The sequence below is a fragment of the Ambystoma mexicanum genome, chromosome 3p, assembly GCF_040938575.1.
Source record: "Ambystoma mexicanum isolate Mex_15411 chromosome 3p, UKY_AmexF1_1, whole genome shotgun sequence".
Taxonomy (NCBI): domain Eukaryota; kingdom Metazoa; phylum Chordata; class Amphibia; order Caudata; family Ambystomatidae; genus Ambystoma; species Ambystoma mexicanum.
In genome coordinates this window covers 978,497,516-978,569,604 of record NC_090925.1, presented here as the reverse complement: position 1 = coordinate 978,569,604, position 72,089 = coordinate 978,497,516, and positions in this window count along the sequence as shown.

The following is a 72,089-nucleotide window of genomic DNA, read 5'->3' as shown; positions in this document are numbered from 1 at the left end:
ATGGGACCACCTCCATGCGCCGCCACACCAAATCCAATGACCGCAATGCTCTCAGAAAGGTTGTTCCTTTCTCAGCAAGTAGTAAGCTGTCTTCCTCCACCTCATCTTGCTCAATAAATAATGTAACCACACATCCTGATGTCTGCGGGCATTGGTGTCTCATAAATAAATAAATAAATGAATGAATAAGGAGGGCTATGGACCATTATTGTCCATTGCAGCCCCTGAAATTGGGGATAAAGGCCATTACCACCCCTGGTTCCCAAAGCGGGAACCCAGGGTGCTAAAACATAGATTTTACGTCCTATAGCGGGACGCCTGTAGGAAGGAAAATCCTTTTACAAGACAGCCAACATGGAAAGAGAAGGCAGGTCTCCATACACAGCCCCTCTTCCCTTGCCTTGGCAGCCTGCAAAACCCTATGAATATATTACCACAAGCACTTTTTTTCCCTTTCAAACCTATCCTACCTTCGAATAACTTTACCACATAGTCGGTCCCAGGTAGACATAGCCACTTTAACACCATTTTTCGTCCTTAGCGGTCATGACCAGTAGCCAGATTGTCCGCATCATGACCTTATGCCATAACCCAGACAATCTGGCTACTGCCCACGGACAAAGGCTATACCTCAGTCACCAAAGTTATATGACTATTTTTTGTACCTACATTATTACACTTGTACAAAAATAAAACATAGCCCATTTGCAAAACCATGCTTTAATGTCCTTGCCAATGCTCCTCATGAGTTTTCTCTAAATCCGACCATGTTTTATTTTTTTTTATTTAAAGTGTCAAAATGTATGTACATACAATGGTCATATAACTTAGCCCCCACTTGACAAAATCTATTCAGTCTTTACACAAAAATTGAAGTTTGGGTCTATAATCTTTTTCAAAACAATTGTCAAATAGCAACAAAGTTATAAGCCATCTAAAAATGTTAAGACCGACCTCTAATTTTACCCCCTCTTGAGAAAATCCCACCAAACTTTAGAAAACCATTTATATCTAGATCCAAAATCATTTTGCCAAATGTTGTGCAGATTCATCAAATGACACCACATTTATATGCCTTTACAATATTTTGGGACTCCTCTTGACAGAATCCCACAACATTTTTCAAAACCATTCAGGATTTGGAATACAAATTCCAAATTACATGCAGTTTCATTAGATGGCACAAAAGTCATCCAAACACTGCTTTTCCCCAAACCCTGTAATGCAGAAATAGTTACAGATGTCCTAGGACATCTGAAGTGTCCGCGAACACCACAGCACTGCCCCAGGACATCTGGAGTGCTCGCAGACTTTAGGGGGGGTGAAAACACCTCTTTTTTGGCTTCTTATGGCCATATTCAATCCAATCCTCACCCCCCACATCTCCAGAGATTTTTTGTTGAGTTTGAAAAGTGAAATGCTGCTTTTTTTAAAAATTACCCCAAAAAAGTCTTTGAATCCAAGATGGCGGGCGCTTCAGGAAAACCGATGCATTTCATGTTTTCCCACCAGCCAATCTGCAGGCGTGTCCCGATGTTCGCGGGCCATGCAAAAGTCTGTGAATTTTCTGGCCAATTGGAGGCCAGTCTGCGGACAGTACAGCCAATCAGAGGCCAGTCCGTGCACCGAACAGGGAAGTGAGTCCGTGGAGCGGACATAGATATCACAACTTGTTTTGCCTCAAGTTTTGGTCATTTAAAAAAAAATAAAAAATACTTGACAGATTTACACCAAGCCGCCGTTCCTGACACAAATTTGGTGAAAATCCGTCCAGCGATTTGGGCTGTAGGCGTGAGCAACGTTTTTTCCCATTATGTCTATGGAAAAAAAAATGTGGGACCCCCCCTATAACTTTTCCCCCCTGGACCAAATCTCACCAAACTTTGCAGATAAATTCAGAATGGGCCATATACTTTTTCAGCAAAATTCGGTGAGGATTCATCTAGAGGGAGCAAAGTTATAAGCCACCCAAAAAGTGTTCTTTCTATGGGATTAGCAACTTAACCATAACTACACAGCCACTATTGTGGCTGTGTAATATATATCCCTATAAACAGTGTTACAGGGATATTATGGTTAAGTTGCACTACAAAACCTATGAAATGTATTGAAAAAAAAAGTTCTTAAAGGGCATTATGGTTGCAAAATATAATAAAAAAACAAAGACAGTTATGGTGTTCTAGACAACCATAACACGCGCCACTGCCATGCACTGATAAGACTATGAGCCTCATTATGAGTTTGCTGGTATCACAGCAGTAAATTCACTGAGATAATACCAAACAGATTTACCGTTACTACCACTTGGTACGGTGAAATAATCATTGGATGAGAAGTGGCAGAATGGTGGTATTCGACCCAATTTATGGAGTCCATAGGACTCCATGGGGACTTCGGTGGATTTACCGCTTTTGGTAATTCCACCGAAATTGACATTTTTTGACGGTAAGGTGGCAGAATTACTTACAGTATTTTGCAGGAGGTTTTTCCTCCACTTTACGTAAAAACCCATAGTTTGTCAGTGCATTACAATTACATTTGGACACACCACAAAACTCATAATGAGGCCCTAACACTCAGGAATTCAAAAGATGACATCACAAATGGCATCATCAATGACATTACTGATAGGTTTTTATTAGTTCAACATACCCATTACGTCCCTTTAACAATGTTCTTTCACTGAATGTGTATGATTTTTATAAGTGAATATATGTCCTGATGTTACAGCACTGTATATAAATTACTAATAATTCCTCTTCTAATATATATGAAACAACTATACTTTTTTTTGCAGCGCATAATGATGTGTGTCATTTCCAGCAGTGCATGCTGGGGGCTGCAAGTCATGGTTGAATTTCCAAGGGCATGATGCATCGACCATGATCCCTGCCCCACCAAACCACCCTCGTTATCTAATGAACCTAGCCTGCATCCTGGTCCAAAGTCCACTTTACCCCTGTAATGTGACCAATGGCCAGGGTTTATGGCTTGCAGCCATGGCCAGTGTACACAATCGATGGGGCATGGCTTTGGTGAGACCCCAATAAGAAAATCAGAGCAGACATTTGTCCTTGCCGGGGGCCAGGCCCACTGTCCAGACACCAAAGTTATATCACATTTTTTTAGCTATATTTTGACACTTTGTTTCCCCAGACAATCTGGCCACTGGTCATGGCCAATAGCTAAGCCTCAGGCACCAATGTTAGATCACTTTTTTTTGTTCCTGTCCTTGCCAGGCCCACTGCCTACTTTAACCACATAGCCAGTCCTTGGAGGACATGCCCACCTTAGCCCCATTGTCGGTCCCTGGTGGCCATGGCCAGTGGCCAGATTTGCCATGCCATAGACAATCTGGACATGGATGGTGCCTGATCACTTGCCTGCTTTAATCTCATTTCTGGTCCTTGGTGGCCATGGACAGTGGACAGATTGTCCATGGCATTTTGCCCTGAACAATCTGGCCACTGTCTATTGCCAAAGGTTATGCCTCGGGCTCCCATGTTAGATCACTAATTTGTGCAACTCTCCTTGCCGAGGGCCAAGCCCACTGCCCACTTTAACCACATAGCCAGTCCCTGGTGACCATGCCCACTTCAGCCCCATAGCCAGGCCCTGGGGGCCATGGCCTGTGGGCAGATTTCATGTCACAGAATATCTTGGCACTGGCCATGGGCACAGGCACCAAAGTTATATGACTATTTTGTGTACCTACATTTTGACACTTTTCCAAAAATAAAACAGCAGGACAGATTTGCAAAGGTATGTTTGGGGTCCTTGCCAATGCTCCTTGCACAAGTTTGCTTCAAATCCATCCAGCACTTCAGGCTGTAGCCCGCAAGCAGAATTTGTTTCCCATTCAAGCCTATTGCGATTTTGAACATTTTGGGACCACCCCTAAAATGTTCTTCCTTCTTGGCAAAATCCCTTCAGACTTTGCACAAACACTCCAAGTAATGTCTATAATCATTTTATTTTGATAACATTTGTGGTGATTCATCAAATGGCGCCAAAGTTATAAGCCATCCAAAATTGTTGGCATCCCCCTCTTTTTTAGCACCCTCTTGATGAAAAGCTGCACCAAGCTTTGCAACAACGTTCAAAGTTGGATCTACGTTTCTATTGCAAAATCTTTTTTTCACTTTCTTTGAAACATGCCAATGTTGTAAGCCATCTAATACCTGCTCTTTGCCAACCCAATGCACACATATGCATGAATGTCCTTGAACATTTGTCAAGTTTGCGAACAACAGTAATGTCCTTGAACATGTGAGCAGAAAAACACCTGATGTTTGGCCTTTGCTAGACATAACCCTCATCACCCATCACCTCATCTGAAATTGTTTAATTTGTTTGACAAGTGCAATGTGTTTTTTAATATGTTTTACAGCAATGTTCATGGACTATGGGAGCAGTTCACAAATCCAACATGGCGTCCTTTTCAAGAGTTTTGACGTACTCACGTCTCTCAATTCACCAATCGGCGGCCACCTACGATGTCTGCGAACATCACACAGCTCCTCCCTGATTGGTTTAGAGGCATCCATGGACACTGAGCCAGGAAGTGAGTCAGCAGAACAGATGGAGATAATCACTCGTTATTTTAGACCTACTTTTGGACCATTTTAAACAAATCTACTGGATGGATTCACACCAAATTTGCAAAAGCACACTTTCGGGACCAGGCTGCGTTTCCGGTTGCAAATTTGGTGCAAATCCATTGGGTTGTTGCCCAAGCAAAATTTGTTTTAATTCTTGTCTAACCAGATTTCAAAGGTTTTGGGATCCCCCTATAACCCTCTCTTGATGAAATCGCACAAAACATTGCAAAATAATTAAAAAGTGGTTGTATACTTTGTTTTTCAGAATTTCATGAGGATTCGTGAAATGGTACCAAAGTTAAAAGTCGCCCACAAAATGCTCTTCCTATGGGTTGATCAACTTAACCATAACTACAAGGTCACTACAGCATACCCTCCAAACAAGTCACATTGTGCACCTCATGTATAGATATGATTGCAATCAACGCTATATCATAAGAGACCATTTTTCTCAGTAACCTGTGAGTCAGGCAAGGTTTGTCTTAGATTCGGCAGCTGACAATGGGAAGCTGGGTAAGAGAGGAACCTACAGTTCCCTCTTTATTTCAGTCTCAACTGGAGCTCATGCAGCCTCCATGCACAAAGGTTCCTTTCTATTGTGCAACCAATTTCGGCCTATATTTAGTTGATCGTCATGTGTTGAACCCTCCAAAAAGAGCTTTGCAGAGACAACATATTATTTCTGCAGGTTTTTAGCAACACAAACTGCTTGACCTCCTGTTACTCCTGAAATTGTTAAATTGTGTTATATTAAATTATTACATGCATTGTAATGATTGCCTCCTTGGTGGCACACATGAACATCGCTTATAGAATCAAAAGACTATCAGCACTTGGGACTTTCACTCCATTTTAACCTATCTTTAGATTTCCTAACAAGATTCACTACAATTGGTGTAGTAAACCCAAAATGTAATCCAGCACCATCGATTTTTTCCCACCAAATTGTGTTTTTAGTCTTGTGATTTCAGGTCTGCTACGTGAGGACCTCATAATTAATTTGGCGGCAATGGTAAAAATAGACAGCATTCCAAATACAGCCTGTCCCTCGCAGCCCAAGCTGCATTGTTACTCTGTGATTCCTACTGGGGACATGATTATGCATTTGGCAGCAATGGAAAAACAGATAGCATTACAAATATAACCCATTCTTTACCAATCACCTGACTAGGAGTACAACATTGCATGCGCACATTACCAAATGTGGAAACTTAGAAATCTGTATGCAGTAATTGATATCATTGCATGTGTAAATTATCCCATGGTACTTACCAAAAGACTACATGCAATATTTTCTGCATGATTATCAGTTGATATTCCACGTGAATAAACAGCAAAAATAACTCCAGATGTGACCTCCATCCTACAGTGAAGGTAATGACTGCCAGATGAAAACAAAACACCCACAGATGAGGTTCGTCAACAGCAAAAGTGTATTTCAGTAGACCCCTGATCACCAAACATTTCGGTAGACGGCTGAACCAGCATGTTCAGTAGCTAATAAAACACTTTGAGGGGCAGCTGCAGGAGAATGGACAAGTGCTACCCATGAGAAGCAGGAGGATGCAGTGGCCAGTTATCTCCAGGGTTTTACAATTACCATGGACACTGAATGATGGGAAACTGATCACCCTGTCTCACCAGAACAGTAACAACAAAAGACATATGCTGCAGTTGAAAAGCATGGACAGACAAAGCACCATCAACATCAGCACAGCCATACTCCTTCTCAAGCTGATGTTGATCCTCCATTTCTGTGCCACTGTCAAATTCCAGTACTATAATAATAATAATAATAATAATAATAATAATAATGTTAGCATGTTGCATGAAATGTTGCATCACACATTTTTAGTGTGAAGGGCCAGGTCTTAAATGAGCATCTGCAACATGGCCATCACCGCATTTGATTCCCCACTACTCAAGATTCCATCAGTGCCACCAAAAGTTGATTGTCTGATCGTGCCCACTTACCACATCTTATTGTTGCTCTGGACTGCACACAAGTCCCATTACATCCAGGCAAAGGAGCTAGTGTTCAGAAACTGGAAGCAAAAATACCATATGCACTTACCATGACTGGAATCCACATATGATTCCATGGTCCCGTGTAATAGCATCCTGACAGCTTTCATGGAGACTCATACAGACCAACAAGCATGGCTGCTACCTATAATAATACCTGCTTCATGGCAGCAGGATAAAACACAACTCAACCATATGCCCATAAACATCTTACCTGGATGCCCTCCTTTCTAAAAACACACCCATTCTCACTGTCACACCACCATCCCCAACTACCTGCACACCCCCTACAAATATTCTATGCCAAGCTGTACATGTAACAATTATTTTCTTGTCTACTGAGTTACAGATGTCGAGAGCTGTGTATGTGGAAGGGTCATGTGTTTAATGTGCCGTTGGATGTTTATTTATTTTAGAATCTCAAATTTGTCTAACTGGACACCATCCCTAGGCAATGTAAATCATCAGCATTCCACTTTCAAGCTGTGCTCTAGCACCTTGAAGCATCTTTTTGTGCCAGAAGCAATTCCAATAATGATCTCAAACCAAATAATCGGACAGACTCAAAGAATATGGCAAAGTACTACTTTATTGTCAATTAATAAAGTAGGGAGATCTCACAGACATCAGACTGAAGCATGTACACACACATAGCAGCTTGATTACATGGAGGTCTTATACCCCAATATGCATCATCTAAGATGTTATTCTACTTGCCAACATACTAAACCTATCAAGGGAAGGGATTGGTTAAGGAACATATCTGCTTCTAGGACATATAAGGACAGTACATCATTGGCTACCCCTAATATCTTGTGCACACTTTGAACTACCTCTAAATAAGTATAGTACTGATTAAAGCGGACAAAAGAACAGTGGATTGGTCTGTGCTACATTGCATGTTTGGTTGTCCCTCAACTCCACTGATTGGTTGTCATACTATCCCAACCTTGGACTTGTGGCTCTTTAGCACCAGGTATGTGAAAAGAAACTTGAGTATTTCAATCCCGTCAGACTACTCCCCGTTTTCCCAATTAGTCCATCATCTCTCATCGGTAGGACATTAGCCAAAGTCTTCTGCTTGTAGTTGACCTTGTTGCCTGCTCACTGTCTTAGAACTTTCAAGGAAGTGTGATCACACTACTATCTTAGCCTGAAGCACTAATGAATAGCCTTTGTTTTCGACTTCTGAGTCACATGTGAAGAGACCACAAATGTGTCCATTTCAGCCTTCCATTTACTGCTATTTGATTTAATTTTGCAGGGTCCTGTTGCTCCTTTTGACCCTCTATCTCATATGTACTTTATATACTTTTAATTGACGAGCAGTTTGGCTCTCACAGATGTTTTCTTCTTCCTTCATCTTTGAAGAATGTCCCACATTAAGAGCGTATCCACGTACTCCCTTTGTGCTCTGTACTGATCCTTTAAAATAGCGTCCTTAACTCTGGGCCAAACTTAACTCATCGTCGGCTCTGCACATGCAGCTGTTTTTTGGTGTCTCCTGATTATACAGCCTCAGCTTATCTCTGAGGTAACTTAGTTAAGTTTAAAATGAGCAGCATCCATGTTATCATGGCGTCCTTGGCATGCTATATATTTCCTATAGCCAGCTCCTATATGTTTTCTTTCTACCTTGCGTTACTGAATATTTACAGTTAGTGGTCACTGAGTTACTTCCTCTTCCTTAGATTCATGATTGCTTTAGCTTTAGGTACATGTTAGACTTAGTGCTTCAGTTACATCATTACTCCTAAGTATTTTCATATCGTTTCAGCATAGGTTCATATATAATATTTTTGACATTACTTTGCCCTCATCAGTATTCACTTTAACATCCATCCATAATATTCATAGATGCATTCTGACATCTTGGCAGGTGACATCCTTCCATGTAGCAATCTTACATGCAGCATCCTTCCCACTCTAAGTGCAAAGGTACATTCTGTATGGCTTTATGAGTGTGTAACGTCTCTCATACACTCAATGCGATATGTGAAGAATGCAGGGGGACCCATTTATTGCACTTCTCTGACTGTTCCATTATGACGGTGGTGAGGGGACGTGGACTGGCGAGATAGAGTCTACTTGCTCCTCTACAAAGCTGTTTCCATCAAGCCTCAATGGAGCAATCATAGTGTGACTATGGGGCAGCCCCTTTATTAGAAATAGCTTATGTCAAAGTCAGAGGAGGCAGTTCACCTAAAGAAAAAAACAGAGGGTGCATGTTATACAAACACTATTCTCAAAAATGCACAGGGTAGCTTTCTCATTATGTCTACCTGGTCCTTTCTCCTGTGCTGTGTGTTTGTGCAAATGATGTGCAGACCAGCCCACTGGAATACATCAGTGCCATACACACACACACACACACAAACACACACACGCTAAAGTATTCATACTCTCTCAGAAACACAAGTTCCCATGCTAGACCCTTAAATGTACACAAATGAAAAATAGATTTGTATCCATTTCAAAGGAATAGAAATACATACAAGATGGCCACTGCACGTTCATCCAAAGCCACCCTAAGGCCCATGATTGCATAATTGTGTATTCATTGTTTAAGGCTAATGCACTTGCGTGCTTATTTTTGTGTTATGTTTTGGAGATGTGTACCACACACCACTGCCATTTGCATGGTCTTCAGGTGCTCTTGTGTATCTGAATGAGAACAAGGGGAGGGAGTGGTTAGTGGGTTAGAGTAAAAGGCAAGCTTTGTTCTCAACTGCTGGTGTTGGTAAAGCAAGGAGCAACTTGTGCCTGTGTGGGTGAGGATTCTTGCAGGGTTTTTGGTTTTTCCAAGGAGGTCTATCTTTTCAGATGGGTGACCCGATAGGGCAGGGGATTTGTGATTGTGCGTGGACTTTAGCTGTTGGTTGGAGAGGTGTAGAGTTTTGACTATGTTGTTATGGTCCAGGTATTTGTTTTAGGCCGCATTTTGTGTCAGTGCGTTGGTGAGCGTTTGTTGAATGGGGTGTTTGAGAAGTGAGGTTGTTAGTTATTTAGATTCTTTAGACAGACAATGTAGTTAGTAGTGTGTTTTATGTTTTATGTTAAATATGGTTCTGATCATATCTTGGCTCAACGTTTGAATCCCACATTCTCTAGCATTGATGATGGTGGCTATAGAGGAAGACCAAAGACATGTGCTACCCTTGGCAAGCTAGAGCTGTTTGGTGATGTTCTTTTTTTTAGTTGTTTCATAATGGGTGTTTTGGTCCTCATGTTCATTTTGCTATGTCAAGCATGGAAAAGGTGTCAGGCCATACTAAATTGAACCTTAAAGGGTGTTTTGGTCATTGTGTGCATTTTGATGTGTCATTTGTTGAAAAATAGTCAGTTGTCACAAATCTGGACAATTCATCCAATTTTCCCAGAGGGGAGCCATCCTCTTTGAGGCTAGGGAGGTGATTCCACTATGAAAGACCCTCCCTAGGGGTCTGGGCAAGTTTGACCTTACTTAGAGTTACTCCCCTCTTGGGGACAAGGACTCAAATTCCAATGACAACTCCAAGTCCAAACCAATCAGTCTGCACATATGGATGTTGGGAAGATGTTGGCATTCCCTGTTACAACCATAATTAACACAGATCCTTGTTCAACTCTATTGGCTTCAGGTAATGGTGAACGTCACCTGAAAGCCATGATCAAAGAAGACAGACATCATTATTTTTGTTCAAATAACGTGTATAAAGACTGTGAATGTAAGAGAGATAGTTGCATACAGAGGCAGGAGAGCAACTGCTAAGCAGAGGTGAGCATCTGCATCAACAACGTCCTTGAGGGGTAGAGACCCACTAGCTGGAGGCTGGATGGTGGGTGCTTTGTCCCAGGAAGAGGCTCCAGTCAGGAATCGAGACTCGACGGGAGGCCAACCGTCTTCTCTGTTGGCACAGCCACTCATGGGCAGTGATGGCCCTGGTGCTGAGGAACCAATCACGATGCGAGACAGGGAAGAAGAGCCGGGTCCCCGATCAAAATCAAGCAAGTCCTGTTCCACCGAAAGCAGTACCAACAGGAACACTGACTCTAGATATTTGCAGATGCCAGTGAGTCATATAATGGTTGGTTTCACACAGTACCACAACCGACACAGGTACGCAAGACGGAGGGAAAGAGATACAAACATTGTATGTCACAGCTGGAATAGCCGCAAGAAGTACGAGAATTTAAGATACTCTAACAGGCTCACGGCACCGCTAAAACACAGTGGAAGTGATACAAGCATTTTATGTCATGGCTGAATAGCCTCCTAATACACTAGAATGAAAGAGAAGCTAACAAGCACATGGCCCAACTAAAGCAGAGGGAATGATATATGAAAATTGTATAGCCTGACTGGAATAGCCACCAAAAGCATGACAATGAAAGATATGCTAATGGGCACATGGTCCCACTAAAGCAGAGGGAAAGAGATACAAACATTGTATATCCTGGCTGAAATAGCCACCTAAAGCATGAGAAAGTAAGAAGAGCTAATGTGTTCACTACCATGCTAAAACAGACTGAATGAGATACATACAGTGTATGCCACAGATGGAATAGCTGCAAGAAATACAAGAATTTAAGAGACTCTAACATGCTCATGGCCCTGCTAAAACAGAGTGAAAGCCATACAAACATTTTGTGTCACCACTGGAATGGACACCTAATACGGGAGAATGAGAGTGAAGCTTATAGGCACATGTCGCCACTAAAGAACAGGGAACGAGATATGAAAATTGTATAGCCAGACTGTAATAGTCACCAAAATCAAGAGAACAAAAGATATGCTAATGGCCACATGGTCCCACTAAAGCAAAGGGAAAGAGATAGGAACATTGTATATCTCGGCTGGAATAGCCACCAAAGGCACGAGAACGTAAGAAGAGCTAATGTGTTCACAGCCCTGCTAAAGCAGTGTGAATGAGATACGAACAGTGTATGTCATGGCTGGAATAGCCACCAAAAGTATGAGAAAGTAACAGAAGCTAATGAGCACACAGCTCCACTAAAACAGAGTGACAGAGATACAAACACTACATGTCAAACTGGATAGTCAACCGGGCTATTCAATATGATAATTGCGAAAGAAAGACACCTACTAGTGAACCTTAGGACTTTGGGGGGAACTTTCCCCATAGAAATAGGGCTAGGTAGGTATTTTCTTGCTTTATTTTTAATAAACATCTTTTACTTTGACCCGACGTTATGTTAGGTTATGTCATGTTACAGGTTATTATACTGCATACTGTTGCCACCTGCATGGTTTCTTGCTGCTCTGGCCGATCTTTAATTCGGGGAGGGGGGGGTTAGTAGGACCTAGCGGGAGAAATGAGCAAGAGAGCTGTGATGTGCTGTTGGCAGCTTCAGTTGGGTTACACTGTTCGCTGAGCATAGGTGTGCTTTTCGGTTCGTAGTTGCCATGCGCTGTTGGGCAAGGATATGTGTGGTTTGTTTCATTGTTGTGGTGTAGTGAAGTATTTGCAGTTTGTTGTGCTGTAGAGTTATGGTTGTGTAAAACGTAGTTTGAGTCCTTCTTCTGGTTCGCTAGACATGGTGTCAGAGTGGGATGTAAGTGATCCAACACAGAGTCCGACCCTCATCCTTAGCTTATGGCCAATCCCATCAGCCACCTCCATCATATAGAATGGTTAGGAATAAAGCCATCACTAGGACCAAGTAGTAAACCGTCTCTGGAGAGACCTGTGCTTATGGCACTCTCCAGCCAACTACTCATTGATTCCAAGGACAAAGTAGACCTTGAGATTCTTCCCCCAGAATTATTTTCCCAAGAGTTCTTCGATCGGAGAGCCACTATGTTATCCCTTGAAGCTCTCTTAGAATGGCTTATTGACAACCAAGTCCGAGCTGAACAACCAAGTCCGAGCTGAACAATGCCACCAGGAAAGTCTTGATGACTAGGGTGGGACAAATCCACTGAATTCACCCTCACTGGGTTCTACAACCTTACCATGGATGGGATGACCTTGGTACTTTCTTTACTAACTTTGAAAAAGACTAGTGGCCCAATTGTGGAATGAAGGCCTGAAAGTCTGTTTGCTGGCCACTTTACTAAGGGGAGACCTACAGGCCCCATTAGAACTATCAACCTTCATGGAGCAAAAACCTTTTCCTGAAATAAAACTGGCTCTATTAGAGAAAGTTGGGAAAATCAATGCCTTTTTCTGGCTAAAGTACTGAAACACTTAGCTGTTTCCAATTGAGAGCCCATAGAATTAGCCAGAAGAATGTAAAATAATTTGAGCCAGTGAGTAGGACAATGAAATCTGCCCGAAGCCCAAGAGGCCATTGCCTTGGATCCATTTATCCAGGCTTTACCCCCATATCTCCAATAATCCATACTTCAACAGCCTCAACCTTCCCTGAAGACGGCCATTCAAATCGCCCAAGCCCACTCAGAGGTCTCTAAATATCAAAAAGCTACAGTGCAGTTGATAGAACTAAGGAGAGGCTTCCAACCACCTAATAGAGTCCCCAGTATTGAAGTTACTAAGAAGCCTAAGAGCCCCTTCCCTAGTAAGTCATCCCCGAGGATTGAAACTATCCAGAGACCATTATCTCTCCATATACCAAAATTAAAACCCACCCCAGGAGAAGAACCCCTGCAGGCTAAACCTTTTATTCCAACCTTACCTATGTGTTTCTCCTGTTGCGAAAAGGACGCTTTGCCCACCTCTGCCCCAAAAATCAGCCAGAGGAACCTATGGAAATTGGATGCGTAGATGCAGAAGAGTAGCAGAGGGAAGAAGAGGCAGAACAGGACGATAGTCTAGAAGTTGTTGAAGTTTGCTACTGCAACCCTCATGCTTCCAAACTAAAGAGATCATTAGGGTAATGGCATCGGAGCCAAAGGCCTAATTTATTCATGGAGCAAGCAGACTGATGTCCGCTCTGACCTAATACGTCCTGAAAATCTAAAAGGGGAGGGGCAGTTAAGATCAATTGTGTCCACGGAGATGTGGAAACCTACCCCGAGATTCCCCTCACCATAAATGTTTGAGGTTCTCCCAACAAAATCTGGACAGTAGTAGCACCCTGTCTACAAGAAGAGGTAATCATAGGGACTGACTTCCCAGATATCTTACACCATCTCCCTGCATCTCCCAAATACTCTCCCTTATGCTCTTTGGAAATATTTTCAGGTAGATAATTATCTGTGTGGACCTGGAAAGCCCACAACCAACAAATACCCTTAGATACCGAGGAGGAGAAACCCTTAATGGACCCGCAAAAAAGCTAAGAACAAGACAATATGGCCTTTTCATGTCATTTCCCACTTCCCAATCAAGTCTGAGCCTCTCAGTTAATGTGAGGGGTATGTGATGAATCTGGACAATTTGCCCCTTCTCCCAAGAGGGGAGCCACCCCGTTTGAGGAATGATAGCTATGCCTGCTATGCAAGACCCTTCCTATGGGTCTGGGTAGGTAGGACCTCCCTGGGGGTGACTCCCCTCTTTGGGATAAGGACTTCCATTCCAATGAGGAGCTCCCAGCCCAAACCACTGTGAACACCTCTATGGATGTTGGAAAGACTTTGTCATTCCCTGTTACAATCATATTTAACAAAGATCCTTCTTCTTCTGGCTTTGAGCAATTGTGAACGTCGTCTGAAGGCCATGATCAAGGAAGTCAGACGTAGCTCTTTTTGCTCAAATGCCATGTATATCAGAGCTGACTGTGAATGAAAGAGAGACTTCTATAGAGGGAAGAGAGCAGCTTCTCTAGTAAGGACATCTTGGCTGGGCGGAGTCACATCGAGCCTCAGAGCCAGCCTTGATGTGAATGGAGAAGAACCTGCTAGCTGGAGGCAGGGCTGGAGGTTGCCATGACTAAGCAACAGGCTCTGGTCAAGGAATGAGAATCGACAGGAAGCCAACTGTCTTCTCTGGAGGCGCAACCACTGATGGGCAGTGCTGGGTCTGGTGCCCAGCAACTGATATCGAAACCAGAGAATGGAGAGGAGACCGGATCCCCAAGCTCCACCCGGCAAGTTCCTTTTCCACCGAGAGCAGTACCGATGGGAACACAGACAAAGTTATGGATGACAAATCAAAGGGGAATTCTGGGAGGAAGTGCTGGTTCGATCAGGCTTGCAGGTTGGCCAAACAGGCTCTTCTAGTTGTCATAAAATCACTGGTGTCTGCAAGAGGTAACAAGAGCAAATTATCGAAGGGCGATTGAACATAGAAAAATTGAGCTTGAAGAATGTATGTGGGAGGAGTTCCTTGCGGCTAATAGGACCAATGATGCCAAGGGTTTGGGGGAATTTGTTAAAGGGAGGCCAGTCTTTAAAGAGAAGGAGGGTCGCAAGGGTACTCAAGTGATGGTGGATGACTAGGCTTCACATTTTGGTTCATTGTTTGGTGTTAGTAGTGAACCAGAGGGGAGGGTGAGGCGTGGTTCTACACTTCGATTTTCAATAGAAGAGGTCTCCAAAGTAATTGGGGGACAGGCCTGCAATAGAGTTCCAGGACCAGATGCAATACCGGCAGACCTTTTTCTGGAACAGCCTGATCTATGGGGACCGGTATTGACCGTAGCCTTTAATGCCTGGCTAGGCACAGGTTACTATCCGCCCTCTTGGAAATCTGCAATTATTTTCCAAATGTTTAAAACGGGAGATCCAACTTCTCCCTTATCCTATCACCCAATATATTTTTTGGATACCTCATTTAAAATTCTTGGTTGTGTCCTGTTAGGATATATTGAGGCCTGGCTTGCTGAAGGGGCAGTCTTGGTGTATATCCATTCAGCTTTCCATCCGGGACTGGGTACCACGGAATAGGTTCTGAACTTTGTGTTTTGCAGGAGGAAGAAAGTCTATGTTGTTTTTATGGACTTAAGCATGGCCTTCGACAAAGCAGACAGAGTGAAGTTGTGGGCTCTGCTTGAGTCCATGGGGTGCCCTAAGGTAATACTCGTGGTGCTTCATGAGATCCATACGAACAATGTGGCCAGTGTTTGTGTTAGAATGCTTCAAAGCGGGGCTGGGGTTCAGCAGGGGTGTGTGCTTGCTCCCATACTCTTTACTTTGTACATTAATGGGTTGTGGAAGGACTTGGTGGCAACAGGTGTGGATTTTCTGAACCCGGGGGCAGGGTATTCCCGGTGTTGGCTTACACGGATGATACGGTCCTCATGGCCAGAAACCCAAGGACCTTGCAGGGCCTGGTCGATGCATATGCCTCCTTTATGACAGGTTTGGGGCTAAAGATTAACTCCATCAAATTGTCAGTGATGCGGTGCACCGGAAGGAAGAAGCAAGCAAAGATGCATTGTATAGTTTGCATTAGGGAAACCCAAGGGTAGCAGAATTTGATTACTTGGGGGTCAGGTTTTCAGAGGCAATGACGGGTAATGCCCATGTGAAAAAACAATAGCTGAAAATGAGCCAATACATGGCAGGTTTATCCCGCTTTCAATCAAGGTGTAAGGGTCAGCATCTGTAATCGGTCCTCAAGGTTTATACCACACAAATTAAGGTGGCTACCCTATATGGAGCATCCTTGTGGGATTATTCGAAGTCTGGTGAATTGCAGGCAAAGGGAAATTGTTTTTTTTTTAAACTCCTAGGACTTCCAGGCTCATCCTCGGTCCATGGGGTTTTAGGAATGACCTATTGGGAGAACGAATGGGCAGTTGCCCCTAGTAATCTCTGGTTGAGGATATGGGCAAATAATCATGCCACTCTGTGCCATTTCATAATAAGAAGAATGTTGGCCAAGGAAACCTGGCTCAAAATTCATTGACTGAGGTATGTACAGGATTCCCTGTGCACCAGTGATGTTCAGGCTCAGTTCCCCCCTTTGGTAGTGTTATCTTTCCAGCAGCAGAGAGGGTACAAGGAGGCTGTGTGCCGGGGGATCTTAGATAAATAGGCCCGTATAGTATGGGCCACTTACCAGGATAGTGAGAATAGGTTGGTTAGCAGGGTCTCTGATTTACGGCCGCATCTCGTTTGGGCCACAAAAAAGCAACATGGTGTTATGGGGCCTCTTTCCTACAAATCACGCAACGACACCGGTGTACGTCTTTACATCTCCTTTATTCTATCTTAACTGCCGTCCCCCAACTTTCCTGCTTCCCCTCCCTCTTGCCCCGCCCCCCTTCCCTCTGTCCCTCTCCTTTACTTAAAGGGCCTGTGTCCTTTTTCTGCACAACACCCCCCCCTTACTTATCGTCGAAGTCCGTCTTCACATTTCTTCGATGAGCCGAGTGGGCCATCTGGCCAGCCTGTGTGGTTGTTCGGCTCGCTCTTCCCTTCCGTCCTCCGGCTCTGCCGGCAACAGCGCCTCGGGCGGGTCTGGAGGGGTCTCCGTGTCCATGGGGTCTTCTTCCTCTAGAGGCATGTCTTCAGTTTCATCTTCTTGGAACATTCGTCTGAAGTATGACGCATTTCGGGTTATCTCACCCTGGTCTCCCAGGGCGGTGATCATGGGTCCTTTCACTTCCGTCACTATCATGGGCTCGGGCCGATGTTTCGAGTCCGTTTTCCGGCGTTGGGCCTGCCTGACCAGCACTGTTTCTTCTTCGGGGATCAGGGATTCCTTGGCCTTCCGCTTCCAGTCAGTCCATTCTTTGGCTTTTTGTCTTTTCTCCGCTTCTCGTTGTCGTATTTCGTCGTCCTCCTCCGGCGTGTAGTCCTCGAGTTGGGGAAGCCTGGACCGTGGTTTGTATTTAATCATAAGTTCAGCTAGGGTGTACCCAGTTGCCTCGTGGGGGGTGTGTCGGTAGCTTTGTAGCATTTGTGAGATGGCTTGTGGCATCGAGGCTTGGTCCGTTGCTGCTTTTTGGCGTGTGCGCTTAATGTTCGCCATGAATCGCTCCACCATCCCATTGGCCTGGGGCCACAGTGGTGTGATCTTCTGGTGGTGGAATCCGAGGTGTGCCGCAAATTTCCTAAACTCTTGTCCTTGTCCGGTTTCACTACGTTGGGGATGCCTCATTCGCTAAATAGTTTGTCTATTGTGCCTACCAAGTGGTGGAAGGCCGTGGACTGTACGTGCTTTACCAGTGGGAATCGGGAGTATTCATCTATGGTCACCAGCAGGTGACCTCCCTCTTCAAGTGGGCCGTAGAAGTCAAGTGCTACTCGCTGCCAAGGTCCATTAAGGTGCGGAACTATGCGCAGGGGGCAGGGTGGTGAGCCGGCTGCATTTGCTTGGCAGGGGTTGCAGTGTCTTAGTATGTCGTCCACAATGGTGTCCATGTGGGGGAACCACACCTGGTTTCTCAGTATCTTTTTTGTGTTCGCCACACCTCGATGGCCTTCGTGTGCGATCATGACTAGTGGCTTTCTAAAGCTTTTGGGTGCTACCAGGCGGTTCCCTCTGAGAAGTGTGCCTTGGCTAGTTGTGGCCAGTTCATTGTGTATTTTTTCCATTCTGGCCAACTTTCTTCTGTCGACCTCCCCCCCTCTCCTGGCTCGAAGTGTTGGTTGGCCGCCTGTCGCCACTTGTTGGTGTTGGTGAGATGGACGGCTGCCTTGATGGTGGGGTCAGCTCTGCTCTTTTCCGCAAATAGTTCGGCAGTGATGGCTGGGGGAAGGGCGTTGTGTGATAGGTATGTGATTTATCCATCGGCTTCTCCTTGCATTGCGGTGTTGGGTGCTTCTTCCGGGTGTCGTGACAGATAGTCTGCTGGGTTTGCGTCGCCCCCAGGTTTGTGAATGATGGTATAGTCGTATTCCTGGAGGCGGATGCCCCATCTTTCAATGCGTGGAGGCATCTTTATTCTCGGGTTGCCAAAGAGGGCCAGCAGGGCTTGGTGGTCCGTAACAAGGGTGAACATTTGTCCGATGACAAAATGATGGAATTTCTGGCACGCCCATACAGCCGCTAGGCTCTCCCGCTCTGCCTGTGAGTATGCTTGTTCGGTGGGGTTGAGCGCGCGGCTGGCGTATGCCACGATATGGGTTTTGGAGTTCTCTTGTGGATCCGTTTGAGCTAGGATTGCACCAAGCCCCACTGGGCTGGCGTCTGCGATGATTTCTGTTTGCCATTTCGCATTGAAGTATGCCAGTTGGCGATTGTATCCCGCCATGCCCCAGGAACGAGCGGAGCTCGGAGGCGTCCTGTGGGCTGGGCAAGTTAGTTATGGCACGGATCTTGTCCGGGTCTGCCTTGATTCCTTGGTCCGAGAAAATGTGGGCGAAGAAGCATAGGGTGCGTGTGTTGGTTTCGCATTTCTGGCTGTTAAGTGTCAGTCCGGCGTCCTGTAGAATGCGGCACACTTGGTGTAAGGCTGTGTCATGTTGATCCTGGGTGACACCAAAGATGAGGATATCATCACTGTAATTGAATGCGTTGGTGACGGAGCAAATTAGTCTGTGGATCGTTTCCTGGAATATCTCGGCGGCGGACGAGATTCCAAAGTTGAGTCGTTTGTAACGGAACAGGCCCTTGTGGGTGGTAAATGTTGTGATGGGCCTTGATGCGGGTTCAATGACTAGTTGGTGGTACCCCTGGCTGAGATCCAATTTTGAGAATTTCGTGGCTTTGTTGAGCCTGATCAACATGTCCTCGATGTTCGGGCCGGGGTGCCTTTCACGTTGGATGGCGGTATTGGGGATCCTCATGTCCACGCAGAGGCGGAGGCGTTCATCTGCTTTGGGGACAACTACAAGTGGGGAAACCCACGGCGTGGGTCCTGTTGCCCTTTCTATGATGTCATTGTCCAGTAGCGTCTGCAACTCCTGGGATACTTTCGCCTGTAGGTGGAACCCTACCCTCCTGGGGTGCTGTGGTACTGGCTGTATCTTCGGGTCGATGTGTAGCTTGATGACGTTGTCTTTTAGCTTGCCCACACCTTCAAATAGGGCCGGGTAGGTCGATTTCAGGTTTTCTATGTTTGGGGAGCTGTGGTGGATGGCCTGTATGAAGTGGGAGTTGGGCGGTACGCCCTGGATCACTTCCGATTCGTCGTAGTGGATGTCGATGAGGCATAGAGCCGTGGCAGTCTTGTGGCTCAGAAGGCATCTGCCAATTGCCGGGCTGTGAATGACGTGTATCGCGGTTGGTGCTCTCTTGCCCCTGTGTATGAGATCACATGTAAATTGTCCCTTTGAGGTCAGTGGCTGTGTTGCGCCCCATTGGAATATGTGGGCGTAAGACGGTTGTAGGGGAAACTTGTTTGCTAGATGCTCGTATGCCAGGTGACTCATGACATTCACGGTTGCGCCCGTGTCCACCAGGAATGGTGTGTCTATTCCTCCCAGGTGTACCGTCACTTTGGGTGCCGTGCTGTCATCGGAGGCCTCTGAGATAAGTCGAACATATTCCCTGCTGTATCGGTCGTATTCCGCATAGGGTATGTGTTCTGTTGGGTGTTCTTCAACTGGTGGGTTTTCGTATGGGTCTCTGGTGTTATCTTCCCTTTGGTGTTCCTCTTCAGGGTATGCTTGCATGTGATATACTTGTTCTTGGTTGACGTATGTTGCGTCGGTTTGGTCCACCTGTAGGTTTTCGACCGCTCTGATGAATCCAGGATTGTTTGGTGTTCTGGGGTTGCCGGTGGGCTTGGCGTATTCTCGTTCCAAGTATGGTCTTGGGTTAGGAGGTCTCTGTGGCTCGGGCCGCGGCTCAAACCTCCTTGTGGTCATTTGCTGGTTGTGTGGTCTATATGCTGATAGCGGGGGCGTCTTCTCCCGGCACATGCTTTGAAAGTGATTCTCTTGTCCGCAACTCATGCACATTTGGCCAATCGCGGGGCACTGGCCTCTGTGGGGGAATTCAAACCCGCACCGGTAGCATTGTCTTTCGGATGGTGGGCGTCTTGCGTTGTTCCACTGGTCCTCTCTGTATGTGTTGTTGTATTGGCGGCCCGTTTGATTGGCGGTGACGGCTGCGACAGAGTCTATCTTTCTCGGGTTCTCCATGTGTGCGGCCTGAGCGTCCACTCTTTCGTATACTCTGGCGAGTTCAGCTATTTCTTTCAGAGGAAGTGGTTTTTTTCAGTAGATGTTTGCGGAATATTGATGACAGGCATCCCTCTATCACTCTCAGACGGATGGCCTCGTCGTCGTTGAAGTTGGCGAAATCACAGTATGTTATTTTCCTTTGCAGGCGCAATATGAATTGGCCGATTGTTTCTTGGGGTAGCTTGGTGTACTGATTAAAGATGTAGCGCTCATAATCTCTGTTCGGGACCACTATCAGGCGACCGTTGATGGCTTCAATGAGTCTTTGGTATGTATTCCTTTCTGCTGCTGGGATGGTCTTGATGACACTTTTTATGTCTTTCCCCACTAAGTTTGTGAACATGTCTAGTTTGTTCGGGCGTATTGGTTTCCTACTGCCCTCATGAATTCCTCAAACTAGTCCATCCATTCTTGCCACTTTTGCCCTTGGTTTTCTTGTGGTTCTAGCGAGAATGGGTTTGGGTGGCGTAGGAAGGAGACTGGATTGGTGGGAGTCACACCAGGCATGACAGGTGCCGTGGTGTCTACTGCTGCGTTCCCTCCACTCCCTGATTGTGACATGATCACTGATATCGGGTGTCACGTTGCCTGTGGGTTGTTCTTGTGGTTCTTCACTTGCGTGCGGTGTGGATCTTTCTTTCGTCGTGGCTTGGCACGGGTGTGCATGTAGTGTTCCTAGCTGTCACGTGGTATGTGGTTGGCGCCGGCGTGCGCCAGTGACTCCTCGTTTCCAAGTGGCTTATGGTTGGTGCTCGCGTGTGTTTCACTTTTCACACTATCAAGTGGGCCGTTCCGCACCTTTCTCCGGTTCCTTGGTTTGTGGCTAGCACTCGCACGTGCATAAAGTTCCTCGCTTTCAAGTGGCTCATTAAAGCACTCGCACGTGCTTAAAGTTCCTCGCTTTCAAGTGGCTCATTAAAGCACTCGCACGTGCATAAAGTTCCTCGCTTTCAAGTGGCTCATTAAAGCACTCGCACTTGCATAAAGTTCCTCGCTTTCAAGTGGCTCATTAAAGCATTCGCACATGCATAAAGTTCCTCGCTTTCAAGTGGCTCGTTGTACGTTGACGTGCCTTTCACTCCCTCCCCTGGGCATGTGGGGTCTGTTTGGTACCTGCGTGTGCGCCTGGCACGTCTCGATCTCCTGGGCGTTGCTCGGCAACCCGCTGGGCTCCTCCTCGCTTTCGGTGGGTGCGCGTCTTCTTTCCTTTCCTCCACGGGCTGCAGGGCTCCTGGTGCGCATCTTCTTTCCTTTCCTCCATGGGCTGCAGGGCTCCTCCCTGGCTCCTGCGTTAGCGCGTGCCCTCTGACTTCTCTTCTCGGTGCGTTCTCACCTCGTGGGCTACGGTCGGCACCGGGTCCCTCCGCGACTCCGGCTGCTCTCTTCATGCGCGTTGGCTCCTCCTCACCTCGCGTTCTTTCTGCATTGACCGCTGTCAGCACCGGGTCCCTCCGCAACTCCGGCTGTCTTCTTCATGCGCGTGGTCCGGCTGTCTTCGTCGCCAGTTGTTATGGGGCCTCTTTCCTACAAATCACGCAACAACACGGGTGTACGACTTTACATCTCCTTTATTCTATCTTAACTGCCGTCCCCCAACTTTCCGGCTTCCCCTCCCTCTTGCCCCACCCCCCTTCCGACTCCTTTACTTAAAGGGCCCGTGTCCTTTTTCTGCACAACACATGGTTGGCTCATTATGAGGGTGAGATTTGACTGCTTACTGTTGAGGTGTAACACGGCAGAGTGGCCTGGTTCTCCTAATGACCCAAGCTTCCCATTGTGTGGGGCTCCCAGATAGGATTTAAAACATTTTATATTATTTTGCAGATTTTTAAGCACACTGTTATACGCTGTTCTATATTTTTGCTTTTGACTGCGGACTCCGAATTGATTGCATTGGCCCTGTAATCTTACCTGAAAAGTGCAATGTACATCAGAAAGGGGATTTTAAAGGGACAGGATCGTGTTTTATTATCTTGTAATTCTTGATTCTAATGTATCTGTATGGGGTAGTAATTCTGTTATGGTAATAGTTTTGTTGTACTTTGTATCGTGATGAATTTTAATCTGTGTATTGTTTGCGTTTGATGGATGCATTTATATCCAAATAAACATGATGCTCTGAAATGAAGAGATACACATATTGTATGTCACGGCTGGAATAGCCACCAGTAGTATGAGAATGTAAGTGACTCAAACATACTCACAGCTCCACTAAATCAGACTGAAAGTGATTCATCCATTGAATGTTATGACTGGAATAGCTGCTAAAGGCATGAGAATGAGTTAGAAGCTAACGGGCACACCACTCTACTAAATGAAAGAGAAAGAGATATGAACATTATATGTCTAGGCTGCAATAGCCGCTGAAAGCATGATTTTGAAAGAGAAGATAATGCGAATACGGCTGCACTAAAGAAGAGGGAAAGATATACAACCATTTTATATCCAGGCTGGAATAGCTTTCAAAAACATAAGAAAGTAAGACAAGCCAATGGGGACATGGCCCAACTAAAACTGAGTGAAAATTTTATAAACATTGCATGTCAAGGCTGGAATAGCTCACTAGGCTATTGAATGCCCGCCTGGGCTTTCCGCTGCTTCCTGTTGCCTGCTCCAATGCTCCTACGCTGTTTCTTCTCCTCTGTTGCCAGTGCCGTGTGACCCCCCTTTGCCTCCCCTGTGTGGGGTTGCATGGAAGTTCTTCCCATGATCACGCTGTCTTCCCTCGTTGACTGGATTTCCGTGTTGCGATCTCTGTAGTTGATGGTTCTCAGCACAGTCTCTGTGCCCATGATGCTGCATCGGGCTATCGCTTCACTGCTCTGGGCTTTGCCATGCTTGTAGATGTGCTGCTGAGGTTGCTGCAGACGCTGGGGTGCTGCTGAAGTGGTGCAGTGTGGTGCTGGGTTCCTCAGATTCATGGAGAATGGTTGGAGATGGCAGTGACAGTCTTTGACGATCTTTGGCCATTGGGTCGGTGCACTGGCATTCCATCTCATTCCGTGCCTTTGGATGGATGCCTTTGAAGCAGATGTGACTTCTTCTGCATGTTTGTTTGGTGACTTTTTAGATTTTGCCTCCCACTGTGCTGTGTTTGCAGTGGGCTAGCCTTATGCTGTCCTGCAACATTCACATTTGCTGGACTTTCACATTGTGTTTAGAATGGATCATCATTTATTCCTGCTTGGTTTTCTTTGTTTGTTTTCTCTCTTTTCTGTGCTGTATTGTAATGTTGCCACCATTTCTTAAAAATGTACCATCTCAATAATTTTGTGAAGCACGTAGGTGTAGGTGCCATAGAAATACAATAAAACTAAAACGAACACATAAACAAACACATATAGGACCTCATTATAGGTTTGCTGCTCCAGTAACTATGGTACTGGTAAGCTTGCCGGTACCGTAGTTTAAGGATTGGCAAACTACGAGGTCTGCCTGCCGGTGCCTGTCAGCCCGGCAGGTCCGACATGCCATGCGGAACGGCACCAGTGAGCAGACCTAGCCGGTAGTGCCAGCACTGTTATTGATGGTGTCACCGCTACCGGCCTCCCTATTCCCATTGCGCCCTGTGGGGCTCAAATGGGAATGGGAGTAAGAAATAACGGGGAGTAAGAAATACTTTGGGGATTCCCAGTTCAAAGAAGGTGGGAGACAGAGAGGTGACTGTTCAAGTATTTCAAGTAATTGGATTTGGGCACTTGAAATACAACCTGAGAAAAGTACATGAAGAAATAGTTTTCTTTATGAAGGGGCAGAGTGAAACCCATACAGAAGATGATTATAATTTCCACCAAGAAACTCTATTTGAAGATTGTGAAAACTATGCTCTGGAACTTTGATACGGAGAGCAAGTCTACAAAAGCATTGGCAGGCAGAAGCCATCACTTATTGTACAAGACACACCTTTTACAGTTAGCTATATGTTTTCTAAAGTGATAGGGCCAATTAGTGGTCACGATTCGGAGAGAAGACTTTTACTTTGGACTTTACGTGCACCCATATTTTTAGTTTTGCTAGGTGGGAAACTTCCCTCATAGTAAAAGGGATAGTTAGGCCTTTCTTAGCTTTATTTTTAATAAATATCTCTACATATGACCCAACGCAGTCCCATTGCTTCTTCTGCGTCAACAAACAGGTCTTACAATAGTAGAGTATTTTGGCATTCTGTTGTAGTCTGGTTCCTGTCTTAGGGCTATGGATAGGTCTCTATCCTGGTGGGTTGAATAGCCACAATTTTAACCATCTATAAAATGTTAGAAGGTCATCTGTTGACCGGATTTCTTTTGGGGCTGAGTTTCACCGTTTTACTATTAGAATAGAGAAGACTGCTCCACAGTGTTTCTTTTTCTCATAGTGCTTTGATTCTATCAGTATGTTGCTGCCTTTATTGTCCTTTGTGGGTGGTAATTAGTCAGTTTTGATTGGAGGAATTCCACTTCCTGTCTATACAGTGCTCTGTGAGCAATGCAGTGTCCGTTGAAGTGTATTGTTTTCTTTACTGATAACATTGTAGGCTTTTCAAAGCTGAGGTGATGTTTTCTCTGCTATTTATTCTTAGTAGAAGTCCTGTCATCATGTTTTGGATGCGTTGTCTTTTTGTTTTGGTGAGGTAGCCAGGAATTTCCAGGTAGGCTGTTTACATCATATGTTCTTGATAGTATCAGTGAGATTATGGAAAGGGTCCTGTCTGGGAAGTGTAGGTATGAAAAAATCCATTTGATTTAGCTTAGGTTCTATAAGCATGTTCATATTGTGAATCTGACCTTATAGGATGAGTTCACTGTCCATGATTATTCACAGATTGTTTGTTATCGTTGATGTTTCTAATGGTATTCCCATTTCCCGAGGCTAAGGGAGGAAAGTATGTGGTCAATTGTTGCTGTTTTGGGTTATCAGTACTTCTGATTCGCTTGGTTTTGGGTTAAATGGTAGCTGAAGAATAACAAGACATTTTTCAGCGTGAGTTAGATGCCTTCATCAGGACAAATGATTGAACTTGTGACCTAATCATAAAGAACATATTATTAGTCTAATGAGAAATACTGTCCAACCAAAGAAAAAAATGCTAATGAGATGCTCGGAAATTAGTTAATCAGATATAAACATATTAGGAAGCACAAAAGGCAAAATAATAAGAACATACTAACTAGCACAAATAGGCATCTAACTAAGGCACTACAACAAAACGTCTCTAGCAAATCTTCAGCTAGCTTTAAAGGACAAGAGACAACACAAGCGAGACAACTTAGATAGGACAGGACATGATAACATTCTTAGATAGATTAACGTCACGAAATATGAGCATGACACCCTAAGGATACTGACTAAAGAGAATGCATGGAACTTACAGAAACTGATGACAAAGTTAAGAATCGAGTAAACTTTCATATGTGAAAAGAAGATTGCACATGTGTGACGCACTGCAGAAAAGGCAAGTTGTTCAATAACTGTACAGATGCTGTAACACAAGTAGACTAAGTGAACATAAAAGCTTGCTATACGTAGTGAATAGACTGCAGGCCAAGCCGCCATTGTATAGAAGCTGGAGATCGGTGTCATGACTTTAGTAAACCCAGACCCATGTAGAGGAAAGGCAGAGAACTGTGTCGCAGCATGAATTAGCTGCGATTGTGGATACAAATGGTGAGGATGTCTGGCCTTATACCAAAGCTGAAGCAAATCAAGGCCGGTTATCTATTCTCGAAGGCAGCAAACATGAGAAGCTGAATCATCCCTTGTTAAGGTGCAAAGAAAGAAAACCAAGCGTGCAAGTTTTAATCATTTAAGACATTTAAATGCTCCAAAATTGACCAAATCGTGGTCTCCTGTCACGTGAGCCAAGGATGCAAACAGAGTTGATTGTGGAGTCCCAGAACAACGATAGTGCATGCTCGCCCTCCCTTATATTTCCAGAGACAAGAATACTCTGCAAGGCCAAGTTCAAAGACAATCTTTGTGGCAGAAGGCATGGGTGAGGAGAGATGTTGGTCTGATTGGGAGGGGATGTAAGGTCAAGTCCACCTCCTGGCACCTGGATCTGAGCTTGCATGCTGCTAAGCGAACTGAATGTTCCAGACATGGCACGAGCATGCCAACCAACTATAGAGGGCCATATAACGAAGGGCCTTATAGTTTGAAGACCAATGGTATACAGTGTTCTTAATATTGTTGAAGATGACATGTTTTAGAGGTAGGCAAATGTTGTCCATCTGACAGTAGATATCCAATCACAATCCCACCCCTTATAGAAAGTATAATTAGATGGTTTCTCATGTGCCACATACTATGATGTCCCGTATGACACATTTTTAGAATATAATGTGTTTTTAGGTGAAATTCACTGAGAGTTTGAGTGAACATCTGTTGATGTAAAACATAAACCTTTGCCATCTTCCTGAGTTTGTTTAATTATTTGGTGTCAGAGTTATTCTGCATCCCCATCCATTGCATGCACGATACCCAAAGGGCTCTACGCTCAATAAAAGTCTATGAGGAATTACATTTGTGAAAGGCTCACACTGGGTGACAGAAGACTACAAATGTATCATATGAACTTTACATCTGTGACAATCAAATAGTGATCAGATGTGCATGATTCAATGGATGTATAATTAATCCAAATGTTCTTTGGTTTTTAGTTACAGACATGTATTTACATGTCTAATTATGTATGATTCTCAATAATATTTAATTCACATTTTTTCCATTTTGTTTTTCCACCTTTTCTATTGAACTGATGTTAAGAAAATGTGATATTAATTAAATATGTGTACATTCAATGTTTTTGTTGAGAAACGGTCCGATTAAATTAGTGCCCACGGAAGTCTAGCTACATTATATGGTAGTTATGGCTACTGAGAAATTGGTGATATTTTTTTTTCTAATAGGAAGATATTATGTTTGTTATGTATTTAGCCTAAGCTCCTATTGAAGTACGGGTCCACTCTTTTGTTGTAGTGCTGAATTTATACCAGTCTGAGGTAAAATATCCAAGCGCAACATTAATGAAATGGGAGGAGCAGTGAAGTGCTCACTCAAATGTACATTCTTGCCTGAGATAGCAACATCCCAGGAAAGTCCCAGGGTGTAAGACCCATTGGACAATTGGACCTGCATGCCTCTATTACGTGATATCCAGGTCTTCCAATTCCAAACATTAGAATATCCTCCTATGTCATTTTGGAAATTAAAATATGTCTAATATTCAATCATTTGTTAATACATCTGTTATTTCCACTACTAAATATAATGTTTACCTCAAGTCTTATGAACAGAATCATGTTCTTTTGGAACTATGATAAACACAGGAGCCTAGGCATTGTATATGCTTCTGTTGATATATGTTATCATAGGCCATCAGTCCTTGTTAAGGGTAAACATCTCGGAAACATCCCCTAAGAATTAGTCTAAGTCAAATCGGGCAATCAAGATGTCAATAACAAATCACATTTCCATCTTTTCTATCTATCAAATTCTTTGTTCATAACGTTTGCTGCAAATAATAGCTATACATATCTGTAGTATTCTAAATATGTTGACATTACCTTTTAACATGAATTAAGGGTTACAAGTTATTTTTGTCCTACAGTGAATCCCCTTCCATCATAAAGGTTGTTCAGAGGTAGAAGTTGCTTGTGGCCTTGTGCAGAGTTGATGTGATCAACCAGTTCAAGCTGGACTCCCTTTTGAGGAGGAAATAAGCATAGTTTGTATATGCACATTCCCCTTCTTTAATGGCATGGCCATGCTGATAAACTATGATAGGAGGGTTATAAGAACAATGCCTGTGGTTATGATCAATTCAAAACCTTCCATTCACCACTCTTTAGTTTTGAAGAACTGGAAGTGAATATCAGCTTGAACTCATTCACCGCAACAGCCATCATTTATTCAGTACAACAATGGTTTCCTTACACAAACATCACACTTTGTATTTCAGATTATTTAATAGTCTCATAGACATCCTAAATCAACATCACACTTCATCAAAACAACCACATGCATTTTTCTGTGTTTCTACAACGATCTCGATTTGTGTAAAGTACATAGTTATTTTCCTTTAAAAAAATGTATTCACAATTTATAAAAGTTACAATGTAGTTAATAATACCACCCACCCCACATTCTCCCATTGTTTCTTATACATTAATACATTTTCAGAAATCGACCCAAATGTTCTCAAATAATGTATACTTCTTCTGATGCCTGTAGATAACTCTCTCCATTTGTGCAAGTGTGTCAATTTCATGCAGCCAGGTGCCCTCCTCCGGGCCAATTGTTGATTTTCAATTTCGTATTATCAGCTTCTTGGCCACCAGAGATCCACAAAACAGCCATTTTTTCTGTGTACAAGTCAAATCATGAACCAGCAAATCATCTCCTAGTATCAGTGTATTAAAATCAAAATTGAATGACATGCTCAGCACCCGGGTGAAGAGAAAACTCAATCGACCCCAGAAACACCTCACTCTGTCACATTCCCACAGCATGTGCTCCAAAGTTCTGTCTCTATGTGAACATCACCAGCACACATCTGCGTACGACATCCTATGCTTAAACAAGCATAATTCTTGAATTGTGCATTGATCATGCTAAGCATTTTATGAATTCTGTCTACATCCTGCCATAATATAATGCCTTTTCTAGAGGACTGAGCAAGTACAAATACACATCTTACTTGATTTATCCATTCACTGTTCAATTCAAGACCTCCACGACACAAAATCTAATGAGAAAACATGGTCAAAAATTCTTCGTTTCAATTCCACAAGGTGCACAGAGATAGGTTTCCTGAACAAAGGAGTCACTGTGTATCATACCTACGGGGGACCGTTCAATTGAGTCAGACGTTTTCTGCGAATTTCTCCACCATCCAAATTATTTTATTAATGCTTAGTAATCTATTCCCAGCCAAAATGTGAAGTGGATAGTACAATTGAAATAAGAGAACTGGTTAGTTCTCTGTAACACACAGCACTCTGTTATCTCACACACCCAATTCCCTGCAGTTTGAATAGTGTGTTATGTGGTTGGTTCAAATATTTAATAAAAGCTGCATGAGTTATGATATATTTCACTGCATTTGGAAACGACATCAGCTGTCAATTTTACGTCTGTTTGATGGTAATAACACTAAGAATGTCATATGCCCACATTCAAAGTAAATTGACCTTATAGGTTAGCCTTATTATCCGTTAGTTATTTTTTCCTTAGTGGGTTCAAATAGTGCACTGTCCTGTTTTAATGACTGGGTAGTTTTAAAATACAGTTGCTCCTTATTTGCACATGTTTGAATCTAGATAATGTGTTTACTTTTCATGCTGTGTCTTTCCTCTTGAGACATTGTCTATCACAGAGAGTTAGGATCTCCTGTGATCTATGAATATAAACAGCACCTGCGATACCCATATATCTTAATGCAGGGAATCTATCACCAGATTGCATATGCAATGCTTATGAATTGTTTCGATGGTCCTGCTCTGCACATTTCTATATAGATACATTTGCTAAATCATTTTATGGAAAAGAGTATTCAAGAATAATGGACATTATTGTGTATTCTGAAATCCTGTGCTTACCCCCTGAGAGGATAAAATAGTTTGATTTCTGGATTTTGACAAGATTAATTTGGACAAACCAATTGCACTGCGTGAATATGGACTTACACATTTAGAGTCACTTCTTTTTTTGTTTGGTTTCATTTTGGGTAAGTGTTAAAATTACTTTTTAATGTTCATACAAACACGAAATCTAATGTTAGTTCCTAAATCAATATCTAAGTCTAAGCCAGTACCTTTTGCTAAACTCATTCCTAGTACATGAGTAATTAGACCATGTCTAATCATCCATTAAGCATAATACAGGCCTCTAACACTTAAACTGTAACCCTTATTTCTAAACACAACCTCTAAACCACATCATCCAACTTTAAACCTTAAACAAATATGTCTAATTTAGGCTTCCGCCTCTAAAGCTAAATTGAAGCCTAAACTATACAGCCTTCATTTGACATCTTAATTTCAGCTGTAATCCCAAACAGTAATCAAGTTTGCCCTTATTTGAAAATCCTAAACATAGCTCTGTACCACTTAGCATAGTTGTGGTTGTCTAAATCTAAACCATTAAGCTTTGCGGACGTTCTCACTAAAGAAAGACCAAACCTCTCAGCCTGCCACTAAAGTTCTAACCATATTCTTATATGATTACACATCTAAATCTTAACCATAACTTAATTCTAAAACTTCTGTGTTAAATCTTGAATCTAACCATAAACCCTGAAATGCATACCTTGGTCTCTGGTATTCTCATTGAGAGCTTCAATGACACCAATTTACTGGTCACTAACTACTGCATTTGTAAATAACACCCATTGATGGGCCCATTTCTTTAGGCCTTCATGCCTGGTGGATCGGATCTGAACTACATCTGCGTCTGTCCTTACAGTTCACTTACCAGATGTTTATCATCTTTTTTCTGGGGAAAGCTAGACCATCCTGGTTTCCAGTGCACTTGATTTAATATGTGCTCAGATCAAGACCGTATGTGAATGTGTGTGTATGGCAGTGTCAGAAACAATGGCTGTCATTACAAGGAATTCCTGTGGATTTCACCTACTTTTTTCTGTTTTTAACAAACAAACATAATCCATAAATTTCAAAGCCATGTCACCTGCATCAAAATCTGATGCAAGTTGGAGGTGCTGTCAATATTCCTGCACAGTGTAAGGAACATTTTGGAGAACATTTCCTGTTGCATCTGACTGTCTCGAGAAATCAATTCAAAATTACTCACCCAGAGGCAAGGAAACATGTTGAGAGCTTTCCTCTGCATATTTCAGGCCAATGGGACATTTAGAATATATACAAGTAAAGGGCTGTCTGCATATGTGAGTGGATGAGTATGGTTAAGATTAATTCTAAACCTTCCAGCCATCACGTGTGAATGTCTACACATGTGAATGTGAAGGAAAGCAGTCTATGAGTGTGCACATATGAGTGTGCACTTTTGAATGTGCATGTATGTGAATGATTGTAACATACAAGTTACACTCCTCCTTTTAAACATCAGAAGGTTTAACCAATCAGGTCCAGTCAGATAATCACCATTCAATATCCTTGTGCATGTATGTGAATGATTGTAATGTGCATATGCAGTGCAATGCATTGTATTGGGCCGGAGATTGCAGTGAGGAGGCGGGATGTAGGAAAGAATGAGATATTTGATGATGCCGGTGGTGGAACTTGGATAACATGGACATGACTTCCCACAATACAAGCATTAGTGTTTTATGGGCAATGCCAAAATGAGGGTGTCATTTTGAATGCATTGGTGCATCCTCTATAAACATGTTTTCTTATAGTGAGTGTGCGAGTGACTGGGCACGGCTGTAGCCCGAGTGCACACCACATCCAGCTCAGATAACAGCAAGCTCAAAGGGCGTATGCTCCCAGCATGAAGGCCCGCCATACAAGGTCTCTAACAAACATGTAATAGCAGACCTCTTACAGCCGTGCCCAGTCACTCAGGCACGACACACACAGGAACCTCCATTAAATGAACTTCTATCAATTTACACCAGTCCTGATAAAGGCCCCCCTATCAACAACATCTTCCACTGCTTTTTGTGGCCAAAACACAACAATGTCAACATGTCTACACAGTATTGATTGTTTATACTGTTTATTAAGCTATTTTGTTCAGGAAATGCAATGACCCATGGCTCTCAATAAATGTAATCGGACCCTCCTATGTTAACAATAATCTAGGTTTGTAAGATTAACTTTTTTTCTTTACATGTTTAACTGCATTATGTTCACAATGTACCTCTGTTTTTAGTATTGTTTTCCTCTGTTCTCTAACGCATTCGGTTTACACCATTGTCAATGTATGTCTTACACAATTATGACATATGAGATTGTGATGTCTATTCATTTACTAATCTACTAGTAAAACTCATTCAAAATTCTTCTTTTTGAGTCTTTATGTATTCGTGCCCACCCTGATTATTTAGTGTTTAATATTCACTCTTCCACCTGGACAGATCAGGGAATTGCCAGGAGACCTTTAATGTATACTCAATATAATAGTGGACATTAGTAAAATGGTACAGTAGCCTAGGGAGAACAAAACTCTTGATTATGGCAACCCTGCCCATGATGGAGAGTGGTAGCCTAGACCAAAAAAACATAGAATTCTTAATACCATCAACTGTTTAAAGCGTATTACACACATGTGTTTCCTGTGGTGCGTGTGCAATATGAAACCCAAGTATCTAAAAGAATGCAACTCCCATCTTAAGTGCAGATCTGGGAAAGTCTCCCTACCCTTTACATGTAGCCCTGCCAGGGCGAAAATACATGACTTTAGTTTATTAAAGGAGATGCAAGATACCCCAGCAAACTCATCTAAGGCTTATAAGACAATGGGCATGTTATATTGGGGCTGACACAGATAAATAAGTACGTCATCCGCATACAATGAGATAAGATGCATAAACCCGCCCACCCTGATACCAGCATCCAGATATTCCTGCCGTAGATACACAGCTATAGGTTCCAAAGCAAGAATGTACAACATTGGGGAAAGTGGGCATCCCTGTCGAGTACTCCTCTGTATATCCCATGAGGACAATACCTATTTACACGATTTCACTCTAGCCGTTGGGGAAGAGTAAGGTAACTTCAACCAGCGAATTAAGCCATCTCCAAACACAAACCTCCACAAAGCAGCCGCCATCCTCTCCCAGTAGACTGAATCAAAGGCTTTCACAGCATCAAGAGATGCAATTAAAACAGATGTAGTGCCAGAGATTAGTTTGATCAATAACATGTTCGAAACGTTGATGGATCAGGGTAGTCATACAACCTGCCAAAAACCCAGTTTGATCTGTATATATGATGGAGTTTATATTCCTACACAACCAAACAGCTAGCACTGTCATGAGTATTTTCACATTGCAATTCAACATAGCCAGGGGGGATAAGAGTCACACCTCTCTGCAGCCTTCCCAGGTTTCATAATAGGTATCACCAATGTCTCTCTCATGCTAGCTGGAAGGATGGCGCTTTCATATGACTCCTGAAAGACTTTTAACAATGCCGAGGTCAGTGTGGATCTATAGTCTTTATAAAATTCTGCCGGGAGGCCATCCCTTCCCAGCGTTTAACTAGTAGAAAGAGAGGTGATTGCTTCATTGATTTCGTCAACCATGATGGGTTGATCTAGAGAGGCACTCTAATCAGTGGTGAGTTTCGGGTTGAATTAATGAAAATTGTCAGCTATCCTGTCAGCGGATTCTAAAGTGTCATAGTTGTATAAACGATTGTAAAATGTTGTGAAGATGTCATTGATTGTAGCCTGGGAGTGCCACAATTCACCACATTCATCTTGTAATATTCCAGTCAAGGGTGTAGGACATTCGTGTTTGCACAAACAGGCTAAAGTTTTCCCAGATTTGTCTCCCTCCATATGAGTGCGGACTACCTTCGTAGCACAGTCACATTTAGATAATCTCTCCAATGCTTATAAGCATTGAGAGCGTTTTGGGCTAGTTCCCTTTTAACAGTACCTGATCCGGTGTGTGCGGCCTGCAATGTGTTTATAGTATGCTCCATGACCTCCAAGTCTTCCCGACTCCTGCACTAGCTACGATTTCTCCTCTAACTACCACCTCCATTGTCTTCCAGATGATATCCCAGCTATTCACGCTGCCAATGTTATCTTCAAGAAAGTTGTTTAAGGTATCCCGCAAGTTGTCATGAAAAATAGGATAAGCCACAGCCTCCATAGGCATACGCTACATTGGGATAGGAGGCCTGGGAGCTTAGGCCTCCCATGTAATCACCAAAGGGGAATGTTCTGATATTGTGCAGCCCATATATTCTTCACTTACAAATTCAACCAAATGCTCTGCACCTTCGATCCTAGTGTACACCATGTGTGGGGATGAGTAGAATGAATAGCCCCTGGTGTCTGGGTGCAGCTTCCTCCACACATTTTGAGTTCGTACAACGCTTCATTCAGGCGATAGTGGCTGGGGGAGGACCACAGCAGGGAAAAGAGGTTCTTTCAAGCCCAGCATCTTTCACACAGTTGAAATCCCCTACCTATATAAAGAAAATGTCACATCTGGATGCAATATGACCACAGAGCATGTGGAAGGAGTGGTATCTTCTGATTTGGAAAGTAAGAGTTCACAATACATATTTCTCTGTGATCTAGTTGGCCCTTCAAAATCAAATACCTTCCTTTCTTGTCCCTCACCACCTCCAGTTCTTGAAATGGTATTTTCCCGTCCATCCATATAAATACCCTTTGTGTAAATTTGGAGTATGGATCAGCGTAGGCCGAAGCCTCTCAGCAATCTATAAGTGGGGCCTGATCTTCAGCAAGTAGATGGGTATCCTGAAGTAAGGCTATAGAAATCCTCCAACGTGTCAGGTAGGATGTTACCCTGTTTCTAGGCATATATGACCCCAACGCTCTTACGTTCCAAGTCACCACCTTAAATTGTGACATAGTTGACTGCCACCACACCTGCCTCTCCGGTTCCCACGTGGTCTACTCCACATCCAATCATGCTATCCCACAACCGCCACCCATCAACCCAGACAGTGAAGACAATGCAAGCATGTTTAGGACACAGCCATTTCCTCAGTGCATCCACCTCTTCTTGTCTGAAATATATCACAAGCCTTTCAACATTAACCAAACAACAACCAAACAGCAATTCCCCGAACCTTGGGATCGAACATGGTCTAACATAGCGGTTATGTTGAGGCAAACCCGTATCTCTGAAGGCCACCATGGCCAACAAGTACCAGGTGAAGCACCAACAACAGGTAGGTGTCAAGTAACAACCAAGTCGAGGTCGGCTGAGTCCACCCAGTGGGCAATGGATCTTCATCCCCAATGAATATGAAAAATTGCATGTGCAGCATTGAGTAACGTAATACAATATCAACCATGATATCGCAAAACCAATATGTCGCTGAGCTCAATCCGTCGGCAAATCGCAACATAGAATTCAATCAATAGGTCACTGCACAGGCTTCTTTGTAATGGTGGAAAGCAGCAGCGGATTGCACAATAGTAGCAAGACCATAAATCATACATCTGAGCAGGGGGTCAAGAACCAGCATTCTTGTTTTCTACCTGCACTGGTTAAGTTATTGTGTTCTATCCACATATTCGTCACTTCCAGACTTTCAAAAAAATGTGATTTGCCGTTATACAAAACCTTCAACTGGGACGGATAAATAAGCATGTACCAGCGTCCCAACTGTCTGAGTTTTGCTTTAGTAGGCACACATGTATTTCTCGCCCTCTGGACAGCAGGTCTATAGTCCGGATATACAGGGATCTTCAAATTACCCCTCTGTATCACACCATCATCCCTAGCGAATTACAGGATTACCTCCCTATCTCTGAAATTAAGGATTTTCTCTATAACTGGTGTGGGGTGTGACCCAGAGGGGGTGGGGGTTTTGAAGTGATTGGTGAGCCCTCTCCAGCACCAACCCCAGCGAACATTTCCCAGGGCCAATATTCCTGGGGCAGCACATTTTAAATAATCCTGACTTGCGAGCTATGAATCTGGAGTTAGCCAGAGCTACTCATACTAGCCCCTGTAGTAATGCACTAGTCTGTTACAGTGACTGGTGGTAACTTCTTCCTGTATGGGGGCTTCGGCATTTAGGTAAATGCTGGAGCAACATGTGTTCTTTGCCATCACTATCCTGTCTGTCACCTGCCTCATCCCACTCTCACCAAAATGGAATACCCTAAACACGCTTTCATGCCATAATCATTTCTTTCAGTGAATTATGTCTGCCCGTCCTAAAGATCATACAGATTTCTGCTGCAGCGAAAATGCGAAAACGCGAAAATAAATGCTGTTTAGGGTGGACAAATAGGTTCCAGCACCCTCTCCCTCCACCTCCCCCCAGCCCCCACTTGATCCAGCGGTGGACCGGCCAATAGGGAACTCTGGAGATTTCCCGTTAGACCTCTGCACACTCACCCTCTTGTGTGTGGCATTTACAAATGTTCTAATAGGAACAGGGTTGGGCTTGCTGCAAATGTGTAATTGGGGGCCACTTTGAACATGATGTGGGTTCCCAGTCCACCGCGGACTCTTGCGAAGTGCACTCACAGCTGGCCTTCCTGCTGGCAATCTCAGAAGATGGGCAAGGAAAGCATGGGACGTCTTGACTCTCCACTTAGAGTTGAAATGCACGCCTCTGGCGTGTGGTTCACTGCGGGGAGGAGCTGAGGTGGGGTGGCAGTGTGTTTCGAAATGTGCACATGCTCGTGGCACTGACCCTGCGCCCACCGAATGCAGGCTCTGGCCTGTTTCAGGCTGGTTCCTGTTGCAGGTTCTGCGCCGTCCCCCCTGTTCATTCTACATCTAAGGCCGATGGTTTGCGGTTGAATGACAGCCTTTCGAGTGCATTGCGAAAGCAGCTCGCTTACACGATTTCAGAGCATGTGATGGTGAATGAAACCTGCGACGAATCCAGCTTTTCTTAATTAGCCAGTGACGTAATCAGTCTGAGCTCTTTCACAAGAAAGGGTCACTTCTCAAGGCTTCAAGCTGCCCCTGTCTGGTTGACTGTTCACGTCCGCTGGTTCACGCCCATTGCAGAAAAAAAGTCTCTGCATTATTAAACCTGCTTATCATCAGAGAATTATTGCACTGGTCATCGAACTTAAGGGCAAAAAAACAGTACTTTGATTTGCAAAACATCTCTCAGAAAAATATCTTTTTCAACATCATCTTCTGAATATGGTCGTTTTTAGTCTTGGCTTTTAGGTGCCGCTTAAGTGCAAACTATGAGCCAAAACTATGCCATTGGGAGTTTGGGGCGGAGGGGGAGGACATGTGGGAAGGGGACTCAACTTGTGGGTGTTGTTTTGGTATTTACCTACCCATTGACTACCCACGCCCATAATCCATGTTGCCACTCCCACCCACTATATTGTTCTCCCCAACCAAATCAAACCCTCCTGTGATCTTTTTGGATCTAGCTCCATCAAGCAGTAACATCAGATGTTGGCCTACCAGGGTTATTTCTATGCAGTATGCACAGTCCATGGCTTAAATGCAGCTGTAAATGTGCTATAGGTATAATGAAAGTATCTTAACAAGCGTGCCTTTTGGCACGTTATTTATATATTTCCCTTGCACTGCAATCCTATTCAAAAGTAGTATTGACAAAGCCAACTGTTTTGGCTTGTGTGTCCGTATTGACAGGCACTGGTAGTCACAGTATGCCACATTTCGTAATTTAAGGCCGGGTGGTATCATTATGACAGTGACTGGTGCCTATGACCACACAAATGCTAAAACTGTTGGCTTTTCCAGTTTTTGTTTAAGGGTTGTTTCCCCCCCTTTCTCCCTTACAGGCGCGTGCGTTATCCCAGCATAATTTCATACTTCCAGTGCTTACTCCTACCTGCAGTTCTTCCCTAATATGTTTCTTTTTAATCCTTTCCCTAACTGCCCTTTGTGCAATACGTTCTTTGTTTCAACATTATTCAGAAAACATGTTTTTGACTAGGCCATCAAAGTCACCCCATTACATATCCACATGCACATTTTCTGCAAGATGTAATGCTCAACTGTGTCTGGGATTCAGGGCTGACCTGCCTACGTGGCTACCATACTACAGATTAGAGTGGTATTAGATACACAAGAAATGCATTCAGGATTTTTCAGAAAATGCTCTTTTTGATAACCAGTTTAATTATGTCATATATGATGTTCATCGCCCCTGTAGCTTGGGGTCAGAGTTGCACAGCCAAATTCTTCCAACACAAACTAATGCATGATAATAATACCCTGATGATATGAGCTGACGGGAGGTCAACCCCTCCAATACAAAATGCAAATGCAAAAAGCGCAGATACCATTGCATGCACATTTGCATGTTCACAACTGACAAGCCACATCTGCAAATTACATCAGTCTGTTCACATTTGTGCCCGCCAATGCCAACTTGCGCAAGTCACAGAGGAGACATATGCTTCCTTTCTGAATTGCAGCCGACATCTGCATGGCTGTTTAATAGGACACAGAAGCCCTTATACAGAAGCTACATCTCTGTCAAGAATCTTTGAAAGAAAACAAGTGTGTATAGATTTTGGCAGATTCAAATGGATCATTAAACAGCACTGTTGGAACTATACCCCACATACAATGTGTATTTGATTAGGAGTCCCACATTTCTTTCCAACAATCCCATTTCTTTCAGGCAAAGCTTCTGCGTAAGTATGTGTCTGCTGTGGTAAGCAGAGGGTGGGCCAGAGAAAGTCGACTGGGGGAAGAAAGATGATGGGAGCCAGTAGGTGGGGGGAGCACTAGGAAGGGCAAAATAGGTACATTGCATTTGCAAACTTCTTTGCAGAATAACACGTAAGCACACATGCAGAAGACGTTAAGCACTACCATATTTGTTTAAGGAGAGAGTTTACAAAAAGGAATTGGCAGGCAGTTATTTAAAGAGAGAGGACAAATATTGGTAGAGAAGGAGAAAGATGTTTATTCTGTAAAATTCTAGGGGAAACCAATAGTGGTGGACATTACAGAAAAAGGAGCTGGAGAAATAAGAGCATTTGAAGGAAACTAGTTTCTGATTTGAGGAATTAAACACAGTGCTTAATTTGTGAAAAATATAAGTGCCAGGGCACACCTTTTCATTGGTGTTGATGGTTGGACTGACTATCGACACTATAATGAAAGTGAGACAATACGTGCCGGGGCTCAAACATAAGTGCTGGGGCTGTGTCCCAGCAAACACCCCCACAAATTAAGAACTGACACACACCAAAGCTTTGGATAAAGAGAGAAGTTTGGATCAGGGAATAAGCACATTACTTCTGCAGTCTCACCACCGCCAACCCATTACTCTATCATTTGGCAATCACGAGTTGATGTTTTTGTGACTAAATTCCTGACTCATTTTCTATTAAAGACTTCTGAATTGAAAGAATATTGTATTATTCTGTTGTTCTTGTGCCTATCTGCGGGGTGCAGAGAGAGCAACTATCCTCATTTAAATATCTGTCTGGAAAGGGACAGACAGAAGAAGGCTGCCATTAGATAACCAGGCAGGATGCTTTTAGGGTTTTTTTTTTAGCTACTGGGAGTCCCTGTTTCCCTATACCCACCTTTAAAGCAGTTGGTGTTTCCTGTTTCTTGGTTTAGAGGTAGTGGCAGGGCACTGGGCAGTGGTAGGGATTCTATTGGCCATAGCTGCACCTGTTAAACAGTCTAGGGGCCTCATTACGGCTTTGGCGGTAGCCATGTCGTTATTGGCGGCATGGCTGCCTCCAAAACCGGGTCCGGGTTCCCTGAATGGGGGATAACCAGGCCATTCCGAGTTTGGAGGGCCTGGTAATTCCTCCCTCAGGGAACCCGGGCCCAGACCTTCCCCATTCCCATTTGAGCCCCCATAGGACTCAATGGGAATGGGAGTGGGAGCTAACAACGGGCCGATTACGACCGGCCCGTTGTTAGCTCCCTGTTCCCCTCGTGGGACCAGGTAATGACGCCTTGTTAACCAGGCGTCATTACCTGGTCCCGCGAGGGGACCTCGTAATATTGCGGAATGGTGTTAACGGGCCCGTCACCATTAGCTGAGCCCGTTAACCCATTCCACAATTTTCGTAACCCATTCCACAATTTTCGTAATGAGGCCCTAGGGTAGCAAGTTTAAACAAGATGGAGGTTCGTGCCATGTACAACTGCAATCTAAACCAACCCTTCGATGATCTCTGTAAAGTGATTTGATGTTGGGTGTAGTCATATCAGCACTAAATCAAGTACCAATCATAGGAGGAAAACTGGGAACAACATTTATTTATTTATATGTTTAGACCGCTCCGCAGCCTGCAGGCATCAGGGCACGCGCAAGCAACCAACAAAACAAACAACAATCAGCTGAGGATCAAATGAAGGAGGGGACTTTATTTAAAAAAAGAGTTTTACGTCTTTTACGAAATGTAAAAAGATTTCTCTCTTCGCGTAGATTAACTGGCAGTCCCCTCCACGCTGTAGCATGATTCTATCATGAGCAATAATACTTTTGTAAGCGGTACGTCATGTGTCTCCACAGTTAACAGTATCAGTGTTATGGTGGGTTTAGGAAGCCTCCCCAGCCCACACTCCAGAGCCAACGGGGTGATGCATTATGTGTATACAAATTAGATGGAAAGCATGTATTTTCGCTACATAAAATTGTCGTTGCATTTTAGGGCAGCACTGTATTTTAGAGGTTCACAATCCAATGCAGGGCCCCCAAGGATTCAGACAACCCCACACGCCTTTCGGCTTCATCAGGGATTATCAGTGCTGCAAACTATTGCTTGTGAATTTGGCCAATAAAAATGTTAAGAGTATTACTGAAATTAAGAAAGCCTGTCTAGATAAGTGTTTCTTATTCTCTGCCAAGTTGAACAGGATATACTAGTGATGGCACAAGGGCCCCCTTTTAGTCCTGCGCACCAATATTGCTGCACTGCCATTACACTTCTTCATCGCACGTCTTCGGCATGAGGATTTGTTTCTGAAATGTTTTCTTCTTATTACAAGCATTCAGTGTACATGGTTTAGCAACAGAATCAGGAGCTCGATGGACATTGTCAATATTCCAATTTTAATTCGTCTGCAGCATCTACAACAAAAGGAATGACACAAGCCTGTTATGAGCAAACTGTGAGATAGGCTTGAATGCATTTCTGAGAACCATGTCTCTTTACTTGTCTGTAAACTCACTGCTCAATCTCTCTGATGACCTAATTCAATAACAATCACCCCTGACATAAAACCGAGCACCACCGTCTTCAAAATGTCTTCCAAAAATCTAAACTGTGAATTTGTTTAGGCAAGCAGGACTTCCGGGTGGTAAGGGCCCATGCCTGAGCTAATAGGTCAGAGAAATTAGCATCCTAACAAAGCACCTGGGCTGCTAATGTTTTATTTTTAATAACAAACAAGATAAGCAGGACTTGTGATGCACGTTTTTCACACACAAAAAAATAAAAAAAACACTATTAAATTATTATTAAGATGGCCAACACAAGAATGTGAAAGGGAGGTCCTGTGAAGATCCCTTTTCCATTTCCAAGGTGATTTGATTGAGTGAAAGAAATGGCGTGAATCAGGAGAGAAGTAATAGAAGGGCAGGTAGGTGAAAACAAAGTCTATTTTTGGGTATTTTGGGTTGAGGGAGTTGGGCAAATTGGCACTTAGGGAGTTGTGGAGAGTGAGGCAGATAAGCCAAAAGCTTCTTGCAATGTGATTCTTTACATTAGGGAGTCAAATGCGCTTTGAGCAATCTGAATAGCTGCTCACCCTGTCCGGGACACCAACATCATAGAGCAATGGTATTGATTATTATTCCCTTTAATATTAGTTTATTTCTGGTGTAGACAAAACCGTACAATACATAACATAACAGACATAACACAGTTATAGCTGTTCTTGGCATACATTTTAATAACATAAAATGAGTAACATTACAAAACAATACACTTTTAACATTAAAATGCCACGCTTTTCTGTATTGTATCATACATTCGCACATGGGACAGCATCCGAGAAGCCTAGCTGGATAATAAAAACATTATAAAGAATTCACTGTTATATGTCATACATGTATCTCTCTGCTGCCAGGCCTTTGAGAAAAGAATTTGAAAAACCAAAAATGACATAGACACTATCACCCAAAAGGCACAAATTCAGCTGCAGCCAGGGTCAGTCAACCTACAGAGAGAAACAATCAGTCACAACTGCAACTGCCTGCTACTTAAGATAATGTTTTTGCAGGTCCCTAATGGGATCCGGACACAAGAGGCACGAGCTTCTCCACATGGGATTCGACATACGCTTGCAGGTAAAGTGGGCCGAAGGTAAGGAGACCAATCTCGTGTTGGCCAATACAAACTTTTCCAATGAACGGCTCAATTTGGTCAAGATACAACTCCACTCGCAACTCTCGTTTGATATCAAGGTACTTTAATAATATGCTTCTTGTTCACTTAGATTTTCAGAGGCAATCCAATATCGGTTTGCTTTTTTGTTACAATAGCATTAGAGGCACATAAATTTTGTCTGGATCAGAATATGAATGTTCGTTTAGATCTGAAAGATAGATTTGCCTGAGCAACAGTGGTGAAAACTGAGAAAATCAGATTGACTTATCCACTAAAGATTTTCACATAGAAAAGATATATTCTGGATTTGGTTTTCCTTTGTCCAGAACAGCCCAGGCTCTGGGTAGGCTATGGGTATTCCTGCAATTGATGATTGCCCCACCCATAAAAAACATAATTTATGGAATAGATTAAATTGCTTTTGAAGACTACTTGGCATCGTGGAAATTAAAATCGCAGTGTCTTCGACTATGTGGATGATCACCTCTGCCCAATGTGGGCCCATCAGCTTCAAGGTTATTATTTCTAAGATTATAGATTTGATCTTCAGAGTGAATAGAAGGGGACACTCACAGACCCCTGTTTGATGTCCATTTTTGACTGTACAACTCCTTATTGTTAATCATTCTGTGCTGTAGGATTGTTTAGCGTGTTTTGGGAGCACAGAGTGCAGCAACACTGCACAGAATGAATGTATAGCATGTTTTTTGAAGTGCAGCACAACTGCATAGGTCTGATGCATTGATATAATGTGGTACAGCAAGACATGTGTTATTGAGCATTTTTTATGCAGCGCCACTGCATGGGTTTAGTGCAAATGCTTCAAGCTATGTTTTGCCAGTGCAACATATGGAGATGTAAATGAAGACAGGCTACACAGGTTAAAAACAAACCATTTTCTCATTTAAAAGCTCATTTTATTTTTCATATTCAAAATGCACACAATTTTTGACAGGCTACACAGGTTAAAAACAAACCATTTTCTCATTTAAAAGCGCATTTTATTTTTCATATTCAAAATGCACACAATTTTTTCTTTTTACCTGAAATTCCTCTCTTGCAGGAGACACATTTGAGGATTAATGAACTAACCTCATTAACAAAAAACTAACACGCTAACTCATTAATAATATAATGTATTCTACACTGCAAAATGGGGCAGGCTGAAACTCATTTCAGACTACATTCAGATTTTTTTTTCTTTGCTTCTATCTGCGCTCTGTCCACAGTATTTGCAGGAAGCAAAGACTCGAATAAGCAGGAAATCAGTTTGGTTACAGTTGCAACTGTATAAGCCAAGCCATTGTGTGCAGAGGGTGGTTAGGGCATGATATGATTTTATTGGTTAGGATCCTTTGGTAGGGGCTAACCAGAGTTTTCTTGTATAATCTCTGGGAAGAAGCTAGGGAGAGACATCTTGACACAGCTCGGAGAAGGACTTGGTTGATAGCTGGGGATGCCTGATTCCTAAAGCAGATTCAACTTGGTTGCAGAGACTGGGATTGCCAGTCAACAAGTCCCAGTTTGAATGACAGCAAATGCTTGTCCTTGCTGGGTGAACCCCTCCGGAAGGCGACCAGCCAAAGAAGTTACATGCTGAACAAGCCTGGTAATTATCTCGCTGAAATGTGGGGGCTGAGTGTGTGCGAAAATATTCAGTCAGTGTAGGAAAGGAGATTCCTGTGCTTTACCCACGTGTTTAATGTTGCAAATTGAATTCTTGTTCCCCGCCACTCTCTTCTCAATGTATCACAAATAATGCTGTTACTGTGCTATTTCTTTTATTTCTGTAAAAAGAGTGAGATCGTGTTTAAATGCAACTTTTATAATACACAAAAATATCTGAAAGCAGACGGATGGCGTGTTTTATTTTCTGTTTCCTTTGTGCATTTACCAATACAGTGCTGATGATGTGGGGAGATGTTTAGACAGTGCAATTGTCATTTTTAAGGTAGCTAAAAATAAGATTTGGCTGCAGCTGTGTGCAAAATGTCATTCAGTATGAGCAATTATAACTAACTGTGTGTGTTATAGTCTGCCGGAGGTCTATGAGTCGGCAGAAAGAGAGGCTCTGGACATAGCTCACCAAACGTAAATAAGTTGGTGATAGATACCGCATGATAGCTCGCTGCCGTAGATAAGATAGCGAGAAATTGCCCATGGTGGCACACTAAAAATGAAAATGTGGTGTTCCTGAAATGCAAGCCTGAGGTCTCTCTAGTGATCACACGAAAAATCTAAACATAAATAAGGGGTTCTGTATATTGGGGCCACAAAAAAAACAAAGGAATTATGCTTACCAAAAATACCACCAACCACGTATACCAACCACGCATACCAACCACGCATGTCTGTGTACTGAAATAATGCATATCCACTGTATTATTATTATACATAACCCAATCTGAATACAAGGAGTGATTGTTGCTAAATTATTTTTCGGCGGTAAGAAAATGCCACCAGGCCCCAAATCTACACAAAATACCCAACATATTTATGGTGCGTTGCAGGCCGGGAAAGTGATCACAGAGCACCTACTGGGAGTGGCAAGTGTGTCTCACACTGCCATCTATACATTAAAGGGAACCCATTTCATAATAGCAGTGTGTTACTAAAAACGAATTTCAGAATGTCACAAAGGGAAACCACATTCTCAGACCTAGTGCAATATTTAGAGGCAAAGTTGTTTGCACGTGGGATGTGGTCGTCGAACAGTACCTTAAAATGTCATGACCGCATTCAGGGTGAGGTGCAGAAAGAAAAACTAGACAATATTTTTGCAGAAGGCAGCATAATTCAGGTCTGCCTTACAAGATTATTGAATGCAGCCGATAAAAGTGCAGAGAAAGACTGTTTAATATGGCTATGTGCCAAAATATGCTTTATTTTGAATAGGTCCCTGCGAATGCAGGAAAATGATACCCAGCTAATTAACAGGTTAAAGACTGAATTAGATGGGGCAAGTAAAAATCAGGAAATGTTAAGAGCAGAATTGGATGTATGACAAAAAGACATGCAATTAAAATGCAGAGATTGTGATGCTCAGTTGTCCAAAAGCAAGAAACAATTTGAGGATAGTGAGCAAGAATTGGTACACTTAAAAGCCTTAGTGGACCACATTAGACAGGATAAAGATGAGATTGTTTCAGAAATGCAGATTTTACAAAAAGAACATTTTGAAAAAGAAAGTGATCTCCAAGGTGCAGAGAAAGAAATGGTTAAAATGATTCAAGAAAAAGACAAGAGAAACAAAGAATTCAATGAATGCCAAATGCAAATGTGCGACATGCAGGAGGTAATAAATAAAATGAGTGATGAAAACAACTATCTGCAAAATGAAGCACGCAGGCTCCTTAAAAAGTGCAAAGACTTAGAACAACAAATGTGCATTCCCAGGTCCCAGGAGAGGCGGCAGGGTACTACATTCAATGGAGTGGAGGTGAATTCTAGTTCTGCCCAAAGAGCAAGTGCTCCAGTGACTGGGCCGTTGACTGAACTTGGTTGCAGCGCCCTTGAGGGATTTGATACTCCCATTGGGGGCAGCCACCAATCCCATACACCTGAAACCAGGATTGAATCACAAAGTAGTGCAATTCCATGCATTGCAACACGTAGCCCCATAAAAATAATGAAATCCATTAAAGCCCTGATCAAACCATTTAAAAAGGGAGGTGAATGCTGCACTGAGGATCACTTAGAAGCGGTTCATGACATTTTTAAAACACTCCAGATACCTAAGGAACAGTACAGACAATATTTTTATTTAACTTTAGATGCCCCGACGGCCAGCATCATAAGGGGATTAAATGAACAGCAGAATATGACATGGGTGGAGTTTGAAAAAGAAATTAGGCATCATTTTTCTCCTTTTCAGTCATTGCAGGAGGCAAAGAAAGTTGCTTACACAATCACTGCTGGGCCTAATACATCCCCTCGCCTGTTTTTACAAGACTTAAAAAGAGCATTTTCCCGCTTTGATGTATCTTTTGACCCCAATTCTAATGAGTTTAAAACTGCCTACTTCTACGGGCTACAGAAAGACATCATATCACAATTGGTCCGTGAATTTGACCGTGACAAGTCCCTTGAATGGATTGTACATCAAAGCCCAAAACTATATGAGGTACTCTATTGTCAGGGTAGAGAAAGTGATAAAATGAAAGATACTAGACCTAAATCTAAAGAACCCTCAGCCACAGTAATGGAAATCAGGTCAGCCAAAATGTCCCTTGTGTCTGCTCAAAGCCAAGGTAAAAATAATGTGACACCTGAACAAAGGGTGAATCAACAAAGGTCACCACACCCTGCACCAATGTTTCAATCACATGATCCTAGTAATAGGGAGAGCTACATCAGCCCTAGGTATTTAGGGGACAGACCCCGGGCAGGATATCGGCCTGATATGTCACGTATGAACAATAACCAGAGACAAAATCAAGATCAAAGAAATGATGGTGCCTACCAGACATTGGGGACACAGAGCAGATTTGATCCCAACACCATGATATATGGTAATCAGGATAGACCCCGATATGTGGATCGATGTACTGATAATGCAAATCAACATAGGGGCCAGTACCCACAATCTGAGAGACAGGACATGAGGCAGAACATGAACTACAATCCACGTCAGTACAATGATTCCCCACCAGGGGACTATAATCAATGGATGGGTGCACCCCGCTCCCCTCCACAAATGAATCAAGAGTTCAGAAACCATCCCAACAGACATCAATCACCTGAGAGGTATCAGAATAGATCCAATCAGGGGGAAAACAACCAATATCGACCTAGGCCACAGAAAGAGGATTCTAGAGAGATGGAAAGGTTCCAGTGCCTTGAGGCCCAAGTGAAAATGTTAGCTGAGCAAATAGGAAAGCTCTATACAGCGCAAAAACAGCCATCCAAGGAGGGGGCTGATTGCCATAGCAATGACCAGGGGGCGTCTGAAAAGTGACTCAGTACTCATGATACCTGCGGTGCCAAAAAGACAGATTGCCCTGATGTAATTTCGCATAATGACTCTGAGATGTCTAATGATATAAAAGTGGAAACGCCAGTAAATGAACATGTAACAGAAAGTGCAAACACTTCTAAAAAAGAGGTACGGTTTAACCTAGAGCTAAATCAAACATTGAAGGTTTGTGCAAATGAAAAAGAAACACCTGAAATTCCAAAAGAACAAAGCGACAGATTTAAGAAAAATGACTCATGCATGGGGAATATCAGTGAACAGGGAGTAAGTGGGGATGCTATAGCTCCTTTCCTGGACAGTCAAAATGGTGAACAAACACAGACAGAAAAAGGGAATACTCAAAAGGAGGGTACAAATCAACCACCTGAAGAATTCTTTGAGCCAAGTATTTTTGAAGAGGCTGAAAGGGCTGGTACCGCACTAAATGATCACAAATGCACAGAATTAAATAATGACAAATTACTAAATGATGTTGTTACACATGTTCAGTTGGAAGGTTGTAATGTGGTCCCTGATGATACCCAGATGGATGGGCGAACAGTGGCCACACTCCAAAAAACCTCTGATCATGGAGAAATGAATAAAGTCTCTCGCGCAGAAATGGGTAAAAAGGAGGGAAAAATGTCTTTCCTTTTACCAATGTGCTTAGCCAAAAGTGAAAAAGGCCTGAGAAAGGTGAGCCCTGAAATCAGTAAGAATTCACAATTCTTATGTGTATTAGAGGAAGTTGAGGACAGATATTATGCACCCATCACTGTAGAAGAAAAATGCCAAACATTTGCTATGATTGACACTGGCGCACAGGCCACAATTATGTCCAAGGAGCTGGTAAAGAGTATCAATGAAGGGAGACCCCCACAGAATCAGATCACAATGAAGGAAAATCAAGGTCCAGTGCATAACTTTAATGGGGAGAAGGTGCCCATCATAGGTGTAACTGAGGTTGACATAAAAATAGGAAAGCACAGAATGAAACAAGAGGTATTGATCACATCAATTTGTGAAATTCCATTTCTGATGGGGACAGATTGCCTGAAAAGATTGTCTCCTCTCATAGATGGGGTGAATGGAGTGCTGTGGTCCTTAACCAAAAAACCATTGAGGCCTAAGAAACTAAAATCACAAACCAGCAACATAAATGAATGTCACACCGTTGCCAAAACAAATGCTGCTGTGGAGGTATATCTCCAGAATAGTTGCATACCTAGTGTCACTGTTATATTAATGTGTCAAGACAAAATGCAGAGCGACAATGAAAGACTACCTGTACAAATATACTTGGACCAAAGGAAAATTTGGCAGACTGCCATAGATGATCACACATTACGTTTTTATTTAAAAGAGAAAACAATCAAACAGAATATTGCTCCTAAAACAGATTCAGAAAAACACATTACCACTCTTGCTGAAATACACATGGAAGATGAGCCACTATGGGTTCATGTTGGTATAAATGACTGTTTTAAAACAATAAAAGCCACTTTAGCGCTTGAACAGGAGAGGAACTTCATTCATGAGAAATTGTTGCAAAAAATAATGGAGAGGGAGGAAATCCTGAAATTTAGGATTAAAAACCAATATGTTTCTGGGTTGGACAGTCCAGACTTTGAAAACCGAATTGCAGGCAGATGCATGCTTAAAATTAGCATTGGGCAGAAAACAATTTACCATAATGTATGGATAGAGAGTGGAGCACAAAATTACTTTTACATGGGCAATGACATCATGCACAGAATGTGTATGGTGTTAGATTTCCTTAATCAAAAAATATGGTCACGCCTAGGTGGGCCGGCACCTGAATTTGAAGACAAAAGAAGGGCTTATCATTGTACACAACTGGTTCCTTATGCAATTGAATTACAAATGAGGAAAGATTCTATTATTCCTGCATTTAAAAAGCAGTTTGCCATGACACTGAAATGCAAAAATGGACAGCAGATGAAAGACTCTGATGCATTTGTATGCCTGAATGAATACATAAAACAGCAAGGCCTGGATTCTGAATACATTCCATTGGTAGATATTGGTGAAGGATCTGCAAAAATTATGGTAAATAATAAAGGTTGTCAGGATATTCATTTAGAGGAAAACTCCCCATTAGGAATGGCCATACAAAAATCACATTATACTGCAGATCTAAATAACATGGTGATTGGAAATATCCCTGAAAAGTATGTAGATGCCAAGGTTGAGTTACCAGAATACCTGGACTCTCAGCCCAAAGGAATATTTAAAATTCATTCTGTGTACCCTTATGATTCAAATGAGACAGTGTGCTGCCATCAAGAGAAGATGAGAAATTTAAATTTAATTTAAATGAAAATGAAACAGAAAATCAGCCCATTGAAGTGGAAGCTGATATGCCAAAATATTTAAAAGTGGCAGCTTTACAAAAAGACACAGCCACACAGTTAGAGGAAAGCGCAGAGATTCCCTTACCAGAAGATTTTCCAGAATTTTCCAAAATGGCAGAAGAGCAGATCTCCTTAGCGGATGCATGTGACAGCGATGAGGATAGAAACAATCTGAGGGAGATATTTATGGAGTTTAAGGATGTATTTGCAAAAGATGCTTATGATTGCGGTTTAACTGATTTACATGTGGCCACACTACCAGAAGGGTGTAGCAGAAGTCCAGTATTTGTACGCCAGTATAGACTACCGCTGGCATGTTTAGAATCATTAGCAGAGATTATAAAGAATTTGGAAGCTCAGGGAATCATCAGGCCCATTCATAGCACATCCAATACACCTATTTTAGGTGTGTTAAAGCCAAATGGTCAGTGGCGGCTATGTGCAGACTTGAGGGAGTTAAATAAAAGAGTGCCAGTATCCAGATGGCCACTGCCATTCATTGATCATACATGGTTCAAAAGTATTTACCACATTAGATCTCACCTCTGGATATTGGTGCGTGCCATTGGTAGAGGAGATACAGAATTTATTTTCCTTTACATGTGACAGGACTCAATATGCCTGGCTTAGAGCTTCCTTCGGGTACATCAATAGTGGGAGTAAATTTGGCATATTTTTGGGAAAGGCCATGCCAGATGCAGCGGAAAGAGGAACCATAGAGTATGTGGATGATGTCCTGATAAAAAATGAAAGCCTGAAAAGCCATTTTGATGAAATAAGACATGTGCTTGGCCAATTGCAGAAAGCAGGCGCCAAAGTGTCTTTACAAAAAGCACAATGGTGCAAGAAAAAAGTGAACTTTCTAGGCCATGAAGTGACTGAACATGGGCTAAATCCACAAAAGAAAAAAATAGAGGCCATACAAAGATTAAAAGATCCTAAAAATGTGAAAGGAGTAAAAAGTTTATTAGGGATGACAGGCTATAACAGAAAGTTCATTGAGAATTATGCAGAAATCACTCAACCATTGACTAAACTGCTTAAACTAAATACTCCCTGGAGATGGGAAAGAGAGCAGTCTGATGCAGTGGCTAGATTGAAGGAATGTCTTGTAAAGGCACCATGTTTAGCATACCCCATAAAGGACAGGGATTTCTTTATAGAAATAGGCTTTTCTGAACATTGTATGTCAGCAGTGTTATCACAAAAACACGATTTGAATCACAAAACCATTGCATATGCAAGTAAGGCATTTTCCCAAGTTGAAATGAAATTTAATGAATGTGAGAAGGCCCTATTAACCACTGTGTGGGCGCTACAACATTTTCGCCCCATTGTTCAGGGAGAAAAGGTGATTATTGAAACAAATCATCAACCTTTGCAATTTTTAGAGAGTAAAAGAATTAGATCAGGCAATCTAGCGCAATCCAGAATCACTTCATGGACGCTGGCATTACAAGGTTTTCCCGTAGAAGTAAGATATGGACAAAATAAAAAGAGCCCAATTGCTCAAGGGGTTAGCTGACTTACATGACTGTGCAGCTGAACAAATACCAAATGAAATGGAAGTGGAAGCTAGTTTACAGGAATTTGAACAATCACCACACAAAGCTTTTGATGAAAAAACATGCAAGGATTTGCCAACTGTATATGTGGATGGTTGTGCTTTTCACATTGAAAATGACAGTAATAAACAATTAGTGGCAGGAATAGGAAATGTCTGGTTGAAATGTGAAGGCGTTCCTAGTATAGGGATGAGGATTGGAGATAGGAGCAGTCAGGTGGCGGAATTGGCAGCCATCTATAAAGCAATTGCTACTGCAGTTGATAAAAAGTTCAGTGAAATTGTCCTGGTGACTGATTCTGACTATGCACGGAATAGCTTTGTGGAGTATTTGCCTGGTTGGAAAGCAAGAGACATGGTTACATACAACAAAAAGCCACTAAAAAAAAATAGAGGCCGTACAAAAACTAAAGGACCCTAAAAATGTGAAAGAGGTAAAAAGTTTATTAGGGATGACAGGCTATAACAGAAAGTTCATTGAAAATTATGCTGAAATTACTCAACCATTGACTAAACTGCTTAAACTGAATACACCCTGGATATGGGAAAAAGAGCAGTCTGAGGCAGTAGATAAATTGAAGGAATGTCTTGTAAAGGCACCATGTTCAGCATATCCCATAAAGGGTAGGGATTTCTTTGTAGAAATAGGGTTCTCTGAACATTGTATGTCAGCAGTGTTATCACAAAAACATGATGTGAATCACAAAACTATTGCATATGCAAGTAAAGCATTTTCCCAAGTTGAAATGAAATTTAATGAATGTGAAAAGGCCCTATCAACCACTGTGTGGGCGCTACAACATTTCCGCCCTATTGTTCAGGGAGAAAAGGTGATTATTGAAACAAATCATCAACCTTTGCAGTTTTTAGAGAGTAAAAGAATTAGGTCAGGTAATCTAGCGCAGTCCAGAATCACTTCATGGACGCTGGCATTACAAGGTTTTCCTGTAGGAGTGAGATATGGACAAAATAAAAAGAGCCCAATTGCTCAAGGGGTAGCTGATTTACATGACTGTGCAGCTGAACAAATATCAAACGAAATAGAAGTGGACCCTAGTTTGCAGGAATTTGAACAATCACCACACAAAGCTTTTGATGAAAAAACATGCAAGGATCTACCAACTGTATATGTGGATGGTTGTGCTTTTCACATTCAAAATGACAGTAATAAACAATTAATGTCAGGAATAGGGAATGTCTGGTTGAAATGTGAAGGCGTCCCTAGTGTAGGGATGAGGATTGGAGCTAGAAGCAGTCAAGTGGCGGAATTGGCGGCCATTTATAAAGCAATTGCTACTGTAGTTGATAATAAATTCAGTGAAATTTTCCTAGTGACTGATTCTGAGTATGCACAAAATAGCTTTGTGGATTATTTACCTGGCTGAAAAGCGAGAGGCATGGTTACATACAACAAAAGCCACTTAAACATGGAAAAATGATACAAGCCATAGGCAAATTGGTGTCAGAAAATGATTTGACAATATACTGGAGAAAAATTTGTGGACATTTAAAAACACCCGGAGAGGATAAGGAGGGAAATGATAAGGCAGACCACCTGGCTAAAATTGTGGCTGTGATGGGAGAATTGCTACCTATAGATGATTTACTGGGTGAAATACAAATTGATGCAGTAACACGTTCTAAAACACCAAAGGAGACAGAGCAACCAGTAGTACAGTGGGGTCATGATATGCCAGACCAAGATTTGATTGAGGCACAAAAGAATGATCGAATTTTGGGAATCTATTATAACCATTTGATAGATCCTGAACAAAACCCTTTAACAAAAAATGATTGTATGGGAAAAGAAGAGTTGAGGGTGCTATTAAAGAATAAAAAACGAGTTAGACTGCAGGATGGACTCATGATTAGAGAGTCCATAACAGGACAAATACAGTGGGTGGTACCCCTTTCATTCAGAGGGCTAATGCTACAACATGCACATGATGCAATAACTGCAGGCCACAGAGGTTCACAAAAAACATTGGAAATACTAAAAGATTATGCTTACTGGCCACATATGTCCCAAGATGTGGAATTATATACTAGAGGATGTCTAGTATGCGCCCAATTTAAACCTGCTTCACCAATGCATAGATCCCCATTGATGAAAAGAGGCCTAACTCTTCCATTGTCAGATTTGCAAATAGACTATGTAGGCCCTTTAAAAAGGTCGAGCAAAGGAAACCGTTACATTTTAAGTGTGATATGTTTGATGTCGAAGTGGATTGAATGTATTCCTGCACCAGATTGTAGTGCGCAAACAGCAGGCACATTGCTGGTGAACCATGTGTTCTCAAGGTTTGGGTTACCACAAAGAATTGAGTCAGACAGAGGAAGTCATTTCACAAGTACTCTAATGAGTAAGGTATGGCAAATACTGGGTGTGAAAAGGAAACTACATATCGCATATCGGGCAGCCTCTTCAGGTGGAGTTGAACGGAGCAATAGGTCTGTTGTGGACATATTAAAGAAATTTGTGGCAGAAGCTGGTTCCATCTGGGATTTACGTTTACCGTTGGTTTTGATGGCAATCAGATCAACTCCTGCCAAAGCAACAGGTATTAGTCCACATGAAGTCTTAACAGGTAGGAAAATGGTGTTACCACAACACCTACTATACAGAACACATAAGCAGACACTTGTGAGTGCATCCACAGTTCATGAGTACATTGATGAATTGAGGAAGCATTTTCAACATGCTTTTGCTTTTGTGCAGAGAAATCTGGAAAGGGCTGCTGACAGTGCTAAAACATACTATGATAAAAGAACATCAGTGAGAGAATACAGTGTAGGGGATCAGGTGTATAAGTTTCATTTTGGAAAAAGTAAACAGAAAAATTCTAAATTTCTAGCAGCCTGGCAGGGGCCATTTCGAATTATAGATAAGGTTTCTCCTGTAGTTTATAAAATTTTAAAGACTGAAGGTGAAACAACAATAGAGCAATTTGTGCACGTAAATCAGATTAAGCCATGCCATCCCAGGCACGAGATCAGGCAGCTTGTGCATGTAGAGGCAGTGACAGAAAAGTTAAAAAAAAAAGATGGTTGAAATGGTATATAAACACTGTAGTATATGTATATATATAATATAAAAAAAATAGAAGCTGAAGTTGCAGAATGAAAATGCATTAAATATTGAATGTTGTTTTATGTATGCTTGTTCTCTATAACCTGTGCTTAATTGCAGAAGGCGAAAGGAAAAAAGGCGAAGTATTTTAGAAGGCGTGTTTTATTTTGGCAAAAGGGTGAAATTAGTATTGTGCTATATACTTAATCTGTTTCTTTTCTGTTTGATTTAGAATATTAACATATTTGTACCAGAGGTCACGGGAGACGATGGAGTCCTGGAGTCCCATGGATGAAGACCAAAAGATGCCTGCCTCCGGGTGGAGGTGAAGACAAAATAACCGGAATGCCAAAGAAAAGATGACTTCTATAGAAAAAGATCCAAGAGTACCAAGATGAAAGAGTACCCGAATGAACCAAAAGAGGCAGACAAGTGTCCTGGCATATGGAGTTCCACATATTTATTATTTTAATAAATTGTTTTAATCTGTTATTGCTAATTATTTGTTTTAGTTAGTTGTTTTATTTTATTATTTTCAATTGACTTCAAGTATAAAATTGAAACACTGGACTATGGACACTTCCATTGGGAAGGCAAATGTAGAACATTTTATAAGAATTGATGAATTCAGATGAATTTTAATATTATGTTGATTGAACAGTGATTTTTCAATTTTCATCTTCACAACAAGAAAGTTAATTGTATTGGATTGTTACATTTTGAAAAGAAGAAAAGAAGTAGGTTGTTTTTTTAAAATTGGCATGGATTGTAGCCAAGTTCTAAAAAAAAGGAGGGTTTATGTAGGATTGTTTAGCGTGTTTTGGGAGCACAGAGCGCAGCACCACTGCACAGAATCAATGTATAGCATGTTTTTTGAAGTGCAGCGCCACTGCATGGGTTTGATGCATTGATATAATGTGGTACAGCAAGACATGTGTTATTGAGCATTTTTTTATGCAGCGCCACTGCATGGGTTTCATGCAAATGCTTCAAGCTATGTGTTGCCAGTGCAACATATGGAGATGTAAATGAAGACAGGCTACACAGGTTAAAAACAAGCCATTTTCTCATTTAAAAGTGCATTTTATTTTTCATATTCAAAATGCACACAATTTTCTGACAGGCTACACAGGTTAAAAACAAACCATTTTCTCATTTAAAAGCACATTTTATTTTTCAAATTCAAAATGCACACAATTTTTTCTTTTTACCTGAAATTCCTCTGTTGCAGGAGACACATTTGAGGATTAATGAACTAACCTCATTAACAAAAAACTAACACGCTATCTCATTAATAATATAATGTGTTCTACACTGCAAAATGAGGCAGGCTGAAACTCATTTCAGACTACATTCAGATTTTTTTTCTTTGCTTCTATCTGCGCTCTGTCCACAGTATTTGCAGGAAGCAAAGACTCGAATAAGCAGGAAATCAGTTTGGTTACAGTTGCAACTGTATAAGCCAAGCCATTGTGTGCAGAGGGTGGTTAGGGCATGATAGAATTTTATTGGTTAGGATCCTTTGGTAGGAGGTAACCAGAGTTTTCTTGTATAATCTCTGGGAAGAAGCTAGGGAGAGACATCTTGACACAGCTCGGAGAAGGACTGGGTTGATAGCTGGGGATGCCTGATTCCTAAAGCAGATTCAACTTGGTTGCAGAGACTGGGATTTCCAGTCAACAAGTCCCAGTTTGAGTGACAGCAAATGCTTGCGCTTGCTGGGTGAACCCCTCCAGAAGGCGACCAGCCAAAGAAGTTACATGCTGAACAAGCCTGGTAATTATCTCGCTGAAGTGTGGGTGCTGAGTGTGTGCGAAAATATTCAGTCAGTGTAGGAAAGGAGATTCCTGTGCTTTACCCACGTGTTTAATGTTGCAAATTGAATTCTTGTTCCCCGCCACTCTCTTCTCAGTGTATCACAAATAATGCTGTTACTGTGCTATTTCGTTTATTTCTGTAAAAAGAGTGAGATCGTGTTTAAATGCAACTTTTATAATACACAGAAATATCTGAAAGCAGACGGGTGGCGTGTTTTATTTTCTCTTTCCTTTGTGCATTTACCAATACAGTGCTGATGATGTGGGGAGATGTTTAGACAGTGCAATTGTCATTTTTAAGGTAGATAAAAATAAGATTTGTTTGCAGCTGTGTGCACAATGTCATTCAGTATGAGCAATTATAACTAACTGTGTGTGTTATAGTCTGCCGGAGGTCTATGAGTCGGGAGAAAGAGAGGCTCTGGACATAGCTCACCAAACGTAAATAAGTTGGTGATAGATACCGCATGATAGCTCGCTGCCGTAGATAAGACAGCGAGAAATTGCCCATGGTGGCACACTAAAAATGAAAATGTGGTGTTCCTGAAATGCAAGCCTGAGGTCTCTCTAGTGATCACACGAAAAATCTAAACAAAAATAAGGGGTTCTGGATATTGGGGCCTCAAAAAAAACAAAGGAATTATGCTCACCAAAAATACCACCAACCACGCATACCAATCTGTGTACTGAAATAATGCATATGCACTGTATTATTATTATTATACATAACCCAATCTGAATACAAGGAGTGATTGTTGCTAAATTATTTTTCGGCGGTAAGAAAATACCGCCAGGCCCCAAATCTACACAAAATACCCAACAGTGCCTTGTCTGAGAGTTTCCTAATTGGCACTGTATTACCCTGCTATAGGATGTGGGAGTATAATAGGAACCCTCAAAGTTTGCAGTTTGGCCCAAAGAAAATTATGAGGGGCAGCATCAAAAGCCGATTTTAAACCTATAAATGCCAGATATAATGCTCAGCCTCTTGGGAAAAACAAATGTCCTAGTCAGTAAATACAGCCCAAAGGATTGATCCAGTGTGCTTACTTCTGTGTGAAATCCATCTCAGAAAGAATATCGTTATAATGAACAAATGTTATCATAGATTTTGGAAGAGCTGTCCAGCAGAGAAATAGGATGATAATTTGATACCTCCATCTAATTTCTCTTTTTGAAAATAGGGTCAGCTCTGCAACCCCCCAACAGTTTAACGTCTCTTGAGCAACGTACATTTTGTTGAAGATTGTTTTAAAACAGAGACCTTCACGAGGGTTTCACTACAAAAGAGATCATCCGGGATAATATCAAGTCCTTGTGCTTTCACAGTTGTTTGGCACTCAATGCCGCACAAGACTCTGAGTATAGTAAGAGAACACGGGGTTCCTCCACATCTGAGGCATATATTTGGTTTCCCACCAAATCAACATTTATACTAGTTTCGTCATGTGCAGGTACCAAATGTCGACAGCTACACTTCTGGGGTTGAGAGCCCTTGCACATCACCCTAGATCACAATGTGCCAAGAGGCCTTAACATCTTTGGCTATAGCCATACTTGATTACAGCTTCCATTTCCTCTCTAAATCTTTTTTTTATTTTTATTGATACGTGTTTACTTCCCCTTCTTGCATTTCGGATCTAATCTTTACTTGAGTTACCATGTTCATTCAGAGTTTTTAAAGTCCTGCACTCTTTACTGAACCAAGACTTTTTAGAGAATAAGAAGTGCTGTGTGTCTTTTGTGGAGTTGTAACAAAAGAGCGAACCATTTTAGACAAGTTATCATGTATCAAGGAGCTCGAGAAATCGGTTAAGGCAGTATGTAAAAAAAGCTCCAGGAAGGGAATAAGTTATGAGTACAGTCATGGGATACATGTCTTGGTATTGATCTTTCACAAAAGTAATCTACAATTGTTCTTTCAAACAGTTACAGGAGCTACCTGCTTGTCTGTTGGAATCCTGCAAACAACATACTGATTGGTGGGGAGGTACAGGAACGGGATCCATGTTACTTTCAGTATAAGTAATCACATTCATATCACTAACCATAGACCATGATGTAATGTGAAAGTAAATATAGTCAACGTCACAAGTCTTGGTGGCAGTTCGAAAAGTCGAGTGAACCCCAGAAACCCCTACCGTTCTCCCATTACACACATGCACGTTGACATCAAGTAAAAAAATTGGCAAAGGTCATATCACTTTTATAAGAATGCTCCAGATTGGGATATACATCTGATAGAATTCCCCCACGATTAATCTACATCTACATATAGACTTTTCTGGTACAAAAAAGGCATACGTTGGGCATTCATAGTCATATTCAAAAAACGTTATTAATTACTCATCACTGCCAGGACCAAATCGCCCCTGGTAGAAATCACAACAAGTATTTGACAGATACATTTTAATTCTGTTCTGCCATACATACAGAAGTTCTAAATTCACCAGTTTTGGCAACACTATATCAGTCTTTTTATTGATATTAACTGGAATGTGAATGGATTTCAAGATATCTAACATATATAACAGCCCTTGCAATGATGTAACTAGTTGTTTCACTTAATGAATGATCATCTCTCGTGTGACCCTGTCATCAATGTTGGCATCCCCACCGTGCACACAGCGTGTGTTTCCTCATCTTTGGTTCATAGGTGAACATTCAGAGGACAACCAATCTGCTGGAGGTCCAGAAGTACCTACATTCATAAAGGGAATGATTGGACAGTGTGCCGGATTTCTTGGATTGTTGATTGAATGGGGATTATTTCTAACATGATGGTTTATAACTTTGGACCCTTGGATTGGTGAGAGCTAATAATACAACTCTCAGTCTTGAAACTGTCTTCCTGTTTAAAGCAATATTCAAAAGTCAACGAGTCTGAAATCTAATAATATTTGAAATAATGACCATTGCAATTCATCGTCCCAACCTCTGCTTCAGTGCAGAAAGATTGCATCAAGAATGGTGTCTTTGGGTGATTAACAAACAAAACTCAAAATAGTTTTTACTACTTAGCCAATTGTCTGAAGTGGGTGAGAAACGACTGGAATGAACCTGTTTAGTTGTAAGGATCCTCTCTTAGATTGATGTTGTATAAAAGATGGATTGTTAATTTTAAGGTTTTTGTAAGGAGCTGTGTGACACTGAACAGACAGTGCTACATGCCAAAGGTGCACTAAGGAAAGGTGCTTTATGGAGGTGCAAAGAAATTGGACGATCAGTTAGGTAAGGGTACGGGAAGGGGAAGCTGTATAAAATACTTGACAGAAGTGGCCCTGTTGTGTACAACTTACAAGGAGGCCCTTTCGTGCACAGGAAGGAGTGAGGGTATGTCTGCAGGAAGGCAGGTGATGGATTAAATCAAATACCATTATATCCCTGTGCATTGGGGACGAGTAATTACTTTTGTTTAAAACAGACCAGCTGCACAGTATCCTTGTTTTCCTGTTGATGATTATTTTTGTCATTTATTAGTTATCCATACAATTTAATTTCCTGCCAATTTTATGTTTTTAACGAGGTTTAGTCGGTGGATTTTTGCTACTTTACTTTATCTGCTATATTAAATTAAATTGATAACATAACAAAAAAGGGGTTTGCCCCTAGTGATGCAGCTTATGGTGGGGGCCTAACAATATAAATACACTGAGTTTCCTAAAGAAAACACTAACAAAATTATTATTTAGCCAAAATGATTAAGTAAATTCAATTAGTTTTTGTATTAGGTATCTTTAGATATATATGTTGTATTGACACCTTTAGAGTTAAAGTGAATAGTCAGCCGAAAAGAAGAAAAGAAGAAAGGAGAAATCTTAACAGTTGTATTCCATGTTGACAAGAATTCTTTTTTTTTTTTTACATATGAAAAGTGAATGAAAGTGGTTTCAAAACAATGTGGTTGATGATAAAAGTTCTATTTTTTATTGTTTTCCAAATATGTAATGCTTTTGTTCATATAGGTTGCTTAAACAAAACTGTTTTCTAAAATAAGAAAAACTTTCTTTGGATTTTACTGTCCACATCGTCCTCATTTTGAACTTTTATTAGCAGCCACATTGTTTTCTAACCACTTTCATTCACTTTTCATAATCTTTTTAAAAAAAATGTCACTTTAGCTACAAAGGTGTCAATACAACATAGATATATAAAGATACCTAATACAAAAACGAATTGAATTTACTTCATCATTTGGGCTAAATAATAATTTTGCTAGTGTTTTTTTTTTAAACTCAATGTATGTATACTAAATTAAATTGGCAAATATCAGATAGTATTGGGATGGGGCTTCACTCATCTGCTGAAATTGCATTAGCATTTGCATTACAGCATCATTTTCAGAAGGAAGTCTCGGTAGATTTGGTGATAAGTCATCTAACCTGCTTTGGAATTTTCATTGTGCCTGGGTTGGTACTTTTCTGCTTCATCCTACCCCTTGGTATTTTTTATTTCAGAAAATCCATAAACCACTTTACATCCCACAGACCCACACAGGCACATTGCATCCACAGACCCAGCTCATGTCGCTCCTTGCAAAATCTCCACACCTTAGGTAACAGACCAGAGACTCTCGACAGAGGATCTGGAACACACGCTAGCCACCCTCAAAGTCACATCATATACAGACGACATCCTCCCATATCATTTTGTCTTGATAGCCTAAACCTGAGACTGTCTCAATGAGTATATTGAGTGTTGTTAATACTTAAATGATCAGCAAGCCCAACGTGTATCGTGTGCTTATTGATTCATGCATGCAACTGTTATATTGCAGATACATTTGTCAAATATAAAGGTCTGTGGTCATACTTGTGTTCCCAAAATACACATTGATGTTATGCAAAGCAGCCAGAGGCATTTAAAGGTACTGCTTGCTCCCGTTTTCTTTCTCATTGGGGTATTTTGAAACAGTACAATAGCAAATACTGTATGTGGTTATTGTACTGATAACATGCCTTGCTCAGTAAAGCATGTGCCACATTCCTGTTATAAACACAAGATACACTACTAGTAATCATTAGAAATTAATATTTTAAAAAAGAGACACTTTTACAGAATCGGTGCAAGTAAATACATTCCTTTTGTAATAGCATCTTTTGCCAATACATGCAATTTCTTTCATTGGAAAATGTCCATTCTTCTGGAAAGTTTCATGCTCAGATTAAAACCAAAGCTATGTGATTAACACTGCAATGTTTAATTGTGTGAGCTGGCCACTGATCGGTTGGTAGTGATACTAAACCTGAACATTTGCACAATGTGAATACACACAAATTAAGAACTTCAACCTGGTACTCCGGGCCCTTACAAGGCCTGTCAGCACCCCCACTGATCCTAACACCATCCTCCTCACCTCCTCCCGCCTCCTTCATAGACAAAGCAACCTTGCTGGGAAGTTGGGAACATTTCAGCACACGATATGCAATGACAATGTATGTTCTAAAGACCACTTCAGTTCCCACCTGGGGGAAGCATATGCTACTGCTGCTCTCATTGTACTTTCTACCATGATAAAACACAGCACATCCCCTCCCTGATAATATCTATGTTTCACATGGTTGGCTCTGGTGACTGTAACAAATAGGGAACAAGCAATGTGTTAGGTGTGGAGGTGGCGGAGAACATAGGGTGCAGATGGTGTTCATAATCTGCCCCTACACTACATGGAACTCTGATAAAATTTGCCACTTTTTATTCCTACTCACATTGGATCTCTGCCTGAACACCTCCACAAATTACAAGGGAAACTAGTCCTCCACTTGCATATTTTAACTTCAATTAAGTGCAATAAACGTTTAATCGCATATTTTGCTGTTGGGAACATATTTTGAATTCAGAAGGCCTTAATTAGCATTTCAAGTTATGCATCACTGCCTAAGTTATGCCATTACAAACTATAAAATATCGTATGTTTGGCCCGCCCTCTGCGCTACTAAAGTGTAGTCCTACTTTTGTGGTAGTGGCTGGGAGCCACTATCAAAGTGTAGTCCTATGTTTATGTCTGTGGTCTGTGCAGGGTTTTGGCTATGATATATATATTTATATATTTTCACTGAAAAACCTTAGAAATTCAGCAGATGTGGGGAGTCATGACCAGCTTAAGTCAGTGTGTTCCTGTTGATGTCCCCGATAATGCTATTTTCTATATCATTGTGAATTCCTTCTCTTATAATATGTATGTGCTCATGGGCTTTGCAAAGGGGAACATGCCAAATTAAGCTGCTCATGACTTACCAAATCCACTGAATTTCAAGGATTTTGTTGCATTAAATCTGCAGAATTTAGCTGCACCTCAACTAAGCTTTTTTTCAGTGAATTCCAAGAGTTTTGTTATAGTATTGTTTTTACAGGCACTAGCCATGGCCATGTTCCCCCAATATGTTTCTTTTGGACCCACTAGGTGGCCACTGCCTTCGGCCATGTATACTCTACATGTCTTTCAGGCCCACTAGCTAGTGACGTTGGCCATGCCCACTGTACATTTTGAAACACCATCTTTCTTTCCCACTCATTTGCCATTGCCTTTGCCCATGACCATTGGCCCCGGCCTAAAGCCGTGGCCCCTTTACATGTTGCCCCAGTAGCTTTCTTCCAGTCCCACTAGCATTTGCCTTTGGCCATGGCCACTCTACATATTGTTCCAAAATGTTTCCTAAATGGGCTGACTAGCCATGGCCTTAGGCCGTGGCCATACCACCAGGTTTCTTTTGGGCACACTAGCCATGCTGTTCACCCATGGCCAGTGGTCATAGTTTTTTGCTGCGGTTCCTTGATATGTTCCCCCAAAAGGTTTAATTGTGGGCCACTAGCCATGCCCTTCGGCTGTGTTCTTTTTCGATATAGCACCATTGAGTTCATTAAAATAACCCAATAGCCATTGTCTTCAGCATACCCATTACACCTCTCCTCACTGAAGCTGTAACATTCTAATTCTTTCATATTAATAGCATTTTCACTCTCTTTTCAACAAAACAAAAACATGTTTTCCCTTAACCCCAATTAGTATAACCCTAATAATACTAATGTACTACAAATAACCCCTGGTTATTGGTAAAACAACCCCGGTTATGAGAAAACTTTGCAGCTCTGAACTTGGTCCCCAGCCCCCTTCTCAACACCCACATTTCACATGGTGTCCTCTTTCCCCATCCCCACCTCTCTAGTCTGATGTGATTTTATCCTTTTCCCTCCTCCAAATGTTTTTTTGTTCCATTTTTCATTTTCGGCTTAGTACTGGTTATCTCTCGTTATTCTGAAAAGCAAGATAGAAGATGTAGCTATAATTTTGGGAAAAGGGGGCACCTTCTCTATCATATATTTGTACAACTACTGGATGGAATAACCCCACCGCCCTCCCATAAATGAAGTCAATATTTCGTGCCCGATGTTTTGTAAATTTCGTCATTTTCTCTATTGGGAAATGAATGGGGCTAGGCAGTAAACACCGTTTTATTTAGCTTTCTAAATAACATTTCTATTTTCTAATTAATCTTCCCCACAATTTACAGTCTGGCAGGACCCATTCCACACTTTTTGTTTCCAAAATATCAGCCAAAGCAAACATGTGAGGTAAAAGTGGTAGGCAATTACATTTTCGGGTTTCCTATGAAACTTGATACTCAACTTAACTATTGTGCAGCGATTGCCACACTATAATATATTTATATATCTATTCAGTAAAAACATGTTGTTAAAGGGATGTTATGGTTCCAAGTAAAACCAAAAAAAACCCTGAAATTCGCCAGTTATGGTAAGCTAAGCAACCATAACTCGCGCCACCACCGTGCAATGCTAAGACTGACACCCAGGACATCAAAGATGACATCACAAATGTCATTGATGACATCACTGATGACATCACATGTGCATTTACCTTTCATGAAAACTCTGTACAAGGGTTTCTTATTGTAATGTTATTAAAAAAAAGTGTCAAGAATCATTGGAATAAATATCATGAGGTACGTAGTGCATTAAGTAATGCATTATTCCAAATAGCGTTGTATTATGAAGTTTTTTCCAATATACTAAAGTACACATGTAGTAACATAGGCATAGTGGGCAGCAGACAAGATGGGGATGCAATATTAATAATCTTGCCATGTTAAATACTAAAATTATAAATGCTTTCTTATAAGAGTTTTGCATACTGTGAAACATTTAATAAGTACCTAATAAACCCACTTACTACATTATTGCATTACTGCACACAAAACACAAACAGACATCAACACATAAAAATATGAGCATATGCAGGGAAAGTAAAGTGACCTAACTGATTATCTTCATGCAGAGAAATGATTGCTCTGCTTCAAAGCTACTATTTCCCTATGCATAACTATCACATATTGTGACTAGGCCCTAAGGAAAGTAGTGTAAGTGCAATGTGTACAAATATGAGCATATGCAGGGAAAGTACAGTAATAGAAAAAACAACAAAACTATAAGACAGTGTTGATAAACTTACAAATCATCTTCATACATAGAAAGCATTGCCATCTTCCAGGTCTATGTTTCCCCTTTGTATATGTTTCATATGCTTTGAGTGGACCCTAAGTGAATTACTGTAAGAACATATTTGAAGTATAGGTCTACAAATATAGTACTTTGTACTATAGTATAGTGAATTTATAGTTCCTGACTGTCACTGGTCTAGATATATAAGTAAAGGAAAAATGAGTGAGCCAGACATGTGATGTCATCAGTGATGTCATCAATGACATTTGTGATGTCATCTTTGATGTCCTGCGTATTAGTCTTAGCAGTGCACAGTGGTGGCACGAGTTATGGTTGCTTAGCTTACCATAACTGGTGAATTTCAGGTTTTTTTTAATTTTAATTGGAGCCATAACGTCCCTTTAACAAAGTTTTTTACTGAATTTCATAGGTTTTTAGTAGCACAACTTAACCATAATATCCCTGACTTTATATACATGTAATATAGAACATACTGAACCCCCAGCTAGTGATTTTGATGTCCGCGGACTGTGCGTATGTACGCGGACAACAGCAACACTACCCAAAAACTCAGGGGGTATCTTAAATTGTTATATCATGCCATATGAACAGTACACAAGTTCAAAAACCGGCAGACAAACACATTATATGTAGTAATAAATAAGAAGTGGAACCTATATATCTAACACATCAACCATCCATTTAAATACTATATGTACTAAAATGGAATATACCAAAAGAACATAATCACCTCACAGAAACTGCACAACTAGGAGCAACAGCAGATCTACAGACCAGTAAGAACACAACTTACCAGAAGCTAGTAAGTGTACTTCATTTTTCTTATATATTTCTAAAATTTCTGTATTAGATACAATACAAGTAATATATTATTATTTTTTTTTCACTGAAATGTCCAGTACTTTGGAGTGGCTTGAGGAGAATTTCCCACATGAGGAAATGTCTGAAGATAGTGATACTAATGGTGGACACTTCTCTATATGACCAAATTAATAAGCATTACTTTATGTACACTTAACACACACATATATATATATATATATATATATATATATATATATATATATATATATATATATATTTAACAGACCATACAAACATTGAAAATAGTACACCGAAAGATATATTGGAAAAGACTCTCCAGCGCATGGAAGAAAAAATGGACATGCTCATGGCAAATTTCAACCATTTGAAAAACTTTGTGGAGGACCACATAAAAGAAAAAAATAAATTCCATTGTCCCATATGTACCTGTCCCCCCTCTCCATATCCCAGTCAATTGTCCCTAAGCCCTCTCCACGAAGAAAAACATTTTAATGAGACTTCCATCCCACCATCTCCACCTATCCATCCTCTTGAAACACCCAATTCCCCTGTGTTTGTGTCAGTTTCTGCTTCCCCTTCTCTTTCATACATTTTATATTTGTATATAATTAAAAAAAAATATGTGTGTTTTAATTCAGTCCTCTGTGTCTTTCTTTTTTTTAAAAAGGCAGTTAGGGTGTCCGCGGACAGCGTGGGTATCCGGGATGTCCATAATTAAACAGAATGGGGGTGTCCTAAGGACACTAAACCTGTCGGTACTGTTCGCAGGCAAGTTGAAACTGTTCTAAGAACACACTCGGTGTCCGGGATGTCCGTAATTAACGAAAATGGGGGTGTCCTAAGAACACAATACCTGTCTGTACTGTCCGCAAGCAAAATGGAATAGTTCTTAGAACACACTCAGTGTCCAGGATGTCCGCAATTAACCAGAATGGGGGTGTCCTAAGGACACTATACCTGTCCGTACTGTCCTCAAGCAAAATGAAACCGTTCTAAGAACACACACAGTGTCTGGGTTTGTCCGCAATTAACCAAAATGGGGGTGTCCTAAGGACACTATACCTGTCCATACTGTCCGAAAGCAAAATGGGACCGTTCTTAGAACACACACGGTGTCCGGGATGTCCGCAATTAACCAAAATGGGGGTGTCCTAAGGACACTATACCTGTCCCTACTGTCCGCAGGCAAAATGGAACCGTTCTTAGAACACACACGGTGTCCGGGATGTCTGTAATTAAACAAAAATGGAGGTGTCCTAAGAACACTATACCTGTCCGTACTGTTCGCAGGCTAGTTGAAACTGTTCTAAGAATAAACACGGTGTCCGGGATGTCAACATATACACAAAAATGGGGGTGTTATAAGGACACTATACCTGTCCGCACTGTCTGAAGAACATCTACGCATATGCACACCACACCCGTAAGTTCTTCGAACATCGCGCCTGTCCGTAACTGTTTGTCTCACTTGTGTCACACTTTTAATTAGTTTCAGGAACCGAACACTGTCTGTAGAACACCCACGTGCATGCGCATGACCGTTCATGTGCATTTGGTGTCCTGCGGACACTCGTTCCCTTCGCGGACATGATCATGTGACCGCACCCACGCCGAGCGTGTGTCCTGAATTGCGGACACGGTCTGGGTCCCCGAACATTTTAAAAGTACCTTTTCAGGCAATCCACAGTATTTTATAGTAAAAAGTCACCATAGCACATGTCCCAGACAATGACCCTGACTTTCTACATACGTTTTGGAACTATTTGAGCCTTTTTTGGGTGTTCGATCTGTCCACAGACAGCGCGGGTGTCCGTGGAGCACGTACCTGCACCCCTATAAAAGGCCACACCCTAGAACTCATCTTCATTCTGTCTTTCTACTATTGAAGATTGACCTGATTTTGCTGCCTTTCCTGCTGCATCTAGAAACCAGATGGCATCCATGGCTGCTGTACTTCCACCCGGTGCTACGTCTGCCTCAGCACCACCCCCAAACCCTCCACCACACCACCTCCCCAAGGGCCTGAAGAGGGGAACAGGCGTGAGGATGTAGAGGAGGAGGATGAAGAGAATGACGAGGATCAGCTAGTGGAAGTCACTACTACCAGCACTCGTCCTGAGTCTTGGGTGTGGTGGTTATTTACAATTCATGGTAACGTACCCAAGGCACGTGCAAACAAAGTCACCTGCAACCAGTGCAAAATGGTGCTGAGTCGCAGGAGGCTTAGTTCGTACAGCTTTGATACGACACCTATGAAGCGACACCTAAGGTCGTCCCACGGGGGGACCATTCGCAAGGTTGTACCTTATGAGGAGCGTGGTAGGTTGAGTTCCTCTACTTCATCCTCCGTTTCCACTCCTTTCACCACAAGAGACACTCCTTTGGGAGAGCGCATGCCTTCAGCTGCCTCTCAGGCCATTCACAATGCTGATGACCCTTACCTTTCGAGGGTCACATTTTTGTGTATGTACTGCGACACAGTACTGTGCAGGTGGGAGAGACTTTGAAGTGCTTTTGAGACTACGGTCTCGGACACAAGAAGACCTGCCCACTACCAAAGTAAGGCCCACCCTACATCTTCCTCTCTCCATCTGCCCTTTCTTATCCCGTGGTTGGTGTCCCCCCTCACTCTCCTTTCCCCTCCTCTCTATTGTGTCATGTGTAAAAAAAACAAAAATATATAAAACAACAAAAATCCAAAATAAAAAGCTCTTTTCAGAGCCACCTTTCACAGTCTAAAAATAGAAGTGACAAATAAATGGAGCAGTGCCCTGTGCATTTTTTTTTTAGAAGTCCGCAGACAGTTCGCAAACCTCTAAAAATTTGGGGTGCTGCCCTATCAAAACCATTGCACTTTTCTCTGGGAGGAACTGGTGGCTCTGAAAAGAGCCTTTTGGTGGTGTTTTTTTGTGTTTGGAAAACTTGAAATAGTGAACACCTACTGCAAAATGGATGGCTGTAATTCCACAAAAGGACACAATGCATTCTGTACATTTCTCAGAAAAATCTGATTACCAGCATGAGTAAAATGGACTCCATCTCTGCAAAAAATGTATGTGCTATGAATCATAATATTTTCATTGTGAAAAACGGGCATGCCAACATCTCCTAGAAAGGCACAAACAGCCTTATGTCTGGATGAAGCTCTGTCTCCAAACTAGCACAGAGAGGTACCAAATTCAGCCACTTCATTCCACGCACTCCATGCTAGTGCACTTCCACATGAGGGAATCCAAGATCTGCAGCTACTCCACAGTGTTGTGTATGCACCTCCAACCAATGTATCCATGAGTCTCCCAAAATCCAGACAATCTGTTTTCTGAAACACACAACCATAGCTAACTGTTCTTCTCTCAGGAAAAAGACTTTCTGACAAACTTTCTCCTTACACAACACACCCACTAAACTTTACTGACCAATCAATTGCTCTGCTAATTCTCATTTACATGCCTCTCCACCCCAAAATCCCCATATGTAATATGCGATGTCCGCGGACTACTGCCATGTCTGTGGACATATCGTAACTTGGACAGCCCTTCTACCATTTCCACTTCACTCTCTGTGCCATTCCCTCATTGCATACAGCTAACCAGTCACACAACCATCCACCAATCACATCCAAGACCTCTACATCTAACTCCATCATCAGAGTTCAGCACTTCAAATGTACTGTAGATCACTCTGAGTACAAGTCTCATATCATTGGAAAGCACCTACTACAAAAACGACTGTACAAGTCTTCAAGATTTCTACTTGCAGCTCCATGCATATCCACAAGCATGAATACAAACTACAGGTATGCATATTTTCTGTGCAGTACATGTACAACTCTTATAAATCAATATAAACAGAGTAACTGCCACTGTATAGCCTATAAAATCAACTTATTGTCATGTTTTTCATCTGCTAAAATCAACTATCACTTCCACACCTGTCTGCTATCATTTTTTTTTTTTTTTACACACACACCTATCTAAAAAATTATAATATTACAAGATGGAAGAAATAACAATATAATTGTGGAAAAACACTTAGTAGTGTATCATAAAATTACACACAGCCAGTAAAATGTCATGCATCTTCATACACTCACACACATAGAGACTTTTATTGAAATGCTCCCACTTGCAATAACACCAAAACCTGTAAATCACATCCTTCTATGTTATTACCCACAGCTTCACAAATACATATATTCCATGCTTTTCTATACAATTTCTGCCATTTACCTAATAAAAATTGCAAAATAAATATAACAATATTTCTTCTTTATCCTGACATTCTATAACACAGCTTTAAAAAAACAAGTGAATTTCATACACTTAATATTCTACTCATTTATACAGCATGTTGAACTAACATAATATAAATAAAATATAAAAGCTGGCATAGTCAAATGAAACTGCATGCATACACCATGTTCAGAAATCAAACAAGAATACTACTACAAAGACATAAAAATGAATCTCTCAATTAACATCACTGCTATAAACACACAAAATTACTGACTTGTTTCTTTTACAATTGCAGTGAAGACCACTCTCCTGGAAAACAGCAACATCTGAACTACAAACACCAACTACAAAGAAATCTGCTCATTCCACAAAAAAAGAGTAGGTTTCTCTGCCTAGTCTTTAAATCTATCCACAATCTTGCACCCCCTTACCTCTCCTCTCTCCTCTCTTTCTACACTCCCTCCCACTCCCTTCATTCTGCTGACCAATTTTTTCTCACTGTTCCTCCTTCCCCTTGTGCCACATTCCGTTTCCGCTCCTTCCATCTCCTAGCCCCCCTGCAGTGGAACTCCTTACCTCTCTCACTCCACTCTATTTCTACCTTTTCCTCATTCTACACTTTCCTCAAATCTCTCCTTCTCCATTCCCCAACATGAAACAAAACCTCTCCCACCTTATTTTCACCTCCCCCCTTGCCTTATCTCCTTAATCATCTCCCTCCCCTTCCCTCTCCTCCATTCTCACCTTTAACCCAATCCATTTCCCTCCTCCTCCTCTTCCCTACCCTTCCCTCTCTCTCACTTCTACTGCACTACTCTCCTTCTCCCCTTCAGTTTAAATGGGGTACTTACAGTTTTCTTGGTCTGATTCTCAATTTTAAATGACTTCCACTGTTACTGTTATAATGTTAATTGTTATATGTATCGTTTTGTTATTAAAATATATTACTCAAACACACTGTGCGGGTAATTCATGTAATTTGTGCACCAAAAAAAATGAAGATTTGTGTACCATTCTACCCACAAATCACCATTTATTAAACAGGGATTAGAACGCATAATGGCACACAAACCCCCGTTTTTCAGAGCACAAATAACATAACTCTGCCCCTAGAATATTAGTATTACAAAACAAAGAATTTATTTAATTTTATACCATTTGATTTACTATTCGTGCTTATCCTCAACACTAGCTCACTTTCTACTTTCATCTGAACCACAAAATAGTAACACACAAATAGAAGGATAGCCTTCCCAACTAATTGTAGCTGCCCAATGCACAATCACACACCACCAGATACATCTTTACCATCATACTCAAACACTCATGAATACAGCACACATACATTGCACAAAAGCCCAACCCATACCTTCTATTTTGTTGTTGCAGAATGCCTATTAGAAAGCAATGCAGAAACAGAGCAAATTAAAATAAACATGTTCAAAATAAGCATCCATCTCTAGCAGAGTTTGTACAAAAAGTTCAAACAAAATATCTAATACAGTCATTTAGCAAAACTAAACAATCTTCCAGTACAGAAACTTTACCTCCTCTATCAAAATGCAAAAGAAAATGATTAACAGAAATGCAGCTATCAATACTGATAAAACTGCTCATATAAATCTAGATATAGTAGGAAGTAAGCATACCAAAAAAAATATATCAGCAAAAATGTTCTGCCACAGAGTCCTTCAGAATCTTATAAAAACACACAAATCATTCACAACCCTTAAAAACTACCATAGAAAATTAATATTAGAAGCTTTGATAGACAGTGCAATCCTTCTCAAAATAAAGTGATTTATTTTAGTGTTAAACAGAATGAAACCACTAAAAAAACTAAGTACTAAATTACAAAAAAAGGCTTCTCAATAAACGGAATGTCAACAAAAATAAATTCTTAAATATCTGTGGGGGTGAATGGAGTCACACCACAAGCACAGAATCATATTTCAATGAAGAAGCAAACAAAAAAAAATCAAACAAACACAATTGCAATCCATAGCAGTGGACACCGTTATGAAAAATGTAATAATACCATAATGGAACAAGAAATACTGCTCACAAAAATATCCCCAGAAAACTCAGAATCAATTCTCCATTCGACTGAACCAGAACGTCCAGTATACAAATGGTCATGCACGTCAATGTGTAACATTGCCAAAAAATCTTTCAAATCTTTACGCCAGTTCCTCAATCAATATATGAAAGGCAAAGATAAAATCAAAATAAAACTGCTGCAAAATATGGATACCTGTCCAGTGCGCAAATACACAGGACTGCAA